Here is a 71,301-nt window from a genome sequence, read left to right on the forward strand (position 1 = left end):
GGGTTTCAATTTGCTTTAATTGCCTTCAAAACTTCTGAATTTTTTTTGGGTTCAGTTATGGGTATCGGGAAATATCGATATCGCAAAATATCGAATATCGCACTTATCGGGATATATCGTCGATACAGGAAGATATGGCCTTACCCCCAAAGATCGGTGTCGACAGCTGAAAATATCGATATATCGGCAGATATATCGGTGTATCGGCCGATATTTCAATCCTTGTCTCCAACTCATTTCACATTTACACATGTTGCACAAAACTATCCCAGCTAAAATGGTTGCTCTTGGTCTCTAATTAGCCTCTCTTGGTCTCTAATTATCCCAGCTAAAACTAGGGCTAGTCACTGTTAGTTTACCTCTCTTCTGTTCTAGCCAATTTAAGTTGACCATGTTCACTTGAGGTTGGGGAAAAGGATCTGTTGTTACTGAGGGAGGTTTCTCAACCAGTTATAGCCTTCCTACTGTTATTCCTTCTTACATGACGTCCCTGAAAACAACACAATTATTAGTGGAATGGTTACAAGAGTTGTGCCATTTGCAATATTGTTTGCCCTTGAGTTCCTCCCTGTGGGGTGTCTCCATTGCCTTCTGTAGTAGCATCTCATCAAACAAAGCATCAACCTTGCTTAAATCGAAGAATAAACTTTGTTCTATGCTGATCTGTTTGGAACAAACCCTCCTGTAAATGGTGGCAACTTCTGGTCCTTTGGTGGCTTGGTCAAAGCCTTGCAGGTGATAGGATGTTTTAATTTTGCTATTTCTGCCACTACAACTTCTCTTTCCCTAGAGCTTTCAGGCCTTCTTTCGATTCTACCTCGACCAGATGCAATGAAGAAGATGGGGTTTTGTAGTATGTGCCTTTTGATGAGTTCCTTCTCTGTTGTTCTTCCCTGAGCAACTCCTCGTATTTAGATGTTTTGTCCTGCAGTTTTGCAGTCTCCAAACAACATCCTATCAAATCTCTTCCATAGAGAGAATTTAAGGGCGGCTTGAGCCATTTGAATGAAGTGCCTCTCCTCCATAGGGATTCGGCATTTCATTTTAAGCTTTCTAAACCTGGTTCTGAAGTCTTGGGCAAGCTCATCTTTACTCTATTTGAGGGCAGCAAGATCACTGATGATGACTTATGGCTGAATCATGAAATAGTAGTCATGGAAGACATTTTCCATCTGTTCCAAAGTTTGAACAGAATTGGTTGGTAAGCTAGTATACCGGGTGAAGGCTTGTCCGGAGAGAGAATTTCCAAAAAGCCTTAGTTTTAACAAAGGGTTATTTTCTATGGCTATGCACTGGACAGAGAATCTGCTTATATGCTCAACTGATGAAGCATAGGTGTCCTCTATGTTGAACAAGGTGAAGTTTGGTACCTTAAAGCCTGGGGAATCTGATCAATATTGGCTGGATATGGCTTTCTGTAGGTGGGCCTTTCTCCTCTTCTGGCCTCAGGTTCCATCATTTCTCTAATCATTCTCTAAAGTGCCCCCATGTCATTTAAAGCATTGACAGGATGCGGATTTCGTCCCTATTCTGGTTGGTTGTGTTCAATCCTTTGTTCCACTCTATATGGCCTGGGTAGAACTTCCTCTCTATGCTCTTCCTCTTCTTCAAATCTGGATTATTCCTCCAGTTTGCCCCCAGCTTGTTCCTGTCATTGTTTGCAAAGAGGTTAATTTCCCCTCTACCTCTCCGCCTCTTGCTAGTGGAGGGAATGGATTGGGGTCCATCTTTCTAGGTCCAGTAGGGCAATACAGCTTGGTTGCTCAGCAGAAGTGCCAATGGTGATCACGTGAGGCCCGGGTTGTGGCATATACGGAGGTTCTGGCTGGTTCTAGGGGGCCTGAATTGGCGCAGGCCTTCTAGACAAACTGAGCCTCGTGTTCTTGAATGGGAAGGGCTCCTCCCCTCTGTCCAGCCTTGGATTTCTCCACGCCATGGTATTCCACCTATATGTGCGATGAGAGGGTTCTCTTGGTATGGCCATGCCAATCCTGGTGGAGGTCCATAAGGGAGGTTTAGTTCTGGACCACAACATCCTGGTTTGGAATTCGCACAATAAACCTCACCGCCCTTTCTCGCTGTTGACTTGCCATTGCATCATGGTTGTCATGTTGTTTAGAGTATCTTGGCTCCTTTGTGCTGTGGCCTCTTGTTGGAACACACCTCTTGTATCTAGTTTAACCTTCCGGATCCATATCTGGAACTTCTACTGTACTTCCATGGGCTGATTGTCTAGCATCACTTTCTTCTGACTCAAGTCCTTCCCGGAGAACTACTTGATCTCTTTCCATGGCACAATGTGGATTCTAGCTAGAACTTCCAATATTCATATACTAGAAGATTTTTCTAGGAGTAGGTGTACTGAGAAGTCCTACTGGGCGTGGCAAATTGGTCACTGGTTTTTTATTTGTTCCTGTGATGGAAGGGTAAAGTTCCCCATTGTCCTGAAAATCATTTGTGGTTAACAAGTCACTTTCTTTTGTGTATGAACGTGTCACTGCTAGCAATAAAAACCCTAGCATACTTCTTTAAAAATGGATAACTTGAGCCCCAAGTCACTGATTTGTAAACAAGCGATTGTGAATTTGGGTGAGGAATATCTCCTAAGTAAGTTCTTTTCTTGCCTCACACTGGTGAGGACTTCACAATTTTTCACAACATAAACTGTAGTTCTAGCTGTAATAAATAACAAGAAAGTAAACTGCTTAAGGCGAATCGCTTTTACAAGACTTGGAAACGAAATACCAATCAGTAAAAAGACAAAATAGCATTGGACTTCAATTTCTGCCTGGATAGCTACTTTTGATCCGGATGGATTAGATGTATCCGTGCTGGATTAGACCATCAACACCTTCAACTGTCAAGTTTCAGCTATGAATCGATACCAACGTTCGAGTTTGGCAAAGTTTTAATCTATTTCAAGCCCTAGAAGGCTTTTTGAACGAGCAGAATTGGAGCCTCTTCAATCTTGAAGGGGTAGAAGTGGCTGGATTTGATGATTACTGTGTGATCCTTAAGCTGACATGGACCTTTTGTAGATATGCTCTTTGAACTTCTTCTCAAATGTTAGGATCATAATCCAACATTTAAGGTCGAAGTCCAAGGTCAGCAATAAGATTAGCCAAGACATCTTGCAACTCACTTTCTTTCGAACATTCCACATCTCTTGAAATACCCACATCTCTCGAACTCGAACTATCCACATTATCTGAACTAGAAGTAGTTGATGAGGAATTTCTCTTAAAGTATCGTTCCATAACTGTATTAGTAGAAATAACCAATCAAGCATCAACAATAACAAAAACCCTTAATTTATGCAAACTAACCAAAATAAAATCCCAACAACTAATCAAACTTACCAAAATATAATCTAATATAAAACTCTAACTAACTAACCATAGCCAAAACCCCTAATTTATTCAAACTAACCAAAATAAAATCTCAACAACAACAACTAATCAAGAAAAATAAAAACATATAAGAATCTTTATTAATTAATTAAAGCATAAAGAAATTAGGATAACATACTTTCAAATTTGAGGGACAAATCCACCTTTGAAATCAAATTGAATTTGAGGGTGACTTCTTTACTTTGCTGCTACCGTTGCTGCACTATGAAGATGTCGTCGGTGTTGGATTTGTGGGGGAAGCCACCATCGAATTGGGTGAAGGTTGGTTTAGTAAGATTAGGGGGGTTTAGGGTTGGAGATTTAGGGTTGAGAAGTGAAGAAATGAGTTAAAACTCATTTGGAGGAAGAGGTATTAACGGGCAGCAATTGATGCAATGATGTCGTTCTGACTCAGAGCGAAACCAAAAACCAAGGCGCGATTGCGCTCAAGCAAGACCGGAGCACACAGACAGGTTGCCCCTTTGAGGCATTTCATCAAACAGCTTGCAATGGTCAAGTTTTGCTTATCTAATGGCGGATTTTAGAGGTTGTAGGGGTCAATTGACCACCCTTGCTCCTCTTTGGATTCGCCCCTGCTTGAGAGCACATTAGATATTTCTTCTTCATTACAAGTTAGAAGCCATTGGAGAGAGGGAGGGGAACGAATCTTGCGATGGCTGGGTTTTTATTTATTTATTTTTTTTCTCATTTTGTTGATTCTTCTTTTAACTTTTAAAAATGTACTTCGTATTGTAACGGGGGTTTACTTTTTATTTTGCTTTGAAATTACGAATTTGTCCTTATTGTTGACAGAAAAGTTTATGAAATTTAAAAAACTTGATGGTAAGGGTGAAATTGGCTAATAAAATAATTTAGAAGACTAAATTCGAATAGTGACAGTTTAAGGGCAAAACGGCTGAAAAGTTCTTGAAAAAAACGTCTCACTTTTGATGAAAATACAAATATGATAGTTAATATATCATTACCCAAAAAAGAATGACATTTGAAGTTTGGATCCCGTGCTATCCAACTCTGGAAGCATACAAAAGACTGGGAATAAAGAAAGCCACCTGATGAGTCTTTTGACCCCTCCTAATTAATTTCCCATCCATCTAAATCCAAATTAAACAACAACAAAAAACACACACAAAGCCTCTCTCTCTCCCCTCCCAAAATTCGAATCCGCATCCACCGCCAAACCCTATTTTTCTATCTCTCTCTCTGTATCTCTCTTTCCTCTGGTTCTGGCGAGCTGAGTCTGAGACCAAGCTGCTGCAAATACAAGAAGCACACGAGAATACATATAAGAAGCACGAAAATGAGGAGGGGAGCTAAGAGGAAGGCGAGCCAGAAGGAGGCAGAGAACCACAAAGAATCGAGCAAAGCCGCCAACAGCAGCAAAGCCACACGGACTCGGACGACGAAGAGGGTTAAGGCGTCCGAGCCCCAATCGGAGCCCCAATACTTGGAGGACCCTCGGAACCTCGAAGATCTGTGGAAGGCTGCATTTCCTGTTGGGACCGAGTGGGATCAATTGGACTCCGTTTACCAATTCAAGTGGGATTTCTCCAATCTCGAACAAGCTTTTGAAGAAGGAGGGAAGCTCTATGACCTTGGCAAGAACAAAGTCTATCTCTTCGGTTGTACTGAGCGTAAGCTACCTGCTACCAGCTTCTGTTTGCTTTTTTTTTTCTCTCTCTCTTCATTTCAATGTGTTTAATTTCCCCAATTACGTTCTCTTTTTGCAGCTCAATTGGTGTCTGTGAATGGTGAAAACAAAGTTGTTTGCATTCCTGTTGTGGTCGCTGTAAGTTCGACAACTCATCTCTGTTTTCTGCTTTAGATGCCCAATTTTCTTCACTCAAATTTGTTAGCTTTTTACTTTACTGCTTACAAAATAAAATAAAAAACTTATTTATGTGAAAGTTTTACTTCGTACTACTTCAACTGTAATGAAATTGGTTTACTAATTCTTCAAACATATATTGAATTGAACTTCTTAGAATGCAATGTTTGCTCATTTGGGTATATGTCTTTCTTTGTTTTACATTGTTGTTTCTTATAGTTCTACTTCCCGTGTTCGTAGCAAATGATTTTATTTGGTAATGGGAACAATAATTCATCTACAATCTTTTTGTAATTTTTGTTTCTTAGACTGAGTTTGCATCCTGCATTTTTCTTTTTTCCTTTGTAACATGTTTCTTGTATGTTTTTAGTAAATGATTTATATTTTGATAATTGCAAACCTGACTGCGCATTATTATGCATATTATTCATCTCTTGTCTTGCTAAGCTTCTTTTGCTTTTATAGGTTGTATCACCTTTCCCCCCATCGGATAAGATTGGGATTAATTCAGTTCAGAGAGAAGCTGAAGAAATAATTCCCATGAAACAAATGAAAATGGACTGGATTCCGTATATTCCTCTGGAGAATAGGTACTATTTGGTGTTGGTGGTTTTGAACTCATTTTAAGAAACACTTCTGTTTGGAAGTTGTAAAGTTCTTTGTCAATTTCTTGATATCATTGTGAACTTTCAACTTTCTACAGAGACAGCCAAGTTGATAGACTTAAATCTCAAATATTTATTTTGGGCTGCACTCAGAGAAGGTAGAATAACACTCATTCTCATTCCCCTTTCCTCTTTTTCCTTTTATTTCTTGTATTCATATATGTTTTTAGGTTTTGTAATCAGTGTTACAGGACTGCTGTGTAGTGAGTTTGGATATATAATATTGGAATTATTAGAATTACTGTATTATTTGAGTTGGTGGTTTAACTCAGTCAAAACTATGATTGTGTTTTTAACTTCCTTATAACCGAATTGAACTAATTTTTTATGTTTTTGTATTTGTTTTTTCGGACAATTAAGTAAAATATTCTTAAAGATCCCATGTTACATTCCTGCTTGGCTGTTTAAAAGGAGTAAATCTTGGTTGTTTCTGTAGTCTATTTGTATTTTGCTTTGGTTTTGCTACTTTTCATCATAGGTTATTCATGGACATTGGTTACATCATGTTGATCTAATGTTCATTTGTACCTGAGCGGCTGATGTATTCCCATTGGCTGGCTTAGGCTGACTAATGACACCTCCTTAGCTGTTTCTTGTCTGAACTAAAACCCTGTGCTTTTACTTGAGACCATATGTCATACATTGAAATGCATGCAATATATAAATTATAACGTAGCCTAGGCTTGTAGTTTAGATATTATGCCCTAGATAAAGTGGGTGATTGTAAGCCTTTATCATTGCTATTTTGCTTTTCGGACCTCTGTTTTAAAAGTAGTTTTCCACTTTTGTTCGAGTTTTTCTGTTGAGTTTTGTCTTACACTGTTTATTTGAGCCAAACTTTTATTATTGTCACATTGCTTGAGGATTTAACTATTTTTTGGTTATATATGTAAATGTTATTGCAGGGCTGCTTTGAAACACATGAAGATAGATCGTCTCAAGAAATTTGAGTACTGTTTGCCTTGTAGGTTCACAAACTATCTTTTGTTGTTAAAGTTGTTTAATTTCACATTGACTTATAGACATTTTGATTATCTGAAGGATATGAGATTCTCTCTCTCTCTCTCTCTCTCTCTCTCTCTCTCTCTCCATATCTTCAAAAATGTTTTTCTATAATGAAGAACACTAGTGTTCAAAATTATCGTGTTAGGAAGTGAAAAGGAAAATACCATCCTTAATGTTCTGAAATTATGGATAAATTTGGGGCTTGATGATGGCTACTTTGATTTGGTTATTGACATAGGATGGTTCAACTCATGTTTGTTGGTGGTCAATCATCATTGTCTGTAGTGCATGTTGAACTCTAGTGGTTTTGACATGCTGTCATCTTTGACAGATTTCTATCAGCCTTTTAAGGAAGATGAGCTTGAGCAAAGCACTGAGGTCCCAATAATGTTTCCAGGAGAGCCAAAGCCGGTAAGGGTTATAGTTATTAGTGAAACAAACTAATGGACAACAAATTGTTTGGATATGGAATATATGACTGGGTTTACAGATTCCCTTTCTTTGATAAGCTAGAGTGCAGAAGGGGTGGAACCTAATATACAATAATAGTTCCTAAATTAAAAAAGGAAGAAAAATAAGTGAACAGGAAAAACTGTACTAGGCTGGCATACAGCCATGAAGCGATGAATTTTTTATTTATTCTTGTCCTACATCCTTCTATGTCCTCTTTCCTTCTTGACTTTAATTTAAGTACAATGCATGGACATCCTTTTACTGAGATTATATATCTCTTAGATCTCTTTCTCCAACCCATTTTAATCCTATGCGAGACTTATACTGGTGGCCATAAGTTTCTGGAAATTGGACAAATGAAGTAAAAGATCAATCTTTCCATTACACAAACAAGTTACTAGGTGCTCATATGAAATGGAATGACTACAGTATGTACACTTCCAGATCTTTGCTGAAGTGACTTTCTTTTTTGCCCTTTTCAGGTTTACTGTGAATTTGATTGGGAGTTGGATGAATTGGAGGTACAAAATCAAACATTTTATGTTTGTGTATGCTTTGGATTGATTCAGTTCTGAAATTGTGTCGCTTATGATGCTTCTTATCAACTTTATCTTTTGCATCTGGTTGCTTGTCATTGATACAGACATGGTTATTTTAATTGGCTAGGATTATTTTTTATATAAGCCCACTATTCAAGTTTGTAGATTATTTTGACCTTTGTAGCATATTCTTTTATAAGGAATCCATATATATCTCAGAGAGTGGCACGTCCAATCATATAGTGATGCTTCTTTAATGTATCTGTAATTGTTTTCGTTTTTTAATCAGATACATTGACAATACTATTGAATATTTCTCTGCCATTTACGAGATTCATCTTGAGTTAGAATATGGCAATTTCTTCTATAATTCAGGACTAGAACTGGAAGCTGAAGTATAGAAAGGCTAATGTTTATCTAATGATGTATTCCTCGGTATTGTGTTCTGATTTCAATGACTAATGTGTTTCAACGTGCATATTTATATTGTAATCATGTTTCCTAGTTACAAACATTTGATGAGTGAGCTTCTTTTGGTTATTTAATGATATTTAACAGCAAGTCCTGGTAACATGCTTTTGCATCTTTTTTATTATTGAATTCCCCCATCTTTTGCCCAGTTTTGTTAAATTTGTTTCCTTGCTGTCCCCCTTTGTTAAGTATAAAGAGACGATATAAAAACATCAATGAAGTGTGTTTCTAAATTGTCTCTAAACCTGTAGGAGTTCACTGATAAATTGATAGAAGAGGAGGAATTATCTGCAGACCAGAAGGATGCATTCAAGGTAAATTGTAAAAAAGATGGAAGTGACTCGTAACCTTCCACTTCTCTCTGCCTCCTTCCCTTATCCTTGCACTAGTTGTTTCCAAATTTCCTTCTTTTATGCCTTCTCAGGAGTTTGTCAAGGAGAAAGTACGTGAACAAAAGAAAAATAACCGGGAGGTACTCTTTTTTTCTTTAATATTTTTACCAAGATATAATTTACTATATTTGGGTGTTTGAACAATATTTATCTTAAAGTATAAAATTTGTTTAGAAGTATAATTTTCCTTCTATTTCTCTCTTTTATAGGCAAGGGAAGCCCGAAGAAAAGCCATTGAAGAAATGAGTGAGGAAGCTAAAGCAGCATTTGAAAATATGAGGTTTTACAAGTTCTACCCTGTACAGACACCAGATACTCCTGATATATCAAATGTTAAGGTAATGTTCTAAACACTGATATTTTCGATTTGTATTGGCATATGTGAAAGCAGCTTTGTTGCAACTTACAAGGTCGGATAGTTGTCATATTTAAACTGGGTGTTCAAAATTTGTGCAATAGACTATGCTGGTCTACCATCTTGAATGCCTTTGCTTTTGATTTTTGTTCATTGGAAAATTTGGTTGAATCTGGTTTTCCAAATGTCTTGGTTATACTTAGTGCCTAGGATAAAGTTTCTGTGTGGTTATATGGGATTGGATTTGTGTCATAAATGCCAGATGATTGCTGTTTTACTTGGTGGATTCAGCTTAGAAAAAGTCTGGTGTTTGGTAATTCAGTTGATCTATTGTTGTACAATCATGAGTTTATTCCAACTTCCAAGGTTCTGTCTAGGATTTGACCTTTAATTCAGTGAGCTCTTGCAGAAGAATAACATATTAAAAATTTCAATACATTTTGCTAAAGAAAAGAGACCTGGTTGTTGCCTGTTGCCCAGTTTTTCTGGGAACATTTTAGTATAGCCAGTGCCTTTTTTGTTCTCGTTTTCAAAATATATAAATAATAGCAAAAAGAAAGAAGAGGAGGATCTTCCTTGGGCTTTATTGATGCTTAAGTCCTTTTTAATGTTCAGTATGACAACCTTATTGTCTCTTCTCCTTGAAGTGAAATTCTTTGTATTTGCCACTGGTATGCACACTTTAGGAAATACCTGCCAAATACTCTACCATCAGTCTCCCCTCGTCCAGTTCACTTAGATGTTTGTTCTTGCTGCTTTCGTTAACCACCTATGCCATTCCTCTTTTGAATTAGTCTTGTTCATGTTTATTGTCTAATTCATTAAATGCGTCTCCTCAAATTGTGAGTCTCTTCTAATCAATGAGGGCTAACCAATAATTAGTATGTTTTTAAATTTATGTAGTATTTGATGCTTAATGTAGTTATATGCCTTGGCTTAAGCTTACAGCTTTTTGTTTCTCTTCATTTCTTAGAAGTTAGGTCTTGCAACTTGTAGGCATTTTTAGTATTGATTGTTGGTTGAGTAAATGGATGTGCATCCTCTCCGGATCATATCTCAGCTTTTAATTCCAAAGTTGATATAAAAGACTGGTTTTGCTTCTGTCTTTCTTAGAAAGAATAAAAAGTGTTTACACTTCAATGCTACTTTCTTCTTCTTTTTGTTATTTTTTTCCTTCCATTTTCTCATTTCCTCCTTTCACCTCTGCCTCTCCCTATTTCCAGGGTTAAAACCTCTGCAGCCCATGCCTTGCATTTTCTTCTTTCAACTTTTTGTCTATTACCTCCCGCCTCCCACTTTCCAGATCTGAGATCTCTGCAATGCATAACTACAGAGCCAAACTGGCATGATTTTGGGTGTGGCGTAACCTTGTTTGTTAGTTAGTTATTGGTATGGTGAACGAGGTGGGTTTGACTGAAATTTTGGTACTTGATTGGGTAGTGGATCTAAAGCTTAAACAGAGGTGGTCTACATGATGTTTTCTGTTGGGTGGCTGTTTTTGTCGAACGTGGAAAAGGAAGATCATTGATGAAATGCAACTTCAAATCGCTCATAGATAGACAAAGCAAAGGGAAATTTAATATTTGAAAAGTATGAATCCTTAAACAAGGGTTTTGTGCTTCCCTGAAAAGCACGAAAAAATTGTTCTGGGTTTTGGATTAAACCAGTGCCAAGTAAAAAAGCAAAGGAGAGGTATAGGTAAGGTGCAGTGTATAGGCATATTTTTACTTTGTTAGAAATTTTGTGTTTTGAATACGGAGACTTTGGATTAAACACCTACTTGTGAGCATAATTGTGATCTTGTGATCTGACTTGAACAGTAAGGATTCAAAATTTAGATGTGATGAACAGTTCTGGAGAGATCCACATCCTGAGAACATGTAGGCAAAGAAAGTTGGGCTTGCTCAATGTCAACTTGATGAATATTAGTGGATATCTTCTCAAAGTCAAACAATTAGCTTATCATGACATGCACAAAGAGACCATATCAACTTTAGGCTTCTGCATATCCTGATAGGAAGTTGGTGTAGAAAAACCTTAAGCGTGGTTTTTATCTCTTTTAATGACATTAACTATTAGTAACATGTAAGAGTAGATATGTGATGGGTTGGTATGATTGTCTATGCATCCTCTCTTTAGCCTCTATTTTTTTTTTTTTTTTATTTCTCCTTTTCTCTTTAGCATGCTTTCCATATAACTAAAGAAAGGTGTTTAAGCCCTTCTTTCCGTTTTTAAAAAAGGTTCTTGTTTCTTAAAGAAAAAGAAAGGTAATGAAGAGAGCTTTTCTGATAGATGTGGACCATGATATGCTTCGATATTAATGTTTTCCGGGTGCTATTGCCTCGCAGGCTCCATTCATCAACAGGTATTATGGCAAAGCTCATGAGGTATTGTGATTATTACTAAGGTCAAGAAGATGGCAGATTTGAAATGTCTCGAGCCTTGTTCAGCCATGCTGTTAACTATGTGATAAAGACTTGGTACACCAAAAAAAAATGGGAGGCAATCCCCTGGTGCCTCAATATAGAATTGCTTGAATATAGCCTAGGTGTCTCCCAGACAGATGTAAACTTGTAGCTTCAGAATTTTTAGATAAAAGAAGATGAGGTGCACTTGTTACCACAGGAGGAATTTGTAAAATACATTGAGGCTTTTGAATTTTGTACTAGTGGAGCTGTGAAGCTGGAATTTTCCAGTGGATTAGAATTTGTCTTCATTTCTCTCTGAGTAATGTTCTTTTTCGAATTGACATGCGCTTTGTATTACCACAATTGGGATATTGTAGGAGCAAGATGAATGACAGCACAGTTCTGAATGTGTCCTTTACTTTTTGTGAATAAAGCAGTTGCCTTTTATTTTATTTATTATAGTATTGTTTTTATAATTATTTTTTAATTATCGTTTTAGGTAGAACAGTTGTATCATGTCATCATGATGACGTGGTATAACAAACCAAACATAAATACCTTTTGAGTTCATTAACATGGTTTGAAGATTGTCCCAAGTTCGGCTACAATAAAAATGGTAATACCTAAAACTCAACAGGTTCTACTTTAGCTGGTGGCCCTCTTTCCGAAAATAATGAGTAGAACCTGTAATCAATCATTGAGTCATAAATTATCAGTAAATTTAGGTTTTAGCCATAAAAAAAACTCTCACTTTTGGAAAAAGCCAAAACTTTTCCAAAAAAGACAGAAAAACTCATCAACTTTCAAACCAAAGACATGCAAATGTAAGAGATTCCTTAGAAAATCCAAAAATAAATAAAGGCATTTTTGTCCATTTTGGCTTCTTTTCAAAAGTGTGTTTACAGAACTAGTGAAAGCATAAGGCTTTAGAAACAAACATTATGACAAACTATACACAACAATTGAATGATAGATTTGCTCATACCTATTCACAAAGCATACTTGAAACTTGTCCAATGCAAATGGAATTTAGAGGCTCTAGATCAGAATTGTGTCTAAAACATTCATCCATGTAATATATGACCCCATAAAACATCGGCAGGCAACAAATCATATGATAATATACATCAAGCACTCGTACTTCCCGGCCAGCACTCTCTTAATTTCACTAGACCAGAAACGATAATAGCACAAAATGGCCCTTTCGTTTGAATTACACATACATCAGATACTATTACAATGCCAGCTGAGTTGTTTGGGCCAGATACAACAACAGCTTGACATCATGTACAGACTAAGTTATGCTGAAAGGCAAAAGCTACCTTGTTGAGAAAAAAGGAAGCAGATCCTCTCAGTACTCTAGAAACCAGCTTTCATCACCAGTAACCAAGATCAGTGACCAGCAGCAGGAGATGATGTTTCCATTCACCAATGCTTGCGAAAGGCATGAGGCCACAAAAGAGTGGCAGAAACAAAATGAAGTACAATAAAACACCACCCGCCGAATCCAGTATGGAAATATTGTATTTCCTTTTGTTCCTTGAGACACGTCGATCGGCCCATGGAGTATAAAGAACAAAGCAGACGTGCATACATTACAGAAGAAATGCAGCATGCAAAGAGTCTCCCAATATATAAGCCAATGATACCCACTCCCTCCCAATGTGTCTACACAGAGCTTGCCAAAAAATCCACACATAATTCCCAGTAGCAAGATTATGAAAGTTACTGGCATTATCTGTTTTGCAGTTGCAGAGCGCTGGAGGAGCAAAAAAGCAATTGCAAGAATCATTAAGACACCAAATAGCATTCGGCTCACAACTTCAACCTTGCACCTTAGAATGTGAAACCCTGAATTGAAAGATGTCATTGGATTCCAGGCTTTCCAGCTCAGCCAAGACTCTGACCCCTGGGATAGAAAAAGAATTAGTTAAAATTTACCAGAAAACAAAAACCAATGTTACAGTATGTACGAGCAAAATATCATATATCATGCACATATTGTTTATAGTGCTGTCCAAGTGTTCATTACAAAAAGGCCCATTTATACGCAATCCCAAAATACTTAAAACCTAAACAACAGAATGCAATAACAATTAAACCCAACTAACCAAATTCTTAAATTGTAAATATTTAACAAGCTAAATAACTAAATCTTGAATTATAGTTTTAATAGAATAGAACCAAATCAAGTGAACCTAATTTCCTTTTGGACTGGTCAGTGGATTCCCTCTATAATAAAAATCAAATCCTAAAAATTGCCCTTTGAGATTTTCTTACATGTAATCAATTATTGATGTAACTCAGGTGTAGGAACAATCCAAAAAGCTGCAGCCAATAGATAGTTCTAGCTGTTTCTTGGAGAAAGATTTTTATAGGAAAGTTGTCAAGAAAGAGGTTATTGCTGATTTTTCATACATACAGCTCGGTATGAGTTACTTATTTTAGCCACATATCATGTCTCGGTATTTTCTCATGTTCTAAACAACTAGCAACATCCTGTTACCTGGAGTTATGGATCACATAAATAGTCATATACGAAAGCCAAATAATAACAGCACTAACAACTAAGTGAAGCTTAAACTAAATCACATGAAGTCAGAAAAGAAAAGAGGAATTACCTTTGTTGAAGGTGTACAGGATGCAGTAGCTTCAGTAAGTCTTTTGTACGAATACACATAAGCACCATATATCAGGGATGCGATCATGACAAGCAAACCAGCAACTAGACAGTCAATGCACTTTAAGCAGCTCAGCATGTCTTGTATCTTCTAATTGACTCTTAAACTTTTCAGTTTTGAAGGATGCTTTTGATACATCCATCGAAAATTTTGACCTCTGCAGTTGATTTGAATCATAGTTGAGAGCTAGCTGTGTCTCTTTCAACTTTAGTTTCTGCATTGTAAGATTAAGCTCCAATGTTTTGAGGTCGTTAGCACGGGCTTGCTCTATGACAGACTTCCCAATAGTTCCAAGCATGGACTGGTTGGCTCCAGATTCAGATGTTCTTGGAGGAATATAAGTCAACTGGTTTGTTTGCCCATGCAGGGCAAGCTCCAGATTAATAGAACTTGTTAACATACTCTGATTTAATTCATCTCTATAATTTAATTGACCCTGGGTTGCACCAGTGTGGGACAATGCTTTTGAGTGACAATCTTCTATATCAGAGCTGCTTGCACCATCTTGTTCATCATGAGTCACATGTAGAGAAGACCCTTCCATGTTTTGGTGGCTCGAGAGACATCTCCTGTTATTTGTAGATGATTCCTTGATCGATTTTAGAGTCCTCAAGGTACTCCCAAATGATTTTTCAAAGTTCCGGATAAAACAATCACATGTGTTCCCGAAAACCTGTAGCCAAATACACAGTCAAGACAGATAAATATGACTTCAGCATCTAGGACTTGTGGAGTGTTGATATCAACAAGAAGAAGGAACTTCAAACCACTTTCAATGGCTGAGTCAGCAGTTAAGTCTGGCTTACATTGGCTAAAGATTCTCTGACAGCTGAAGCACATATCTGCACTCCAGTAAATAGATGTATAATTAGTTGATGCCCTATTATCCGAATATGAAGAAAATAAAATTATGAAGCAAAGAGAAAGTATAGAATTGTTCATCCCCACCATTGCAGGCAGGCTTCATTTTTACTGTGACAACTATTTCATCAAACCAAGTACGAAACAGCCTGATATCACAAGCTGAAAGGTTACTGGAAGGGCGACTTTGGTCATATGAATTTGAGTTGTCATAAGTAATAAACATGAGTCAATTACATGTCCAATGAACTAATTAGTGCATTTTGACAATGAAAGAAAGTACATACACAGAACTGATGGTGTAAGTTGAAGCTTATTGTTGAATGTAGGTATTGTAGTATGAAAAGAAGAATACCTTAGCAAGATGATCAGAAGACATCCCTCCACCTACCTCGCCATTTCTTTCCAGAATCTATATTAAAATATCATCACACCCAAATTATTGATGAGTACACTTACTGAGAATTGCAAAAAGTGAAACAGAAGCAGGGAATGTTATCTCTTCAAGAGTCACAATCAGTCAAGGAAGAAGCACCATGCACAGGTAATAGCCAGAGAAGACTGACCACGTGAAACTAACACCATAAAAACCCATAAGGAAAGAATCAAGAAAAGAAGTAGAGATGAAAGATGAAATGAAGGCTCAACAACATGAGTAAAATAAAATAACACCACATGAATAACATACTGTTTCCTTCATATAATAATGAAAAATAGACCATGTAAAACAAACGCCAAGCACCTTGAACTTGACATGAGGTTTTCTATGTTTCGTATGAATTCCATGTGTAACAAATCCAGCTGCCTAGAAAATGTAATCAATTTCTATAAGGAGAAAAAGAAAATTTCATATTAAAATCATTTGAAGAAACAAAAAAGAAAAGGCTTAGTTATTAAAATCAAAATCCAAAACATGTTTTAGAGAATTTGTAGGTCAATATTTAAATAATGTAGTTGTTTAAGCATCTCCAAAGGGGGCTTAGCCACTTTCGACATTCCTACTCCAACCATGCTCACTATGTTTAGTAGTCATTAATTTCTCCCCACAAATTCCAAAAAGAAAAGAAAAAAAAGTGATTGGTATGTATATTGAAATATTAGGTAGCTAGTCACTACAAGCCACTTTCTCTCTCTTCAGATTTCAGAGCTCAAAACATTCAACATCGTTAACTACAGGAACTAAGAGGTTATCCAATCCAACATTAGATAGGGATAAAAAGAAATGCATATACTGTGCCATCCTACTATATACAGATTAGGGGCACCTAAGGAAGCCACAATTTCCATTTTGCTAAATTTGTATAAGGCCAACAAAAATCTACATTAATACGCAGAATCATATTACTGAATGAATAGAACAAAAAGATACCATATTCACAATCTACAGATCCCAAAGACCAAATCAAGCTTAAGTCATAAAAGAATTGGTTGATAGGGACACAGCAACAAGCCACAGCCACAAACCATTCCAAATAAGTTACACATTTCCTTTGAGAGTGATAATTACGATATTCTGTACATATTTCATTCCCATCACTTAATGCCTGTTAATTCATTGCCCATTAATCCTTGTAAACAAGCTCACTAACTTTGTATAAAAAGACACAAACTTTATCAATACAACAATGTGAACTACAAAAGTATAGCGACCACTAAATCCTCCAAACTTTAACTTCAAAAACTACAGACAGAATTCTTTGTATCAAGGCACAACCCATCTCACATTTTTCTAGCTAGACAAACCTCAAATACAACTCTGCAAGTTCAAAACGACAAAAGCAAAGAACCGGGTTGAGAATTTCAGAAGTCCAATCCAAGAAACAAACTTCGAAGGGGTATAAGAACCAGATTTACAAACAACTAACGCTTAAAAATCATAACTTTTCCACACACACCACAAACAAATACCAAAATTCAACTCCAAGTTATAAACCTACACGCACAACGACCAATTATTGAAACCCGCAATCTCGCAAATCAAACACAGAACAAAACCAGTTAAGAACCAAAAATAGAAAAAATATGAACCTGAGCAACAAAAGCTGCAATTGACATTCCCAACCGGAACGCGATCTCGTCGGCATTAGGGTTTCTTCGAGGCGCAGTGAAAACCATCTTAGGGCTTCGGCGCTTGCCCGCCACGCGTGTTCCCCTGAATGACGGACCCGAAGAAGTTGAACCACAAGACGAAGATGGCGCTGCAGCTGCATCTTTTAATACCTTTCTCTTCGTTTTCTTTGTGTTCCTGCAGATGGGTTTTGCTGGGCTTTCATCACACGGCGAGAGGTTTCGGACCGTTGGACTTGAAGGGTTGGGGTTGGCATCGACGGTGGTGGCGGTGGCGGCGTTTTCATGGTCTACAGTGTCGGCTTGATCACTAAGAACGCAAGATTTGGAGGCGAGGAGTTGTAGAGAAGGTGGAGAAGAAGAAGGGGTGTCCATGACGCAAGGAAAGGTGGGAAAGGGAGTAACTTCTACATCGATTTGAAAAAAGTTTGGGTTTTGATTTTGATTTTATGGGGAAATTCAAAATCTACTCCGATCTTTTTTTCCTTTTTGATTTTATGTCCCTTATTTGAAGAAAGGAAAGTTGTATGGGAAGAAAAGAAATTATTTCAATTTTTAGTTTCACCGTCGTTACGGGGTGCATTCAATTCTAACTCTTAAAGATTTTTTGTAAGTAAGTGATTTTTATAGAGTTGACAGATTCTCAATGACTTATACATACTTTATAAAGTTAAGTGATATACTTTCATATACTTTTATCATAGAGTTTTACATAATTTTATCTACTTTTTGTAATATTTATTTATGAATAGTATTTATCTTTTTAATATTTATCATAGAGTAGTATAACAAAAAAAGAAATTGCTTCTAATATTTATGTTTTGTATGGTGAAGTAACTAGTCCGCAAATGGAACAAGTAGCCAAAAAAAAAAACAATTGGATACAATTGTGTAAAAGCAAAGCAATATTTTTCCATGTCTAAGAACTTTTCACTTGAGAACAGTGTCAAGTATGGAGAAAATAAGGTTCCTGCTCTTGGATGCAACTCAAATATAAGGTGTGCAATCAATATTATGGATTTAATTAGTTTAGTTTTAAGAGCTGGGTCTTGGGGAAGAAGGAACAAATTATCCAATTGCTAGAACGAAGTTAAGATCCTCAAGACCTTCTGGAAGTATACTTTGTTTGGGTGGGAGATACCAGTAAAGTGGCATAGTGATAGAGCCAAGCCAAAGAACAAAACTAGAATGTAGGGTTACCTGTAAACCCCAGGATGCTATGAGCTTGCTATTGGAGAATGTGGGTTTTGTAACAAAATCATATGTTCCTACAGATAGGCCTTAAAAATTGCAAATGGAGGCAAAAAAAAAAATTATGGAAGAAACCAATGTAGTCCCACCGTAGCTCTTAGTATGTAGCAATCGTTTCAAGCATTGAAAAAAAAAACAAGCAAGAAATGGCTCATCATCATAACAATTCCTAGGACAGATAATGGAAGCCAAAAGAAAAAAATCAAATTGAAGGTGTAGTAGGCCATCTCTTGATAGTACACCGACCAAAGAGGGAGGGGGTCTAGAGACCCAAACATGGTGGCACACCCTCGAATGCCCAAAGCTGCAGCATGATCGAATTCATTGATAAAGTCTTGGGTAAATTAGGCTAGACTTTTGGTGTTAAGATATAGGCTTAAAAGTATTGAAAAGTCATTCATTTAACAAAGTTTTCAAAAGTCATTAATTTTTTGGATACCACAAAACTTTTAAAGACTTTTTAAAATCACAATTGAATACTACTAAACTTTTAAAGACTATTTAAAAGTCATAGTTGAATACCTCCAGATTTTTAAACTCATTAAAAGTCTTTAAAAGTTAGAATTGAATACACCCCCCTAAGTACCAGTTTGACATTACTTATTTGGGGCCAAGCCCATTTGATAAAAGGGTTGAAAATCACTTTTGTCAAAAAATTGATGTGAGCCAAAGCCATTAGGAGAAGCGGTTTCCTTTTTAATGCAATAGTTACTGCAACTCTGAATATCATGGCGTCTTGATGTGAGTTGTGGCAGCATCAGTGCACTCTCTCTCTCTCTCTCTCTCTCTCTCTCTCTCTCTCTCTCTCATATAAATATCGATGGTGATCTTCTTCTAATTGGTAGCCATCAAAAGGAAAAGGTAAGTTCACAAGCATAAATATCGATGGTAATCTTCTTCTAATTGGTAGCCATCAAAAGGAAAAGGTAAGTTCTTGACGAATGAAATTACACTTATGGTTTAGGATTTTTTTAGTTGGCTTAAAAGTTGGTCATTCCAGTGTTATAAAAAAAAAAAAAGATGGTCATTTTAGAAACTATTTTGGGAACTTTATTGCTGGAATACATTTACTTGTCAGATTATGCTTCTTATTTGAATGCTTAGTTAGATATGACATTGTTGTGCCCTTCATCATTTAAAACAGAAAAAAAAAAAAAAAAAGATTGATTCTTTTCTTGTATGCCAAAAGCTTCTAAATGGTTTGGCTCTTAAGCAATTCAAGATTGATTCTTTTATTGTATGGCAAGATTTCTTTTGACAATGTGTTTTACACAATTTTTACTTTATGCATGTGATAGGGTCTGTCTCTAGAGCAATTCAAGATTGTGATTCCTAAAATTCCTGCATATTTCATGGTATGAAAATTCTCTCTTTATAATTTTTATCAACAAAGCTGTATTCTACTAGCACACAACAAGGAATATCCTTTACATTGTACTATTGAATACTATGATAAACTGATGTTTATATACATATATATATATATATGAAGATGTTACTTTATAATTATACAACATCATATTAGAACATAACCTACCCTATTAGCCTTATTTTTTGATCTATGGTTTTTACAGTGTGACTTTCTAATCCCTTAATCAGATTGTATGCAGTCAGTTAAATGTTACATATCCTTGCATTTGAGATAGATGAACATCTATGACTATTCAGATTAGATAAACATCTATGCACTGCATTTGAGTTGTGGCTAGTTTGGTTTGTTTTGTAATTCGCTTGTATACATATTATTTTCTTTTGTGCTTATATATAATGTCTTTGTTATAATAAGATGGCAAAGAAGAATAGTAACTTCACCACAACTGAACATGTTGCAAGTGGATCCCGAAAATTGTTAGCTTTGTGGAATGCTCAAACTATAGCCATCTTTATTGACCTTTGTATTAAGGAGGTGGATCTAGATCGTCCCGGTACTCCCTTTAATAAAGTTGGTTGGGCAAGGTTGATTACAAATATTAGTAAGGAGATAGGAAAACCGTATAAAAAATTACAATTGAAAAACAAGTGGGATTTACTAAAATAAGAATGGAAATTAGAGATCTAAAAGGGAAAGAAACTAGTCTTGGGTGGAATGTCGCTAAGAATACCGTTGATGCATATGAGGAATGGTGGCAAGATAAAATTCAGGTATTTGAATTTTTTGATCTTGTTTTAATTTAGTATTGATATCCTTTTTCTTTTTTTTAATTTTTTAAAACTATGTTTAAAATTTTATTATATATTTGTAAATGTCATAATGTAGGCAGAACCCAAATATGCAAGATTCTAATTTGAGGCTATTAGTCTTGAGATAGAGAAGAAGTTAGTTTAACCGCAGTTACTAAATCATAAGAAATTTAAATTAAAAAATTGTGGATCCCACCTTATAATTCATAATCCAATATTCTAAAAACTAATAATTGAATAATTAGGGAAGGCTAATTGATCTAATTCCATTTCATTAAATACCCTAGGTCTCTTAATTCCAAGTAAGTAAAAATGCCTATATGAGATCAACTACTCCCCAATAATCAATCTAATTCCTAGTTTTTTAAGTATTGATATTAGTGTTTATTAGTGTCGACTACAAATGGGTCGTGGTAAGGCAACATGTTCTGGTCCCACTATTTGGAGGTTTGAATCCTTTCGTCATAGAGCATACTTAATGTGTTCATTTTATTAATATATAATAAAATATATATCTATATCATAATGAAATATATAAAATAAAGATTGTCTTTTCAAACAGTCCTCCGTTTAAGAGTACAATATTGGTATAGAGTATGATTTTTGTTTCTTTTTTTAATATGAAATATGAATTTTTTTTTCATACATCTAATCGAGTTCAAGTAACACACATGAAATTGAATCTATTTGTGACTTGTTAAATATTACTGATTTTACATTGTGAAAAAATAACAACCTAAAACCTTCAATCTTTTCTTACAAAAGTCATTTATCTATCTTTTTTTTTTTTTTTATAATCGTTAATGGTTTAATCCAATAGAAATTTATCTCTCTCTTATGATGATAAAAGTGAATAGTCTAGTGTAAAACCTTATGCAAAATGCAAATAATGATATCGGGTAGGAAATTATTCAATCAATTAAGTCTTTTTCAATAATTTATTATGAGTTCCTAGTACTTGAAGAAGTGTGAAATTGTTGAATTTATCTTGTCACGTTACTTGAAGATATTGATTTAAAATAACTTGTTTATTCGTGTTATGTCAGGTATAATTATTTAAATAATAAATTTATAATATAAAAAAATAATTAAAAATTGGGGTTAAATTGATTGAATTCTTATTGAGACTTCTTCATAAATTATTCATTGTTCATATATGTTGAGGCCCAAAAAGTTACGAGAAGCCCAAAGATATTTAAAGCCCAATATAACATATAATGTTGGTCATGTGTTAATCCAAGCTGTATTTTGGGAATTAATTCATTAAATAAACATATAAATAGTGTGCACGTCATGCCATGCCAAGCCAATAATACATTTTTCATATGTCAATCACCTACCAAGCTCACATGAACCTAAGTCATGTGGTTTACGTGGCTTGTAGGAAGGATTGTGGTGTGGAAGGTTATGGAGGTCCACAAGGCCCACGGAAGCTCTTGGATAATAGAGATTTTGGGCTAGCTACTTGGGAGTACTAAAGTTCAAGCCAATTACTTGGAGTTCCCTAATGTAAGTCAACAAATGAGATATTCTTCAAGCACTCCCTTTTACCCATAGGAAATAGTCATTTTCCAATGCCTAACTTTACCTGCTGGAAATAAGAATATCACAAGCCAATTCCAACATTTCATTTTACCCATAGGAAATAGTCATTTTCCAATGCCTAACTTTACCTGCTGGATATAAGAATGTCTCAATGCTCCCTTTTACCCGTTGGAAATAGACTAGCTCGAACACTTCTTTTTACCTATTGGAAACCAAAGAGAGCCTTCACCTTCCATAAATTGGGAGGCATGCCTAGGCAAAACCAACTCCTCTTAGTTGCTGCAAGCCTCTTAACAACCATGAGAATCCACAATTTCTTCAGTTGTTGTAAGCATTCCAGCAGTCATCATAGTCATTCCTAAGCCATCAACCTCCATCATTTGGCTGCTGCAAGCATCCTAGCGACCATCGACCAATTCTCTCGGCTGCTGCAAGCTCCCAGTAGCCATCACAACCATCTCCTACTTTCTCATCCATGAAATCTATCATATTCTCTATAAAGCCTCACCAAGCATAACTCCAAGCTTTTCCTTCATCCTCATACCCTTCCTCTTAGAAGACCATGCTAAACCCTACCCAAGCATTTCTGTAAATCATCATCGTAACAGTCAAGCATCATAATAAACTTTCTCTATTTCAAGAAACTCATTCAACACTAGTACAAAATAACCATTGTGCACTACCAATTTTGCGCGACGAAAAACTATTCGTCGCTCAAAGTCACTTTGCGCGACGAAACTCAAAACTTCATCGCTCAAAGTCTTGCAAGACCAAATTTTGTGCGACGAAAAATAATTCATCACACAAAGTGACTTTGCGGAACAAAATTTTGCGCGACGACAATACATCGTCAATCAAAGTCTTGCGCGACCAAATTTTGCGCGACGAAAAACAATTTGTCGAGCGAAGTCACTTTGCGCGACGACAATACTTCGTCACTCAAAGTGACTTTGCGCGACAAAACAATAAACTTCATCGCACAAAGTCCTTATAAAAATAAATAAAATAAAAAAATTATTTTTTAAAATCTTTGCATGGCGTAATCCAAACATTTCGCCTAAACCAATTTATTTTTGTTTTTTATTTTGTGTGCATAACACTTAATAAATTAAACGGTATATATATTTTCATTAAGTAGCTTTAAATTTATTATTTTATATCGGATCGGATTTTTGTTAGAAAAATATATTATTGTTGTTCGGATTGGGTTTTTGTTAGAAAATATATGTTTTAAATTGATGATCGAATTAGTTCATTGTATTCATATAGGGTCAAGGAGTGTAGCTGTAAAAAATCATCAAAATCGGAGTTAAAATAACCGTTAAATCGTGATTTTTCATTTATAACCGTCGAAAAGTTTTGTCTCATTACTTGATCTCTGAATGTTTATTTTTTCCGATTTTTGGTGTATATGATCTCGAAGTATAAACAAACAAGTTTGACGGTTGGATCGTTGAAACTAGTTTTTTGAATGCGTATGTCATCAAAACAATATATTCACTAACAATTAAGAGTTTATTTATACTTACGTTAAATATAACAGAAGATTTTGTGGTATCCACTAGTGTAAATATTTTAAATTGAAGATCAAATTCAGTCATTGTATTCATATAGGGTCAAGGAGTGTAGCTGTAAAAAATCATCAAAATTGGAGTTAAAATAACCGTTAAATCATGATTTTTTTTTTTATAATCGTCAAAAAATTTTGTCCCGTTACTTGATCTCTGAATGTTTATTTATTTATTTTTTTTGGCGTATATGATCTCGAAGTATAAACAAACAAGTTTGACGGTTGGATCGTTGAAACTAGTTTCGTAGAATGCGTATGCCATCAAAACAATATATTCACTAACAATTAAGAGTTTATTATTACTTTCGTTAAATATAACATAAGATTTTGTGGTATCCACTTGTGTAAATATTTTAAATTGAAGATCAAATTCAGTCATTGTATTCATATAGGATCAAGGAGTGTAGCGGTAAAAAATCATCAAAATCGGAGTTAAAATAACCGTTAAATCATTATTTTTCATTTATAACCGTCGAAAAATTTTGTCCCGTTACTTGATCTCTGAATGTTTATTTTTTCCAATTGTTTGCATATATGATCTCGAAGTATAAACAAACAAGTTTGACGGTTGGATCGTTGAAACTAGTTTCGTAGAATGCGTATGCCATCAAAACAATATATTCACTAATAATTAAGAGTTTATTTATACTTTCATTAAATATAACATAAGATTATGTGGTATCCACTAGTGTAAATATTTTAAATTGAAGATCAAATTCAGTCATTATATTCTTATAGGGTCAAGGAGTGTAGTTGTAAAAAAATCATCAAAATCGGAGTTAAAATAACTGTTAAATCGTGATTTTTCATTTATAACCATCGAAAAGTTTTATCCCGTTACTAGATCTCTGAATGTTTGTTTTTTGCGATTTTTGGAGTATACGATCTTGAAGTATATACAAACAAGTTTGACAGTTGGATCGTTGAATGGTGTGTGTGTATATTTATTTATTTTGTACGTATAACACTTAAGAAATTGAATAGTATATATCTTTATTAAGTAGCTTTAACCTTATTTATATTTTAAATCGTAAAATAAAATAATTTTATTTTTTATTATTCATAACAATTATTTTTATAAATATTGTGCTACGAACTAATTTTTCGTCTCTCAAAAGTTTGCGTGACCAACAATTCACATAAAACTCTAAAAATTTAGTAGGTACAAAAAATGGGACTCGGATTTTAAAAAATTTGGGTGGGTACCAAAATGGGACACATGAATTTTTTAGACTTTATGTGACAATATGTATTTTTCGTCACAAAAATTTAAAAATTTGGGTAAGTACCAAAATGGGACGCGAAATTTTTTTAAAATAATTTTTAGACTGACCAATCTTTTGCGACCAACAATATTGTTCGCGCAAAGTAATCTTTTTAAAACCAAAGTAACTCCTCCACCATTTTCTGAATGTCTTTCTCTACTCTTACCTCTCCTCTCTCTTTCCCTCTCCCCAAATCCCACCCTTTCTCTCACACTCACTCCTCTCACTTAATCTCTCATCATCTCTCTCTTCACTATCTCTCACTCTCACTTACTCTCTCATCTCTCTATCACTATCTTCTCTAATTCTCTCACACTGACTTCTCTCTCTCATTCTCACTCACTCACAATCTTGCCAAAAGGTATATTCTCTCCAAATTTTAAATTTTTTTCATTAATATGTGTTTTTGGAGTTAGTTTTGAGTTTGTGTGGGGTTTGGGGTTGAGTTAAGGGGAGGGATTGGAGTTTGGGTTGGATTTGTGGTATAACAATTTTAGGGGAGATTATGCCTTTTTTTTTTTTTTTTTGGTTGTTATTTGACCAATTTTTTTTTTTGTAGGGAATCATCAAGACTTTGACAGCTAAAGTTGAGGATTAGGAAGCTATCAAAACATATCCTCCGTCACTACCACCACAATACACTTGTATTAGGATTTTATTATTGTACTTTGTTAATTTATGTGTACACTTTGAATATTATATATATATATATATATATTTATTTATTGGAATAATTTGATCACTATTTTTCATATGTAATTTTATTTTGAATATGTCAATTTAAAATAAAGTAATTAAAAAAATCATACAATTAAATTAAATTTAAAAAGTAAAAATTTGAAAAAATTAATATAATTAAATTAATATTAAAGACATAATAAAACAAAAAGTCAAAAACCTTGCATGGCAAAATATTGCGTTGCGCAAACTATTAAATTAGTTTATTTTAATTAAAGAATTTTAAAACACAAAAAATATTTCGTCGCACAAATATTTGCGCAATGTTAGTATTCGTCGCGCAAAACTCTAAAAATTTGGGCGGGTACAAAAAATGGGACGCGGGAATTAAAAAATAAATAAATTTTAAGACTTTGCGTGACCAAAGGTTTTCGTAGCGTTTTGCGCGAACAATGTATTTCGTCGCATGCAAAGTCACTTTGCGCGACCAATATTTCTTCGTCGTGCAAAGTCACTTTGTGCGACCAATGAAAAAACTTGGTCACGCAAAGTCTTTCTTTCACGATCTTTGAGCGACGAAATTTCTGTCGCGCTAAATGTAAAATGTAGTAGTGCAAGCTGGTGGGAGCAATTCCAAAGCTGATGGAAAATATAGTCCAGCTACAATTCCAAGCTTTTACCTTTCCAACTCTCTCTCTTGCTCAACTTATGGGCTCTTCGCTCCCACGCCACAAGCCTCTCATGCCAAGCCTAGTGATATCTTGATTCACCAAAGCAAACTCTCACGCCAAGCCTGCACAACATCAATGCACCATCTCCAACTCTTTCCAGAGCCACCGGAAACGTCAACACAAAATACGCAACCGCTGGAATAAGAATAGAGTACCCCCTGGGACTTGCTTCTCACTCAGGATGCTTTGGGCCTAGTTCTCGTTAACTGAGAAAAAAAGGCAATGAATGCCTGAATTCACCACTCTATGGCAGTCAAGAATGAATAAGCTCGGAAAAGCCTTTCATCGAAAAAAGACCCCAACAATATAGAAGAAGAAAAATAAGCCAGTGGCTATGGTTAAGGGGCATCAAATACATGGTGAGCTACAACAATGGTTAAAGATCCTAACATAGCTAGGTTAATAGATAATGAGCATGCCATGACATTGTTAGTCCTGTTTGATAATGATCGAGTGACATTACTTCTTCGACCCGAACCAAGAATTCTCATAGATATTATGCGAAATGGATCTTGTTTTATTGTTGATCAGAGATTTCGCAAGCTGCATTATATACTCACCACCAATACATCGTAGGATTCATCATGACAATGGCTTTTGCTCATGGAGCTATATTATTTTTATTAGAGATGACAATCCAAAACAAAATGAGGATAATGAATTGGCAAGAATGTTAGACCATAAAGAAGCCAATAAGGGGCATAGTTAGATAATTTATCTCTCTCAACTTGAATCCCATGAGGCGGGCCTTGGAAAGTTTGAACATAAGCAGGTTGGATTTGCAAATCCTCCAGAGTCTGGAAGTTTCCGGCGAGGGGAGGTGCAGCTGCACCTCCTTGCGCCTCTGTGGATCTGCTAGTGGTTTTCATGGCCCAAGGAAGGTCATCCCCATTGATAGTCTTCCTCTTCTCCCTCTGGCACTTGTAGGACGCTTTGCCTGTGACGAAGCTTATGAACTCAGGCACGCACTCCTGGACAGTTTCCTTGGCTTCCTTTGAGATCTTGGCATTTGAAGGGAGGGACTTCTTCACGATATGGCTCACGTTAGCAATGGGGAGGAACCTGTGTCTTGCTCTTTGGAAGAGCTATCTGAGACATTCCCAGACAAAGGGCTTCAAACTGGGCTGGTTTGGTTTCTTTTTCCACTGATAGAGTTAAGTTTAGAGTGATTGTGTGAAATAGAAAAGAGAAATGCAAGTGAAGGAAAATGTGTACTGGTTTTTCTTTTTCTGCCTTCTTTTTTTTCTTCTTGTGTTAAGTGTTTGTTGTGGAATCTAAGGGGAAGAGTTCGGGGTTTCAAGGCTAGCAGAAGTGGGGGGAAATGAAGCAAACATAATGCTTATTGAAAAACATTACTACAAAAATAATGCTAGTTGTATTCCGTAGTCACCAATAATATGATAATTTCCATTTCTGCAAAAATACATGTGATCAAGTTCAATACAATTGTTAGGTGGGTGAACAATTTTTTGAAGTTTTAATAGCCTCTGTGATTTATTCAGAAACTTGCATTGCTGTGCTTACCGAGACAAAACACAGTTATAATGGAAGCCAGTTATGGGACACTGCTTTTGCTGTTGAAGCAATTATCTCAAGCAACCAAGCTTGTAGAAGAATATATGGTTCAACTCTAAGAAAGGGACATAAATTCATAAAAGATTCACAGGTGGTGTTTCCATCTGTCTTAGAAATCATTGTGTTTCTTAATACTGTAATATTTTATTTGTATTTTTATTGTTTTACTTCGCTGTAGATTTGTAATCATGTTCCATCCGTGTAGTAGAAGAATATTGTTGTATCTGATTCTTATTTTTTGTGTTATTTTTTATTTTATAGAAACGAGCCACCAGCTGAAGGTCTATCATGGGTATTTGGCTAGTTCTTATCATACAGGGATTCTTTCTGGATTAATGTCGATTTCATCTTGTTTGGAAACCATGGCGTCAACTCAAAAATCGGTAAGCACTGTCAATTCATTATCGCCTCAACTACATGTGCCACGTGTTCCAACTATCGATCTTGAAAATCTGGCAAATAGTTTGTGACGTGAGACTCCCATGCTTGAGGTGACGATAACACGATTTATATGATGTTATTAATTCATGCATTATAATATAGGTGGACAACTATTTATTCATGACAGTTGGATTTAAATTTTTGGCTTCTGAAAGATTGTTGTCATTGAGAACCTTCATCAATTTGGCGTGGGACAACATTCCAGTTACAAGCAGGGGTGGACTATTCATGCATGCCTATCTCGTAGTTACAAGGGAAAAAAAACATGTAATTGAGGAACTATTTGTGTATAAGACAGACCATGTAATTATTTTGTCCTCATTGAATGAAATTGAGTTCAATTCACTTGAGAAATTTCAGTTTTGAATATACTTGAGAAATTTCAGTCTTGAATATGTTGTTTTTATATATTCGCAAGTGTATGCAATCAAAAAATATTTTTATTTATATTATACATTGAAGAGAGAACATTATATACATTGTGTATATAGTGCTTGTTTATTGCTTTCTTCTTCTCTGTATAGCCCTTTATTGCGTTCGTATTGCTCATGTATCACCTTTTTGTTTCAAGTTTGTGTTCCAATCGGAATATTGAACCCGTACAATTGAAGGAAAAAGAAAAAAAAAAAAAAAAAAAAAAGGGACCTAGATCAACTACCACGTTGGGATATGCTCGGGATAGCAATTCAATGCGAACCCGATACACAACTCGAAACCTGTACGATTAATATTGCAGGTCAAATTTGGGTCAACCCACCATGACATGTCTAATAAACGAGTGGGTTTAGGATGAACCTGTCAACCCGCGAAATGACCTACTTGACACGTTTATTATTTAATTTTTAATAATAATTATTATTATGTGTCATGCATACAGTGGCATATTCTAGTCTATTCCACCGTGCACACTAGGGCAGTGGATTTCAACTCCCCTTAAACCCTAAACCTTTTAGGTCGAAGCTAATAGTTTATTATCTTCCTTTTTTTTAATTTTTGTACGGACAGTTTAGGATGCTGTTGTTGAGGCCCAAAAAATCCATGTTTCGGCTCAAATAAATTATCGGCCCAATACGATACCTTATCAAGAAGAAACCCGATTTAGGCACCCGAAAGTTCGTCATATACGCTTTGCACACATGCCACGCCAAGCAAATAAGAAACATGCCACGCTACAAGCTTAAGTGGGCCCAAGCCACGCAAGATCCCCGAGGCTTGCTTATGGTATGGATGGTAATAAATCAACATGAGGCCCATTAATGGGCCGAGAAATGGAAAGTTTTGGGTTGCTTGGGAGATTCGAGACTCAAGCCCATTTCTTAGGCCCAAACACGTGGGTGAGCACAAGAGAGAAAAATAGCCCAATACCCCAAGCAAAATAACCTAACCAAAAATAACCCAACCAAAAATAAGCCCAATCAAAATAGCCTATTGACTCAACTAAAAAGCCCAAACGTTTTAAATAGCCCACTTGCTTGATAAACCATCTTGGCCCATACAACTACCATAATAAGCGACAAAGGCACCAGCACCTAGTTAGAGGAACAAAACCCACGAAGGGGAGGTCTGGAGGTTCCAGCACATGGAGGGAGCAGGTTCCAAGCAAGAAACATTCAAAGTGCCAAAGAATATTAGCCTGCAAGCTGCCAAGAAGCACCCTTTGAACTAGCATATATATTCAATTCCTTCCCTCATCAGACCAAGCCTTGGAAGAGGAGAGAAAAGAAGGAAGAAAGATGGCTGAAAATAGGAGTCTGAAACAGCCATGGGAAAGGGGGCCTTGAGCTCCAAAAAATCCCTGATTTTGTGCAAATGGGCAGAGAAGATTTCACCAAAAAAGGATGATTGAAGGGATGAAGGGAGAAAGGAAGAGAAAGACTTGACAAAATGGGATGGAAGCCATTAAGGTTTCTTGGGAAGTGATGGTTTCCAACTGCTATAAATTGAGGCCTCTTCAACCCAACGAAATCAACCCACATCTAGAGAGCAAGCTTCATCTCTCACCATGAAATCTCTGCAATTTCGTGCCCTAATCCTCTATCTCCTCCCACTTTCCATTCTGCCATGCCATTCTAGAGTATGACATAGCTTTTGTCAGGCAGCTGGAAACTTACCCAAACCACCAAATACTTCATCATTAGCCACAACTCAGACCCAGAGAGCAAGCTTTCTCTCTAACTTACAAAAACCCAGCAATCTCGTGCACTGTTCATCTTCTTCTCCGTTTTGCTCTTCTGGCAGCTGCCGAAAGAACTCTGCTCTTCATTTTCCCTTTCCTAGCCAAATCTCTTACAAAACTTCTCCTTCCTTACCCTAACACTTCCTTTTCCCTCAAAGCAAGCCTAAATTTTCTCTTAGTGCCAAACTCATGTTGATTTTGCTCCCATGCCACATGCCACTCACGCTGAGCTTGAGAGTTTATCTGTAAGCATGAAGAAATAACCTATAAGCTGCCATTATTTTGGTTGGTGAAGATAATCGAAATACTTCCTAAGGCTCTACTGTCCTTTCGAGGTATTTTGGGGCCTAATTTTCGAACTCAGGCAAAGGGGACAATTTCATCAATCTGCCCTTCTGACCTAGCCCATTTGCATTCTTTGGAGGAAAAAGTCCCTTACATTTGTTAAACAACCCTAAAATTAACTGAGTACACCCTACTACCAAACTATTTATCAAATTATTAATTTACCCTAATATAAAATGACCAAAAAAGATATATTGAATTGTGAAACAAGTGTAATTTCAATAAGTACACCCTACTCACTATAATGAACCCCTAATCAAATTAAGCAAAAAATCCTACTTCAAAAACCTTAGTATTAACTCCAACAATTTGTTTCATCATTATTTAGTAATTCATTGATGCAAACAAGATGTTAAGAGCCAGTAGTGTGGCTTAATCAACTGAGAAATCTACAATTACAGAAAATTGCAAGGTCTGGTTGAAATCCAAAAATCAGCTAGGGAGAGCTATAGCTTGAGAGAACCTGCAGCAGCTGCACCAACACTTTGTTTGGACTTCCTGGTGTTCAAGACGAGCCCAGTCTTATAGTAAGCATGAGAAGCATAGAATAGAAGTCTGAGACGGCCAGTTTGATGCAAGTCAACCAAATCTTCCTACTCATGAGTGTATTAAAGTCATTGAGAATAACCCCCACATTCACTGGGATAATGGTTTTGTTTTGCGCCATGGTCAAGGAAATCCATGAACAAAGAAAGAGGAAGAGGATAGAAACAAGAGGCTTAAGCTTGCAAGGTTTTTTCTTGATCATTTTGAAATATTTGAAGCTGCTTAGTCCAAAGTAGGCCTGGGCACGGATCGGTTCGGAACAGTAGAAGACTCTTCCATTAACCAAACCAAAGACTTCGGTAGACCATTTTCTCTTCCGTTAACCAAACTAAAGACTTCGGTAGACTTCGGATCGGTTAACCTAATATTCGATTCAATTGGTTGGGTACAGAGTCTTGTAATAAAAACATACTAATAAAAATACAATTTATAATACTTTCACATAACATAAGTTATTGAACAAATACACCAAATTATCCTTGTAAAATATAAAATTCCAATAGTCTAATTCATCCAAGTATGAAATCAAATAACTTAGTCACTATATCATTCAATATATACTCTAGATGTAATGGGAGCCACTTGTGTTTGTTGTTTGAACATTTGAGTGTTATTTTTACTGAATTCTCTACATTTATGTAAATGATGTTGACATTTGTTCCACGTAGGGTTCTTTAGTTTTTCATGCTAAATCCAACCATATAAAGAAAATAAAATTTGGACTAACGGTTGGAAAGTTACAGGTAAAAAAGGGGACAAAGGTCGAAACTGGAAAACATAGGAAATTCACAAATTCATCTCTGACCAAAAAGTGCTACAATACCCGAGTGATAAAGAAGTGATAAAATTGTGATAAAGCAGTGATACAATGGTGATAAAGAAGTGATATAAGAGTGATAAAGGAGTGATACAAAGTGTTGATTGTATTTATCTTTAGTTTATTGTTTTGTATTTAAATAATAGAATAAGTATAAATATCGGATCGGTACGGGTTTCCGTCGGGTTAGAAATATTGTTCTGTTAACCAAACCAAATATCTCGGTACGGATCGGATCGGAATAATTAAAATTTAAAAATAATTATTTAACCAAAACAAACCAAACTGTTCGGTACGGTACGGTCGGTACGTGGATAATTCGGATGAGATGTCCACCCCTAGTCCAAAGAAACCTATTTATATGGACATGGTGTGGTATAAGAATTCCAAAGTCCTTAAAACAATCCATTCAATATAGTTGCACTGCCGTTGGCATATTTTGGATACGAAAATAACGAACACTACTGACTCTGGCTAGGTTCTAATTAACAAATCAATGTTCGTCAATTCACCACAGAAAGTCCAAGAGATATTCGGTGGGGCGACGTTGAACGCCAATAAGAAATGTTTCGTGTTGTGTGATAGAGTGTATTAGGGTATAACATGAATATTTTTGATAGTTAAATAAAGTAAATAAAGTATACTTAATTAATTTTATATTTTGATTTAAATATTAGATGTACTACTCACTTACTCAATTAATTTTAGGTTTCTTTAAATTGTAGGGTGTATTATCTTTGGTTTTACCCGAAAGCTTTTGTCCTCTGTCAGCTAATTTACTTAGCGGCGCCGCTGCTCCTCTCAAACTCTTACTCTACGTCACGTCACTCTGTTGTAAGGTAAGTCCTCTTCGAACTGTCTTTCTCTCTTTCATATCTCTGTCAACGTATTGTTAGTATTTTTCTGAGTATCACCATCCAAGGCTTCGTCCTCTTTGGGTATGTTTCCAGCAAGTGAAGACTTATTAAGGTTTTATGTTTTGTTTTCAGTTTTCAGTTTGTTTGCAGCTTGTATTTGGTGGGTTTATTAACGGGTCAAGTTAAACACACATTAGTTCAGATTTCTTTTTGTTTTAGTCAAAATTTTACCATTTCTTATCAAGTTATAATTCATTACTAACCTTCAGTTGGTAAGGTCCCTGCATTGTGTGTAGCCCCACCAGTGTTCGAGTCCCGCTTTCAGTAGTCCTCTCGAGGTTGTGGCTCAACTTGGATGCCACACGTAAGTCCTTCCGTCTCGAGGTTGTGAGTCTGCCTTAGCGCTGATAGTGAGAGTAGCCAATCTTCCCTTAAATTTTTGGATAGCAAATAATTCGTTACTAACCAAAGTTTCAATTTTCGTTGGAAAATCTCTTTATAAGAAGCTCAACATGCATTTTTCCCTCTGTTTCATTAGCATAATTAATCCAGTTTGCATCTTATGTGCGCCTGTATAGCAAATTATGATATTTTGTGTTGGGGACCATACTGTCTTTTGTGTTCATATTTGTCAGAGTAAAAAGAAAGTAAAATGTAATAAGGTGGGGTGGAAAGGCCAATTACAAGGACGGCTTGGTTTTTTTCTCAAGTTCTGTCAGATTTCTTTTAACAACTTTGTTTTGTGGTGTTTGACATCAATTTCCCTTTCATAGTGAAAGTTATGATTTTGGTGATGAAATTAGTGATTCATTATTTTCAGTAGAATAGGTTCACTACATGTATTTAGTTATCTCTGTTTATAGAATCCATGTTAATGGTGATTTTGTATGCCACCTGCTGGTAGGTACTGATACATGTTATATGCATTTTTCTGGTGGCTGATGTTGTGTTGGTGTGGTTATTACCATTTTGTTTTTAAACATCTTGAATATAAATTGGATGTTTTAAATCAAATGATTTTACGTGAAGATCAGTTTTGAATTATGATATGGTTTCTACTTTCATTGTATCGTAATCAACCTTGGTGTCAACTTGATTTTATTTTTTTGTAAACAGACCAATAAGTAAACATGGTGCAATATAACTTCAAGAAGATGACTGTTGTACCAAATGGGAAGGACTTCATTGACATAATCCTATCTCGCACCCAGAGGCAGACCCCAACTGTAGTCCACAAGGGTTGTGCCATTTCCTCCCTCCGCAGGTTCTATATGCGCAAAGTGAAATTTACCGAAGATAGTTTTCAAAAGAAGCTCTCCACAATTATTGATGAGTTTCCTAGGCTGGATGACATCCACCTTTCTATGGCGACCTTCTTCATGTTCTCTACAACAAAGACCATTACAAGCTTGCACTTGGCCAGATCAATACTGCAAGGAACCTTATTGGAAAGATTTGTAAAGATTATGTGAAATTGTTGAAGTATGGTGATTCACTTTACCGATGCAAATGTCTCAAGGTCGCTGCTCTTGGCCGCATGTGCACGGTTATAAAAGTATTGGTCCTAGTTTAGCTTACCTAGAACAAATTAGGCAACACATGGCAAGGCTACCTTCGATTGACCCTAATATCAAGACACTATTGATTTGTGGCTATCCGAATGTTGGAAAGAGCTCATTCATTAACAAGATCACTAGGGCTGATGTGGATGTCCAGCCATATGCTTTTACCACTAAGTCACTCTTTGTGGGACATACAGATTATAAATACTTGAGGTACCAGGTAATTGATACACCAGGAATTTTGGACCGCCCATTTGAAGACCGTAACATTATTGAGATGTGCAGCATCACAGCTTTGGCCCACTTGGGAGCTTCGGTGCTGTTTTTCTTAGACATCTCGGGGTCTTGTGGGTACAGCATTGCCCAACAGGCAGCTCTTTTTCACAGTATTAAGTCTCTGTTTATGAACAAACCGTTGATTATAGTCTGCAACAAGACTGATTTGCAGCCATTGGAGGGTATATCCGAAGAAGACAAGAAGTTGGTCATGGAGATGAAAGCTGATGCTATGAAGACAACGACTGGTCTAGGAGGTGAGGCTACGAATGGTGAGGGGGTACTCTTGACCATGAGCACTCTGACCGAGGAGGGGGTGATTGCTGTAAAGAATGCAGCTTGTGAGAGGTTGTTGAATCAGAGAGTGGAATCGATGATGAAATCCAAAAAGATAAATGACAGGTTAAATCGTTTTCATGTTGCAATGCCAAAGCCACGTGACAATAAGGAAAGGTCCCCATGTATACCTCTGGCAGATTTAGAAGCTAAGGCTAAGCAAGCAGCGGAGAAGGAAAAGAGAAATACAGAAAAGGATTTGGAGAATGAGAACGGTGGTGCAGGTGTATACTCTGCCAGTTTGAAGAAGAATTATATCTTAGCTAATGATGAATGGAAAGAGGATGCCATGCCAGAATTTCTTGATGGGCACAATGTATACGACTTTGTTGTTCCTGATATTTTGCTTAGGCTTGAGGAGTTGGAACAAGAAGAAGGACACCGGCAGGCAGAGGGTGATAATGATTTTGAGATGGATGGATTGGAATTGACTACAGAAGTGCAAAAGACACTGGCTGAGATAAGGAAAAAGAAGAGCTTGCTTATTCAACAACATAGAATCAAGAAAAGTACAGCAGAGAGTCGACCAACTGTACCAAGGAAATTTGACAAGGACAGGGAGTTCACAACAAAGAGAATGGGGAGGCAGCTATCAAAGTTGGGGCTTGATCCTACTATGGCTATTAACCGAGTTCGAAGCAGATCTGTCTCTACTAGGGGCCGGAGGAGGAAGAGATCACTTGACATGGATGATACTGATGGTGGTGATGCTGTGGATATGGATACACCCAACAAGAAGCAATGCATGTTATCTAGATCCCGTTCGAGGTCAAGATCTTGGCCTCAAACTGAAGTTGTCCCTGGAGAGGGGTTCAAGGACTCTGCTCAAAAGGCTAGGGCACTACAAAGGGCCAATAAATCTAATAAGATGAGAAACAGGAATGCTCGTCGTGGAGAGGCAGATAGGGTCATTCCCACTTTAAAACCAAAGCACTTGTTCTCTGGAAAACGCTCAATTGGAAAAAACCAAAGGCGTTAAAATATTTGAGGTACTCGGAGACATTGCATCAATTTCAATTCAGCTTGTCTTTGTTTTGAGCACTCATTGGAAAAAGTTATATGTTGGTTTTCCTTGTTCTCAGACCAGCTTTAGGGTATACGTATGTTTTATTCATATTACATGTTTCTTTGGGACCAAGTGCATTCGATTTTTTGTGTCTAATTACATGCATACCTCATCAACTTACGCATCCAACCATGTATTAGAATGTGGATGTGTGAGAATAACATTCTCTTAGCTACCAGATGGAAGTTTTTGGTCCATTAGGAAATGCTAGAGTCATTAATCAGTAAAATTAATCTCCTGTTTGTGTTGATTTTCACTTGATAACGATTGAGGTATTAAGACTGAAGAAGTAGATTTGTCATGTGCTCAATATTCTCTGTTGCTGCTAGCAATCAACGTACTTTTTCGTTTTGCAGGGAGGTATGCCTGTGCTGTGTTGTATTATGCACCATAGAGTGTGCTTGCTGCTGGAAAAGAACTTGGTTCTTTCATCACTGGTTCGGCAGGAGGTTGCAGCATGCCAGATCATGCAACCAGCGTCTTCACAGTTTCCTCATTTTCCAGTTGTATTTTTGTTTAGGAAATTTTGGATCTGAGATATGCCTCAGTTCTAATATTTTTGGTGGATTTGAATTTACAAGACATATGTCTTTACCCTTTGCTTCTGTAATTTTGTCGTTCGACAAAATGTGAAACATGGACCAATATTTGAATTATTATTATTTTACTTCTTTTCGGAATTCCATTTCTCAATTGCTTCCAAATTTCGATGACAAAATGTATTTTTAAGAAGGTAGATAGTCTGATATCCAAATTGTGCTAGCTTGTGTCCCTCTTCCGTTCCCTCTCTATTGGTTGAGTTCATCTACATTCGTATCGATCCGTATTTTAACCAAGGATGGCCTTCTAGGTCCTCAATAGCCCTTGTATTTTGGTTGGCTATCGCATGTTCATGTGTTTTTCCCATCTTTCACACACAAAAAAACCCAAAAAAAAAATCAACGGTTCTAGCCAAGTAGAAAAGGGTCTTAACTTGCAGATTAGTGACCTCAAGTTTGAACCCTTATGATACCATAGTAGTGTGTGTATGTGAAATTCCCCTCTCCTCTAATATAGACTATCGCTAATGCTAAAAAAAAACACTCTATTTTAGCACTAAAACAACTACATGAGCAAGAATAGCTATCACAAATTCACGAGCAAGATTACCAATAAATACACATGAAATGTCAAGACTACCCCTCATTTATGTGCATGCTGATTTTGCTCATGAAGTTGTGATGGTGGCATTCTTACTCATGGTACCTGTTTTAGTCAAAGAAGGGTTCCAAAGGAGGATGGATAATTGTTCAGTATCTAGAAGAACAATTGTGATAGACATACGTTTTATAAGGAAGTCATAAAATTAAAATTAGAACATATGTGCTAAAATAAACCAAGGCAATTGTATCACAATATTATTCCTGTATCATTAAAACATATGGAAATGAACTCTCCAAGCTCTCTGCTCTTTATATGTTGAGCAAAAGCATCTCCAACAAGTACTGTTAAATAAATTGCTAACCAAATGCAACAAAGATATAATTAAACATATATATAATATTTTAAGGTACCTCTTGTGTAATTTTCAACATCTACCATCCTATGCCATTATGAAGATGATGAGTTGCCAAATCTCTGTTTCCATTCACATCTCCACTCTCATTAATCCTACTCAAATTGTAAGCCCCAGCACTCACCAAATTGTAGTTTTGAGTCACTTGTTGTTGTTGCTGTTGTCCCTCAAGAAAATAGAAGCCACCATTGAAAAGATCCACCTTGGAGGTTGACATAGAAATATTATTGGCATTAAGAACTGTGTTCGTTTGATCATTGTTAGAACCATGCTGCAGATTGGTGTTTGAAGTGTTGTGATGTTGCTGCTGTTGTTGAGAAGGGTCTTCTTCTTGTCTAGTCATGGAGTTCTTCTCCCCCTCAGTCTCCCTATACTTGTTGAGATACCCTTTCAAGGGTCCTACATAATTCTCAAATCCCAGGGTTGTCATGGCCCAAAGAAGGTCATCTCCATTGATAGTCTTCCTCTTCTCCCTCAGGCACTTGTCAGACGCTTCGCCCGTGATGAAGCTTATGAACTCAGACACACACTCCTGGACGGTTTCCTTAGCCTCCTTTGAGATCTTGGCATTTGCAGGGAAGGGACTTCTTCATGATACGGCTCACGTTAGCAATGGGGAGGAACCTGTCTTGATCTTTGGAAGAGCCGTCTGAGACATTCCCAGACAAAGGGCTTCCAACCGGGCTGGTTTGGTTTCTTCTTCCACTCATAGAGTTTAGTTCAGAGTGATTGTGTGAAATAGAAAAGGGAAATGCAAGTGAAGGAAAATGTGTACTGGTTTTTCTTTTTCTTCTTTTTTCTTTCTTGTGACAAGTGTTTGTTGTGGAATCTAAGGGGAAGAGTTTGGGGTTTTAAAGCTAGCAGAAGTGGGGGAAAAAGGAAGCAAAATAGATTATTGTTTATTTTATGTTTGGAAAAAAAATAAAATAAAAAAGAGAGTGGAGAGGCGGTTTGATGTGGACAAAAAAGAAAAACAAACACTGGGAGATTAGAACAACTGCAAAGGATGGTGTGGGAAGGTGTGGAATCTTTGGAGGAAGAAGAAAAAAAAAACTACATGTGGTGTTAAATAATAACAAAAGAAAATCAATAATGAATTGATACTGTGACCTTTTCTGGTATGGAAGTTCCATGGGACCAAGAAGAAGAATTGGAGGTAGGACATGAAAAATAAGCAAAGTCTTCCCAAATATATGTATTGGTTCTCCTTTAATCTGTTTGATTTTCATTTGTTTGCTATATGCATTGCAGGTCCTTTTCTCTTCTACCTTTGACTATAATTTAAAATTCAAATGGAATGGCAATGGAAAAATATAAAGCCTGCACGGGAGACCTTAAATTTGTTTGAACATGTCCAATAGGTGCAGTGTGTAATAAGCTGTCACTGCCGGAACTGACCTCAACTTCAATTTCTTCCCGGCATGTCTTTCTTAACCTACAGTTTGATCTCAACTACTCAATTAGAAATTTATATATATATCGCTTGTGTGTACCTCTGCATCCGAAGTTACAGGTTCGATTTTTCATAAACATTGGTTGTATAAAAAATAAAAATAAATAAAGAGAGCAGAACCCATTGCGCTGGTATACAAGTCACATTGCCTGTTTTCTCAAGTGTTATTTACTTGAATTAATTAATTAATTACTTGCCTCTCTACCATTGACACTCCCTCCTCCATCTACCCTATGGTTGTTGAACCAATAAGTATAAAACACCTAAGTCTAGCAGTTGAGAACCCCAACTGTCTTAAGGCCTCCTGGGAAAAAAAAAACCTTTTCTTTTAATAGGGATAACATTGTTTCTTATTAAAACACAAATGATACGTGAAAAATTTATCTCGTATGTCGTGTGTTATAAACTGAGAATAGCAAAAGTGCTACTTCGTTGTATGAGAGTTTCTCTCCTTATTGGCACCAACCAGTGCACGTGCACGTAACACATCAATGTGTGCGACAGTTTACACGCCTTGTTGTCAACCAAGGAATCAGCCACATCATCAACCAGTTGGCCTTGTCTCTAGCTAGGCCCTTCTTCAGTGCTAAGTAACAAATATAGGTGGCATATATCCTGAATAAAAGTTTTGGTACATTCATAGGAGCCAGAAACCATCCCATGTTCCTGTCTTCAACAATCTTTGGAGATATTTTGTTGATCAATTTTAGACTTCAATTTACTGACCATAATAAAAATAAAAAAACTGAAAAATCTTTAGACTTCAATTTATACCAATGGATCATGGAAATATCTTCTGTTTTTCTGTAATGGAGGACTTGGTATCTTTGTTCGGCTTAAAAAGGCAAAGAAAAAAGAGGGAGGCGCATATAATGCTTAGCTTAGCCCTCTTCCTCTATGTCTTTCCAAGATTCCCTCTTGTCACATCTATAGACGTAAAGACTATCTTCTGCCTGCCACTCTCAATCTCTCAAGGCATGCAATTGGATCCCTCTATTCTCAGTTTAATTCAATAGCTTCCTCCTAATTAGTTAAACTTGCCTCTTAGTAGAGCTCTTTGTGCACGTTTAAGATTTTTCTTATTGTGTACAAAGGGTTAGAAGCTCAGTAGTTAAGAGTTACTCATACATCCGAGAGCAAGCTTTTTTTATCACGTGTTCATCCGCTATTTCTTACAATTAAAGATTCATACTTATTGAAAATAAGTGCTCAAACTAATTAAGTCCTAATTACACAGTTTATGATGTAAGAGGATTGTAATTTAAATAGTTAAGAATATTTACTATTTACTCTAAGTCGTGTGTTCGATTGTCCTCTCTTAATATAGCTTCGATTCTGAAATGTGCAAATCTGCAGTCTCCCAATCCATCATATTAAATTTAGCAAATGATTGCTTGTACTTGCTTAATTAGTTTAATACATTACTATACCGGTCGTCCCTTTTCTGTTCTTGGTCAAGTAATTGTATTTTAATTTCGTTCAGTTCATGGATAATCACCACCTATAACTTTTAAAAACAGTATACCTTACAATAAAAATCTGAATAAACTAAACAATAAGCATAAAAATACACTCAATAAACACCTTTTGATCAGGCTTGCGACAAATGGCTTCTTAAGGAACCGCCTCTCTACCTATATGCCTCCTCTCTGTAATTTTGGACATGTCTATGTGCATGCTGACTCGGTGACTTGCAGTCCCGCTAGTCCCGCTAATGAACTGAAAAAATAATATGAGTTCTAAGATTGATTAGTATACAAGAGTTCATTATTTTATATTGGTTTTCTCCATCATTCACACGACAACTGTAGCAGCTAAAGATCAGGTAATAGGGCTTGACAATTAAGGTTGCAGCAGGATCAATCCTGCATTATATTAAGCTAATTTGTACGAACACAAATTTTAAGCTCCATAATATATCAGATCACTTGTCGAGTCAATATGTCTCGCAAAATCCAAACAGTACGTAAGCCCCACAAGAATTCTATAATGAAGACCTATATATGGCTCTTTGATCTCTATCTTTTGGATCAAATTAATTATGATTCAACGGTTAAAAAATAAAACTTTACCTAATGGCTATGTATAATGCCCTCACTATAAAATAACTTAAGCCCAAGAAGGTTATCCTCAACCCAAACGTTTACAAACAGTTAAGCGAGATTTAAACACGCATGATCACTCTGCCCACTAAACAATTAGCCACCCAATAAATATGGGTCATTCAATTGAATTACATCGTCCTCCCCCCTAAGCCAAACGGCTAGCCAGCAAGATGAGCGGGGGATACAGAGGCTCAAATCAATTCGGTGACACACGCCACATGTTAACCCACAACAAAGAGCAACCAAGCTCAGTGGAAACAATATAAATAGCCAAGAATAAGAAGTACTCTATAATTAAGCTAATAATGAAGCTTATTGGGAATCTATTTCCCATAAATTATTTGAAGAAAAACAAGAAGATTTGGCACCATCCGGAAAGTTAAAAAGCAAAGAAACATTTTCAAATTGTCCAAGTCAACATCAAAGAGCTTGCCATCCTACGGAAGTTCACTATTATATACAATATAGAAACTCAAATTTTTGTTTTTAAAATCATATATGAAATAGACTTTAGAAACATACCCAAACTCCATTTACAACATATCAAAAAGGCTTGAACTTATTTTAAATTACAAAACTGCCATTAATTTTTTAAAACAAACTTTACCCCAAAACCTTATAAAAAAACCTAAAACACTCAATAGGGTATCAAAGTAATTTAATAATCAAAATTAAATTCAATAGGGCCAGCTATCATTTTTTGAATTTTTTTTGGGCTTGTTATAGAAATAAAATGGTGTAAGAATTTAAGGTTTTTTAGGTTTTAGACATAAAAATTTCACTTTTGGAAAAAGCCAAAGCTTTTCAAAAATACAAAAAAACCACTCAACTTTCAAATCAAAGACATGCAAATGTATTGGATTCCTTAGAAATCTAAAAATAAATAAGGGCATTTTTGTTCATTTTTGCTTTTTTAAATTTTTTCTCTCTCCTTTTGCTTTTTCCAAAATGTCCCTAAGATTTATCTATATTATTAATACTAAGAATAAGTATATAACTAAATATCTCTTTGAATAATGCCCCGACATGTTTTGACCATTAAAAGAAAAAAAGAAAGAAAAGCATATGAGCTAGACAAAGAGAGAAGGAAAATGTCTTGGCAGCTCGTGAGCCAACAAGGCTGGAGTGCTTTTCAAATCGTGTCGGGTTCTTTTCATTTTTGGTTTGCTTAATGGCAGTACGGGAATGTTAATTCTCACAAAAATTAAACAAAATGCTAGGTTTACACATTCAAAATCAGGTTTATTATCACATTTTTCATACAATTGTCACCTCTCCAATGAGTGTGCCCCATTATATTGGTGAGCCCACTCTGTTAGAAAGGTGCAGTACAATCGTGATATAAAAATGTGATAAGTTCTAGTATTACTTAAAATTAAATGGAGTACCGGTTCATCAATATGTTAATTCTCATAAAAATTAATCCCACTTTTCTGGTACGATGACACCTTGTAATATTTATCAAAAAATATATCCTCCGCTTGAAGACTAAAAAAAATATTTAAAAAAGGTATACTTAATTAAACAGTGGACTGGCGATATTTATCATCCGTTTTCAATTTTGTAAAACAAAAAACAAAAATTGTTAACATACATATTAACAGTTAAAAAAAAAAAAAATTGCAAACCAAATGGATGGTCACTTTACAGATTTTTTTATTTTGGATCAGGATTGTTACTTTACAGTTATTTCTTGCATAAAAAAGATTTATTTGTGGGTCCGTAAAAAAGAAAAAGGAAAAAAAAAAGGTTATTTTTTGGAAAATAAAAAATACTTTGAAGGGTTGACTTTGTGTCGTCGTGGTTCTCCCGCCGTTAGTTCTGACTCTCCAGAGAAAAACAGCCCACCCCCCTTCTCGTTTCCTCCCTCCTCTCCTCTCTCTCTCTCTCTCTCTCTCTCTCTTCGATCACTTGTTAGAGAAGAAGAAGTAGAAAGCCTCTTTTACCTTGTACTCTCTCTCTCTCCCTCTTTCTCTCTCGGTCCTTCTGGGAAAGTCTCCCGTATTTCCCCAAATCTCAGGTGGTAGATTTATGGATTTGAGATGCAAAATTGGAGCGTGGGAGTTAGCCAAGTTTTTGAAAGTTATCAAATTTCCTGCAATTTGGGTGAATTCTCAGCCGTCAGATCGATTAACGCCTTGGAGTAATCTTCCCAAATAACACCTAAGTATCGGATTTCATATATATAAAGTAAGGTACTTTTTTGATGCTATCTTCATTCATGTTAATGGGTTTCATCTCTCTGTTGCTTTTTTTTTTTTGAGTAATTTTTTTAGCTTCTTTTAGCCATATGATTTTGAACTCTGTGCTTGAAATTCTGCTCTTTTATATGGATTTTTTTTTAACTCATTGAAGCCTTTATATGCAGTATAATTATGTGTAAACGCAACCCATTCCTTTTTTTTTCTCCCACAAATCTTAATTTTAAACCACGACTTGCTTTTACTCACACTCGTTGTGTGTTTATTCTGTTCAAGAATTTTGATTATGAAGTGAGAAAGCTTTTGGATTTGTAATTTTATGATCACTTGCATGCCATGTCTCGGAGAAATCTATATTTCTGAGTTTTTGGTATGTTGTGTGCAAGTTATAGACTTGTCCTGGTAGCAAAGTGACTTGGACCGAAATTTTTTGACATCATTTTGTTACTTGGCTTGAGATGACTGTTGCTTCTATATATTTATGTAGGAAGATGTCACGGGGGCGGGCTAAGTCTGGTGGTTGGGCTGCCTTTGACCTTAAGCAGCGCCAGAAACAAGGCCTTGAGCCTCAAACTGACACGGACCATTTCCCACCTATACTGACCACTCTCCCTTCTCTGCATCCTTGCGAAAACGTATCGAGGAATAATGACCTTTCAGGCAGGCCTTTCTCTTGTGTACTCCATCCTGTAGATTTTCCAACTTCGACAGAGAATAGGGATGGCAAAAGACTCTTATTATATGGTGATTCTAGTGGCACTTCCATGGAAGATAATAAATCTACCAAGAAGAAGATCATGGATCTTTACCCTTGGGCTGACGATAGCTTGATTGAGGATATTATGGCTGCAGTGGGTGATGATATTACTAAGGCCTCAACATTATTGAAAGCAATGGTTTCCCCCAGCAGCTTTGAAGAGAATAAGGAAACTGACATTTCAAAAATAAATTCCAATTCAGATATTTATCAAAGTGATAAAACAAAGCATACAAGTTTTCCTCTAGAATCTGCTGCTGACATAGCTGACCTCAACTCTACTTTTGAGAAATGTCTGGAAGAGAATAACATTGAATTGTTAAATGCCCATGATTTCTGTGGGAAAAAGCTCCCTAATGATGCTGCAACTACGAAACTGACTCTGGGGAGTTTGGAGTCAGTACCCGTTGAACCTGAGTGGGAAGAGGATGATGTTTACTTGAGGCATCGAAAAGATGCATTAAGAATGATGAGGTATGCATGCTGTTCATGAATTTGCAGGATCTCCTATTAGATAAGGATCTGTTTTTGCATACTCTATGGTAGCATTTAAATTTTCCTTGTCTTAAATAAACAGGTCAGCATCTCAGCACTCTAAGGCTGCCACTAATGCCTTTGTAAGAGGTGACCATTTTTCTGCCCAACGACACTCAAACAAGGCTCGAGAGGAATGGTTGGCGGCTGAAAGCCTTAATAACAAGGCAGCCAAAAAAATTTTAAATATCAGGAATAGCAAAAATGATGTATGGAAACTGGATCTACATGGTCTTCATGCATCAGAAGCAATTCAAGCCCTGCGTGAACACCTGCAGCGAATTGAAACCAAAGTTCTATCTAATCATTCAGTGTCACCAAACAAAGTTAGGATGGAAAAGAGGATTATACGTTCTTCGTCACTTGAGTCTTTTAATTGTATGGACACAGAGAAATTGGATCAACAAAAGGCACCATCAACACAAAGACCAACATCCTTGCAAGTTATCACAGGTATTTTGTTTAATTTAACGCTGTTTATAGTTTTATATGACATAATAAACAAAATCGCTAAGCATTTAAAAGTATATGTTTGCTGCTTTTCGTATGCTTAAGTACCAATATTTGAATACACTTTAAATGACCTCATTTATCAATATGAATTGTCCTTAAGTAATCCTTAGCTAGCATTACTGCACAAATTTCTTGCAGTAAATTTGTGTGTGATTTTGTGGTAATTAGTCAGTTTTATAAATTTTTTTTGGTCAAAAATTATCTTCATGTCACAAAATCCTAGTTTTTGGATTTTATACTTTATGTTGACATAGGATTATTTAGGAAAAACTTGTTTGGTTTTTTGGCCTTTTGTTTTTTGTTTTTTTCTTCATGAACAACTTATTCAATGGGATCAGGGTTCCTTTCCTTCCCTTGTAGAATTAGGATTCCAGTGAAGGCAACATTTAAATAAACACATAAGAGAATCACTCAACCCCAATTGAATAAGTTGAGCTAGATTCTAATCATTACAATGTCTTGTTTAGAGTTAGGATGGGAATGTGTTACTCCTAATTGGCTAACAGTTATAGTATGCAACTGAGTTCTGTGTTTGTATTTGCAGGTATAGGTAATCATAGCCGAGGACAGGCTGCACTTCCAACGGCTGTGAGAAGTTTCCTCAACGATAATGGGTGATGCATCTTTCCTCTGTGCAAATGCACTTATAATTGACAGAATGGATCCTATTTTTCTTTAGTTTCTTGATATGTTTGGGTCTAATAAGCTAGCAGTGGTATAGTTTAGTTAGTTTGTGTAATGATGAAATTTTTTGTATTGCAGATATCGTTTTGAAGAGTTGAGGCCAGGTGTAATCACTGTTCGACCCAAGTTTCGTCATAGGTGATTCATCAAGTAACCAAATCAGTGATGATGTAAAATATGTTATTGCAGAACAGAGTCTTCTGCACTTCATTCTTTAGATTAATTCATGCCCAATAGAAATCAGTCAGTTTCCTTCTCGTTATTGGAAACATATTTATGTGATCAGGTGTAAAGATTTAGTTTTGTATGATTAATAAGTAAGATACTTGTAGCAGAAGTTGTGTTGAGTTTAAAATAAATGCATCTCATTTCTAGATATAGATCCCCTTGCCCGGTACCAAGTACCATCCATGTGTTGGTAGTAGTAGAGACGGTGGTGTTGGTGGTGTACACTGCTGTTTTCTTTTCTTAAAATTCTCGTTTATGTTGTAATTTTAGAAATAACAACTCTTTATATGAAATTTGAAGTTTCTTTCTTTATGAATACAAACAAGAAAATTGGCATATGCCAATGTAAAAATTCTGACTTTTATCCCGATTTCAAGTTTATTTCTCTTGTTCAAGCGCATAGTAAAAAATTAAAGGCTTAATATCACAAAATGTCCATAAAGTTTACGAATATATTAGATTGCATTATTCTTGTTTTTTGTGTCATTCGTGTTCCTCAATGTTAATAAGAATGCAATCTGATAGTTTTATAAACTCTAGGGACATTTTGTAATATTAAACCAAAATTAAATAGGAGAAAAGCCAAAAAAAAGAAAAGAAAAGCTTTTTAACCGACCGAAGCTCAACGGTATTTTTTGAGGTTCAAAACAAAACCAAAACATAAGCATTGAACTAAATTGTTCTTTTTGGACACCGAATCTTTGCAGTCTCACAAATTTCTCGGCCTGACACGTAAGCGTGGAAGTGTCCAAAGCAATCTCATGCTTACAAACTAAAATACCATTGTGGCGCGACACGGCCCGCGAGAGTTCTCGCAGCCAATGGGGAGCCTCCGTTCTCCAAAACACTCATCCTCCCAATTGCCACGTGTCCTCCCCACCTCCACCCCTTTCCCTCCCTTTTCTTTATTTCTGTTTCGCCCCTTCACAAAATAACCTTATTTTCCTCATTTTCATCTTCCTCCCACTCCAGCAGTCGTTCTGTCTTCTTCTTCTTCATTCTCTTTCTCTCTCCGGCCATGAAAATTGGGGCTTAGGGTTTGATCAAATTCTAGATTCTTTCCAACAATGGCTACTTGCTCTCTACCTATTCCGGAACTCACCTTTCTCTCACCGCAAACCACTCCCAAACGCCGCCTTTCTGTTTCAAGAGTTTCTCTTTCTAAAATCTCTCTCTCCGGCTACCCGAGGTGTGGTATTCAGTCCCGAATCAGAGCGATTAAAGAGGACGGCCTTGTAGTTGAAGAAAGGGAAGCCGAATTGATCAAGAAAGTGAATGGCGTGGAGTTGAGTGGAAATGGAGCTGGTGTTAGTACTAGTGGTAGCAGTTACGGGAGCAATGGCTCAGTGAAGAAGTACTCGAATGGCAGTGTGAATGGGGTGAGTAATGGGAGCTTGGTGAAGTTCGTGAATGGCAATGGCGTGGCAGCGGAAGTGGTGGAAGAAGTTGAAGTTTTGGAGTCGAAGGAGGAAGGAAGGAAGAAGAATATTGAAGAAATTGGAAAGGAAGATGCGTGGTTTAAGCGAACAGGGCAACCAAAAGTCGAGGTATGATTCCATGATGTTGATTTATTGGTGTTCCATTGTGTTGTCTTTGAGGAAGTGTCTGAACTTGGAAACTAAGTTAGTATTTTGAACTTGGAGTTGGTAAGAAAACTTCAATTTTGAATGTAGATGCGAGATGTCGATATAGGTTTGTGGAATATTAATTGAAACCCAAACTGGTCAGGTTGCACAAACAGAAAAATTATTGATCTACATTTGGAATTTGTGGACTAGAATTGCAATTTATAGTACCCGAGGCTTTGCGACCTAAAATGCAGTTTCAATGCTGTCATGTTACTCCCTATACAAAAAATGCGTCATCTTACTTAAGATGTAGGGAGAAGTTATAAAATTGAGCAATCTATGGGGTAGTGGTTCCAATGGCATAGTAAGATGATATTTTTCTTATTACTATTTTAGAGATCATAATCTTTCCATTATTTTTTTCTTTGTACTTTTCATTAGGGTTACAAATATTACCATTTTCGGTATCTGTTGTTTTGGTTGATTGCAACCCTTAATTGTTAGGGTTTAGGGTTTCAATTCTAGCCTTAATTGTTTTATATAGCATTCAAGCAGTAACTATTAAGGAAACAATCATTGACAAAGTATTCATAGTAATACTGATGGTTTAAATTACTCTTAAACTGGCCCAATTTTATGGTATGGGGATGGGATGTAAGGTGGTTAACAAGAGAAATAGAAACTGAAACAAAAGTGGTTCAGGAAAATCTTTTTAAGGAGATCGTTGATCTTGATAGAGGTCCAGTTTAGGCTTTAATGATAAATAGATGCTTCTAGTACTTTATTGCAAACAATATTGCGTGTAAAGTAGCTTCATGCAAAGATTTTGAGTTTGCTGTGTAATATTGAGATGGCTTAGTTTTCTAATTTTATAGGTTGCTTCATTTGTATTTGAGTTTTGGTATGTGCACATGCGTGCCATATTATTATGGTACTATTTGGTTTTTGCAGGTTTCTGTTGCACCTGGTGGCCGTTGGAGTAGATTCAAAACTTACTCGACAATTCAGAGGACCTTGGAAATATGGGGATTTGTTCTAACATTCCTCATAAAGGCTTGGTTGAACAATAGAAAATTCACTTACAAAGGTTAGTCACTTCCAGTATAATGAAATTTTAAAAAGTCAAATGCATAAATTCTTCATTTTTACTTTCCAAGTGAGAAATAAACCAAAAATGTAAGAAGTATTTCAAACAGGGAAGTCCTTGCAAAGTGCATTTAATAACAGTTGTAGAGACTTATTCCCACATTCTATAAATGCTTTCTAATTCTACAATATATTAGATATTGAAGAGGAACAAGCTATTCAAGTTGGCAGCATTCACCCCAACGCTTTTTAGATATCATTTTGTGAAATTACTTATGACATTTAAAGAAACTGAGGGTAGCAGTGCTGTGGCAGCATCCACGTCATATGGGCATTGCCATGGAAAACACTTTAAAAAAAGGACGGGGTTCTGCCTTTGTGGCAGTGCTGACTCCCCCATGCAATATCTAGAAAAAGACAAACAAAAAATGATGGATGGGCTGAGCAGTTTGGGTATGATAATAACACTGCCTGATAGTTTTGTTTTTTGTTTCTCATAAAAGAATGGCTCACAGCAATTAAGTCTTCTCGGCATAAATTGATTTTTGTTGGAATCTAGAATCTTTTGTCTAGGCATCCATCTTTAAGGTAGCTGGACTGTGTGGTATTTGGTGCTTGCATATAATTTAAGGAAAACGAATGTTCAGGGGGAATGACAGAGGAAAAGAAAACCTTGAGGCGTAAGGCCCTTGCCAAGTGGTTGAAGGAGAACATTTTGAGATTAGGTCCAACATTCATCAAAATTGGCCAGCAGTTCTCCACAAGAGTGGACATTCTTGCTCAAGAATATGTTGATCAGTTGTCAGAACTTCAGGTTGGAAATGCTTTAATTCAATGTCATTGAGATTGCATTATTCCTTCTGTATGCTTCTGTTCTTGTATCCTACTCCTAATGTGTAACTCTGTTAATTTCTTCCTGGTCAACAATTATTTGTTGGACATGAAGCCTTGCACTTGAGATGTGTTTTTATTTATTTATTTCACTCTCTTTGTTTAAAAGTTGGCCATGCAAGAAGATGGGATTTGTTAGGTGATAAACATAGATTTCTCCACCTTACGTGCCTGGGTTGTGGCGCCAGGTGTTCTAATAAATAAACTTACTTATCAAAATTTGAAAGGAAAAATTAGAGCTTTTGAGAAGGTAGAAGAAGAAATCACATTTTTATTTTCAGTACTTGATGACCTAAAATTGCATTTTGCTTAATATGGCAATCTAATAATTTTTGTGTGGGTTAGTACTATACAGTGCTGATATATTATTACACATTTGACTCTAAGCATTCCGAATATGTAACTATGTCATGAAATATATGTTTTTTTTTTTAATCATGTAAACTAGCTTAGTGTCTAACTTTTATCCACGGTTGACTCTGAGCATGCCGAATATGTAACAACAACGTATGTTTTTTTAATCAACTAAACCTAGCTTAGTGTCTCAAATTTTCCCATTTGTTTTCTTTCGTTTCTGCTTTTTATATTATACTATTTATCCAATCAGCTATTTAAAAGTAGAGGCAATTTCGTTTTTTTCTTATCCTTTCTCAAACATGCTCAGTTGCCTATCTGTAAATTGTTGATTCTTAAGGCATAACTAAGTCACAGTTTAATTTCAGGATCAAGTTCCTCCTTTCCCATCAGATACAGCTATTTCTATTGTTGAAGAAGAACTTGGTGCTCCTTTGAAAGATATATTTGATCGGTTTGACTATGAACCAATAGCCGCTGCTAGTCTTGGTACTTCTTATTTCATTTCTATGATTTCTGACACTGAAATTTGTGCAATCAACATATTAATATTCCTTTTTCTTTAAAAGGAATGAGAAATCAGAAAATGAACCTATAGCTTAATTGTTTTTTGGTTATGAATTTGATAAGAGATGAAATATGAGAATGTGGTATCATCCCTTATGCAGGTCAGGTCCACCGTGCAAGATTGAAGGGACAGGAAGTTGTTGTTAAAGTACAGAGGCCTGGACTGAAGGATCTTTTCAATATTGATCTTAAGAACCTGAGGGTCAGTTTTTCATATTGGCTTACGATTCTAGATTAGTAACTAATTCTGGGTTTTTTTAATGTTTTATATTTGCTCACAAGAAGATTGGAATCTAGGATCTACCCTCACCCTACCCATCCATGCCAATCGAGCTAAGGTCATGGGCAATGCTCGGGGTAATTTAGGTTATCAATGATTTATCTTATCATGGTTGGATTCCTTTTTATGTTTTTTTCCCCACTTTGATCGACTTGCCAAAGTTGTGAATTTCCATTTTATGTCTTTGTTGGCATACATTAATTTACTATGTGAACTGTATCATTAGAAACTGATAACGGTCTTGCTACTCAGTTTTGTTCTCTTGTGTGTATGTTCTTGTTTTACTTTGTTGTACATGAAACACAAAAGATTCCTCTTGATCTCATGAGGGGTATGGAAATTCTGATGAGCTTCGACATGTTGGTCATTTTCTTTTCCAGGTAATTGCAGAATATCTTCAAAAAATTGACCCAAAGTCTGATGGTGCGAAGAGGGATTGGGTTGCTATCTATGATGAGTGCGCAAATGTCTTATATGAGGTATTGAGATCCCCCTTGATTGCTTTAACCTTTTCATTTGTAATACAGTTTTCGTATTACTATTTAGTAAATGGGTAGCTAATAACTTTGAAGTTTTCCAGGAGATTGATTATACCAAGGAAGCTGCTAACTCTGAACTATTTGCAAGTAACTTCAGAAACATGGATTATGTTAAAGTCCCAACAATAGTATGGGAATACACTACACCACAGGTTTAAGCTTCCAGCAATAATTAATTTTTAGCTGGTAGAACATTAACAAGTTTGTTATTATGATTGGCTTTCTAAAGTCCAACTTCCTGCATTATTATTATTAGGTTCTGACAATGGAGTACGTCCCAGGGATCAAAATTAACAAGATAAAAGCTATAGATCAATTGGGCATTGATCGGCAAAGGTCAATATAATTTCATGTCTTATATATCCTGGTTAAAATCATGTTAACATGACCTCTTCTTATCACTCCTGATGCTTCTTATATCAATTTGAACTTCCTCAGGTTGGGTCGATATGCTGTTGAATCATACTTAGAGCAAATTCTGTCTCATGGATTTTTTCATGCCGATCCTGTGAGTTTTTGCTGTTTTATTCAATTTTTGGTGCTCACACATGTTTATGATGTCAATAAAAGTGGAATTTCATATGGAGTTTGAAGATTAAAAAAATCCCTCCAGTGGATTTTACTTGCACAAACCTCACCTCATACCAAGTAGAGGGCTGTTAGGGACCAACTTTCATGCTATTTTAGGTGTGAACGATGTGAGCATGGACACGAATAGTTTTGGTTCTATTGGCATAATAGAAGTGCAAAAAAAAAAAAAAAAAAAAAAAAGTTGAAACCAAAGGGGCAGAGCAGAAAAGCAGTATAGGGTCATAGCATCAATGGGTATAATGGCAAGGAGGTAGTGGTTCCAATAATAGGCTACAGCAACATCTGGTGGTAGTTGAAGAGATATGCCTGATTTTCTGTCAATAACTATTGGGGCAGTGGTATGGTAAAAGTACGGTAGCACCGATGTTGGTTTTATTGTTGGCTGAGATAGTGGTTATGTTTGTGTGGGTCCCAGGTTAGTCTTGATAGTGCTTTTGGCACTATGAGAGGGGGTTTTTTGCTTTAAAATTTCCATCTCTATTCGTTGCCTTGTATTTAATAATTAATACTGGGAAAACCTCACAAGTGTGATGTGGATGTGGATGTGTATGTAAGAGGAGTACCACTCCTAATCCATGGTAATAGTATTTGACATTATGCCCTCCTGTAGTTCCGTTCTCACTGTGATTGTTCACTTACGCATCCTCAAGGAAAATACTAAACATGTCTGCTGTATTGTGTAGTCCAAAATGCAATCCCTGAGACAATTGTGTGATAAGAGGAAAGAAATAATGAGCATAATACTTAAACGAAACAGGTCGTTCTTAGATGCATAGGTAATCCCTCATGGCTGTCACATTGGAGTAATAATGATTAGATTCATGTTCTCTAATCTCCTAGCTGTAATATAGCCCATAGTGAGCTTTTCTGATTCCCACTTTCTCAAATTTATAGGGATCAATATTTATGTTGCATACGAAAAAGCTGCGGCGTTCCTGTTTCTTAATTACATATACTAGCATTTAATATCACCTGCCAATGTGTAACCACAACTTTGTTTTACCCTTGATGCAGCATCCTGGAAATATTGCCGTGGATGATGTCAATGGTGGAAGATTGATTTTTTATGATTTTGGAATGATGGGAAGGTATTTCCTTCTGTGCTTGCTAATCTACAATTGACCAATAACCACTCTGAAGCTTTTATTTATTTCTGAATGTATTTTTCATATTTGTATTTTGCAGTATCAGTCCAAACATTAGAGAAGGTTTGCTGGAAACATTTTATGGAGTTTATGAGAAGGATCCAGATAAGGTTTTTTAATCGTTTCCTTTTGTTTTAATATTTGAAGGATAGTAGCCTCCGATCATGGTTAGGGCTATGAAATTACTAAATTAACTTCAATTAATTATACCATGGTTCCATTTTGTGTCTATGATCCACCAATTGATGGAAATTATTTATACTGGTGCAGGTCCTTCAGGCAATGATTCAGATGGGTGTTCTTGTGCCTACTGGAGATATGACAGCTGTGAGACGAACAGCACTATTCTTTCTTAATAGGTGCTTTCGATTGAGAGGAAACAGAAAATTTGAATATAGCATGGGTCCCTTTTTCGCTTATTAATATTTTTGTTTAGTGGTTTGTTTTTGGGTTAAAATTTTAAATTCCCTGATGTTGAGCAATTCAAGAGCTACTTGGCCAATAATGCTTCTGTGGCAAATCAGAATTATTAAATATGACTGGTAGTGCTACATAAACTTGCAACGTGCAACATAAGACCAACTATATCATCTTTTGGTTTGAGTGGAATTTTTATTTAGGTTGGTCTGCTGTCATGCTTGCGTCAGTCATGAACGAACGATTCTATTATTTCTGTTGTTGTAAATTGTCTTATGGGCTGGGGTGTAATTTTCATTGACCGACAGCCTGTTATCCTTGGATGTAAGCAAGATGTTAGGTTAAAACATACCTTGTTTACTTTGATTAGTGATTCCAAAGTGAGAGGTAGATAAGTCTCAGCAGAAGAACAAGTTTCAAATCTTTACTCTATTTCTTGAATTCTTTTCTGAATGCTCAAATTTTGCAGTTTTGAAGAGCGTCTTGCTGCACAGAGAAAAGAGAAAGAAATGGCAACAGCGGAACTTGGGTTTAAAAAGCCCTTGAGCAAGGAGGAAAGGATAGAGAAAAAGAAGGAAAGGCTTGCTGCAATTGGTAATTCACCTGTTTTGAAATCTAGTATCCATGATATGGCTCTATACCTGACTATAGTTTTGGAATTTTGCAACTAACTATTTGATTTGGAGGCTTAGCTCAGTTTGCAATCAATAGCATGATAGGCATGAGAGTTTAAGTCAAGTCCTGCATTTAAAGGCATTTTTTGCCAATAGAAATAATTGTATATAGCTTTACAGTGTCCAGCTTCTTGTTTAATTTAGTAATAAGAACTGCTTTCGAGTGGCTGATCATTTATACTGGGACCAATTCATGGCATGTCCAGTTTGAGACAGAGTCAGGAAAGTCTCTAAGATCAACCAGTAGTTTAAAAGACTGCTCAGTCCATATGTATGTATAAGTTAGTATGTAATGTGACCTGCTTACTTTATTTGGTTTACAATTGAATAAATAAATTAACGAACACTGGATCCTCTATTCATATCTCAAATATTTTCTGATTTGGCTAGACTTTATTCTTTTTAGTTCCTTATTGAGTAAAGTCCAAATAATATTTTGGGGTTTTCCCTATCTCTGGCCTACAGATATAAAGTTATGAAACTAGTTATTTAGGCCTTTGGGTAAAGTTCAGCCACCTGGGCTTATTAAAATGATATGTGTGATCAGAGGTCTTATGAGTTAACGTGTTTACGTACCAAGTTTTCGTGCCTGATTGTGTTAACATTTCTTTTTAAAATTATGTAAAATTTGAGTCTGGGCTTGAACTGTAATCAAGGGTAAGCGGTTTTTGTCCAGTAGCAGGATTTCCCAATCTGAGATTAGTTAGTTGTGAAAAGTTTCCACAGAAATTGATGCAACACATATCTTATTGCACATTTTTCCACTGCATATTGATGCCTGCTACTCGTACCTTGCATTCCTTTTAACAGGGGAAGATTTATTAGCCATTGCAGCAGACCAACCCTTCAGATTTCCTGCAACATTCACATTTGTTGTTAGAGCATTTTCAGGTAATGTAATAGGAATATGGCGGAGACATTTTTCATAGGAGAAAGAATGTATATATGCATGCATTTTACATTGCTTATTGCACATGTTTATATATCTCATCTCTAATTAGATTTATTTATTTACAAATTTATAAATAAACCCAATTCTAGACATGTATTTATAAAAAAACCCAAGCACTATTTAAACATAGAAACACACCCAAAATCAACCCCAAAGTCAACTTTTTGGGTGTGTTTATAAATGGGTTTTGAGTGTGTGTAATGATGAGTTTTGAGTGTGTTTATATGTTTAAATAGTGCTTGGGTTTTTTTATAATTTCAACCCCCATTTTGAGTGTTTTAGTGAAACTCCCTTATTTATTCTCTGTTTTCAGTATTGGATGGGATTGGAAAGGGTCTTGATCCTCGATTTGATATTACTGAGATTGCCAAGCCGTGAGTATAATTTTAGGTTTGATATAATTTCAAAGTATTTTCATTGAAACCCTCTAAGGTTGTGCAAGTTTTACTACCCTTTGTTTTTGACAAATCTTGGATGCTCTGCCTTGTAGCTACGCACTGGAATTGCTAAAATTTCGTGAAGCTGGAGTTGAAGTCATTCTAAAGGCAAGCTTGGACCATCTGTATTAAAATGTCTTACAGTACAATGTTCTAATACAAACCACGTATTCTTACACTCAAACTTATAAATGTTCCAGGACCTCCGAAATAGATGGGACAGGCAGTCTCGTGCATTCTATAACTTATTTAGACAGGCTGACAGAGTTGAAAAGCTTGCCGAAATTATTCAAAGATTGGTACCAATTAATTTATTCTGTGCACTAATAATATGACTGAATATTTGTTATAATTTCTCACTTGTGGATGTCCGTGATTTATTTATAGGAGCAAGGCGATCTGAAACTTAGAGTTCGGACTTTGGAATCTGAGAGGGCATTCCAGCGGGTTGCAACAGTTCAGAAGACTGTAGGAAATGTGAGTTCTGCTGGCTCATGATCTAGTGTTGCACATATCATACTTATCTTTTGGGGAATTTGTTTCTATGCATAGTAACCTTTTATGATTTAAATTGTCTTTTGTTTATGCGGTTCCATCAGCTATAGACAAAAGATAGTTGCTAAAAAGGCTTATTGAGCTTTGGCTCTTTCCTCCCATCCCCAAGCACTTGTGGATTTCACTTCAATGATTTATCAACATTTTCTAAGTGCACCAAGTTATTTGGATGATAAGTGTAACATATCTAGATATCAAATATACCAGCTTTCCTAGTAACATGATTGAATGACATTTAAAATGAAGCACTTTGATAGCCATAGAAGAAAGAAAGTTTGGTCACTTTTCTGAGTGTCGTCTTAAGTTCTTAACTAAGTACACATGTACAGTTTCTGTATCTCTCTTATTTGCTACATCTTATGTCAGAATTTTTTTTCAAAATAAAAAAGAAACGTACTTTAGTTATATGCATTGTTTACTTCAACTAGTTGAACAGCTCATTAGACAGAATATTGTGTCAATGTTTGTCTCTGTCATTTGGGAGTAATGGCAGATCCAACATAGGCAGGCCGGGTGAGACAGATGGACTGAAGCAATAGACATGCTTTAATGTGATTAACTGATTTAGTTTTGAATTCAAGCTGTGTGGCGGTTAATTAGCTTTAAAGAATTAGTAATTGTACGTGAGAGTAAGCTGCTGTTTAATATGAGTCTAAAGATTTGTATGGTCTTGATAATAAGTTCAATGTCATAAATGATATTAGAATAAGTTTGAAATGGTTATAATAATACCTACTCCATTGATTTTGATCTTCAATATGACTAATTTGCAGGCAGTTGCTGCTGGAAGCCTAATAAATCTTGCAACGATCTTGTATATTAATTCCATTCGAGTAAGCTATCAAAATTGCTTTTGGTATATATGACATCGTGTTGCCTGTTGCCAAATTTTACTTAATGCTCATTTCTGATGCTTTCTATTTCTTTCCAGTTTCCTGCCATTGTAGCATATGTCTTCTGTGCATTTTTCGGCCTTCAGGTTCTCATAGGCATCATAAAGGTAAAGAAGTTTGATGAGCGGGAGAGGTTGATAACGGAACTGCTTAAACAATTGGTGAGTGAAACTTATTCTATTGATCTTTGTCTCTGAAATTATTGAAGAGTCTTACCACAGTCATCAGAGGAAAAATATGTGGTCCATAAATGATTATTGTTAATTCTTTCAGAAACCAAATAGGCAAATACTGCTGTCTATAAAGGGTTAGATTCTTCGTAGTTGGTCTATTAATGTACAAGAATACTTGTGTGACTGCTATTTGCAACTACACAGTTCTGCTCATTTTTATTATCCTATTCTATAGGCAGAGTGAATTGATCTACCTGTTCTTGCTGATAAACATGAAATGCTCCTTATTTTTATTCTCCTCATAATATGTACTGAAACGTTTGCTTTACATATTTTGTGGAACTTTCGGTCCATTTTTTCAAGCAGTGATCCAGCTCACGGTTTACAAGTCAACCTTCTGATCCTCGAAGAGAATTAGGATCTTGGGATTACTGTAACACGGTACTTCTACCAACAATATGATTCTGAACTTCCAGCTCGCAGGTTTGTGATGCATGTTTAGATCCCGAACACGGGCTGTTCATCCGAAGTTTAATAAGTGTTGGTTTTATCCCTTTGTTAGGTTAGGTTGGCTATTGCCATTTTGTTGCCATTGTCCCAAATTCATGTCTCCAAATGAAGATATGTCGTCATTTTTCAGGTTGATGACTGTATAGGGCAGCTTGTAGCCCAAATGTAGAGTTCTTTGTAACAATCTTGTAGCTAAGAGCCTGACAATGGCAGTCTGGTCTCCCATCAAAATTTGACGCGGTCGAATGTGCATATTTGTTGTATAATGTTGTATCATGTAGAGTTTTTGTTTTCTTTTTCTATATGTAAGCATGCAATAGCATGCAACGTATGGCCATAATTGAATAAGAGTTTTCTTACAGTTTTTTAATCCGTGCAGCTTATCATGTAAGCTATAGTTGGCCGTCTTTGCATATAGCTGCAAGTTTATTTACTAAGACTTGTACTAAACATCAGTTGCTTTCTTTTTGTCCGAAGTGGAGGGAGTTGACTTTGCTATGTTTTATCTCTTGCACCAACAAAAAGGAGTGTTTTACTTGCATTCTTTTTCAGGTGCCTTTTAAGGGGCTCTTGGGGCTTCCTAGAAAAGTACTTGGCAGTGCTTTCTGAAGAAACACTTTATTAAATTTATGGAGGAACACGTGCTTAGTAGATGCTTCTCCAGAAATTTTATGACTCAGAACACTTTTTAAGTTTTCATGTCAAACATTGTCAGAATTGCTTTTAGTTGTCATTCCGCTTTTAGCTCTTATAGAAGTAGTCTCAAACAAGCTTGACCATTATTGATTGGCTAATTTGAAGTTACATTTGAAATACTTGAGGATTGGCATCTTGTGTCCTTAAATTGCAAAACTTAACAAACAACACGAGTTGAATGACTACAATTGAAAATATAAGAATGGAACTTAGCCCAAACTAGAAGGTTCAAAAGCATAATTTTGCCGACTTTTTCTGTAAATTTATTTAATAAGACAATGTGAATTCTTACATGCATGCATGATGGATGATGCATGGTATATATGATTCAATGTCTATGGGTAGCACTTAAAAGCTGATTTCAAGAAGGCAGGAATATTAGTTAAAATGTTGTAATTTGACTCAAGTGCAAGAACTGATATGATTAATTAGTACAATAAGACAGGATATATATGTTCGAAAAGCTCATAATGGTTCCCAAGAATGCTTCTCAATTATCTTGTAAAGAATTCCTCCTCATAGACAAATGGCAGTTTGACACGTATTTCATTAAAATTACAAATAATAAATAAATTATACACATATATCAAACTGCGATTTTTCTAAAAGAAAGAATAACTCATTACATGTAATGAGCCAACTATTTTCCCTCCGCTCATGTTCTCATGCATCTACCTCTCTCTCAAGTGAAATCTTCAATGAACCACGTACTGATCGAAGCCAAGTCATCTGAACCCAGATTAGAGGGACAAAAATCAGAGAGTTAATCTCTTCATTCCACCACCCAAGAAGTGTGTCAAAATATTGATCAAGATAAGCCTTAATTTATAATCTCAACGTTTAAGTAAATATTAATTTATTTGTCTAAAATTGAGTGAGTTTTATGGTCAAAGTTATACACTAAATTCAAGATGAGTCAGATGCATCTGCTGGTGCTGGGCAAAAGAAAAACGAAATGATTTTTCTCATATAGTTATGGCCATGCATGCTTGCACTGCTGTGTTCGAATAAAAGTTTGATAACATCTCTCTCCGCTTGTTAATTGTGCTTTAAATTTCAAACCCTAAATATTATTGGTTAACAACTCATTTACTTTTTTAGTACAAGTGATAGTCTAAACTAGAGGAGAGAGGTTTCTCACACACGCAACTGATGCCATGGGGTTAACAACTAATTACAAGGGAGAATCAGAAAATGGAAAAAGAGATCTTCAGCCTGACCACAGTTTGATCACTCTTTCATTGAATAACAAACTTGGAGTAGCCATAGATAATAACTAGCTAATTTATCAGGCAACAAACTAATTTACATAATATTATTAATTACAATATATATATATATATATATGTGGCTAATTAAGGAAGAGAGTTGGTATAGATGTAGTCCTCATCCTCAAAACCATTTTCTTTTGACCCACTATCTCCTTCTTTGCAATGAGCGCCCTTTCTTCTACAATGATCTGCTCTTCCCTAAACATAAGAGGCAACTGGTTAAGTCCAAACTTTTAAAAGAGTTTCCACAGAGAGAGAGAGAGAGAGAGAGAGAGAGAGAGGAGAGGACCTTATGCACTAAAGTACTAACCGCATTGAAAGAGTTTCCAGATCTCACCCTCAGCTCATTGGGCTGCACTTTCCCATGGACAAGCAGTACAAAATAAAATGAAAAAACCAGAAACACAGCCAGTTTTGAGAATCTCATTGTACTTGATTGGTTAATTATGAACCCTGTAATTTATGGAGGATGTTCAAATATTATGATGAGCAAGTATCCTTTTCTGTATAAAGATCTTCCAGCCCCGTCCTGAAAGCTTCTTGGTGCATGCAATTTTCAATTCACTCTCCAAGAGGAGCTAATATTTATTATGATTTCTATATACATTTATAATATAAGAGCTTTTAGTAAGGTTTATCTTCTTTTGACCTGTCCCCTGATTCCTGGGCAAAAAGCTCGACCTTCAAAGATCATGTGGGAGAGAGGGGAAGAGGGGGTGCAAGGCAGTGGTCACACTTGTTTTGCGTCCAAGATGCCTCACTTGTCATCACTTCCTCTGGCTGCTATACATCCACTTTGTACTTCATTTTGTAGTGATTTTCTGCTATCCATTTTGTCCTCATACTTTATTGTGATTTACTCACCCAACACCGACATCCAAGGTTAGAAAAGTTGATATAGATTCAAAAATTCAACCAAGAGTTGAGTTTAATCCACACATTTGTTGTCATTGATACAAGGTAACCAAACATTTAGGACTTAGATTTAAGAACCTCTATTTTTTGTTTTAAAAGAGTAAATTAAATAGTGGATCATCTAAGGATCTTTAAACCATACAAATCAAAATTCAAACTAAGTATAATTTAGAAACATTGCCAAACTAGATAGTGGGAGGAAATCGTTTGCCCCTTTTTAGAAAGTGCATCCGCTACCATATTGGCTTCTTGATAGACGTCGCCAATTCTGACTTCCTGAAATTTGTGTAGCAAATCCTGCATGTCCTAAAAAATGGAGAGCCGCGTCCACAGAATTTGTGCCTTGTGCAACAAGAATTGCATAGGTACCTTTGAGTCCCCTTCCACTTCAATCTTCTTATGGTAAGTGTTGTGCCCATATAAGAACATGTTTTAAGGCCAAAACTACTTCTGCTTGTAAAACGGAGGTGTATCCAAGGTGCAGTTAGTTTTTTGTATTTTGTTTTGCCATCTCAACGAGCCTCATGTTGTATATGTATTTTAATAAGAATAATGCTACACTTACCACATTTGTATACCACATCTTTATACCATCTTATGTGGCAGCTGAGGTGGACAGCCACATCAATTAAAATTATTTGATATTTTCTTTTATTTTATGATTTATTCAAGTATTTGTTTTTCTAATTGCCTTAATTAAAATACACTTCATTGATTTAATTGATGTGGCATATAATATAGATATGCCACATCATGTGGTATAGAAATGTGGGATAAAAATGTGGTAAGTGTAGCATTACTCTTTTAATAATCTGAATTTTTGACGGGTGTTGCTGTTGTTGACCTCTAAATATTTTCGGCCATGTGATCAGTTATTTTCAAAATAAAACAATCAAGCGGTCTAAGCGGATTTGGTGACAAAGATGTCCTTCTTTAATTGTGTGTGCATGGCGTGCCAGTACCATAGTCACAAGTAGTCATGTGTAAAAATGGGTGCTGATATCTTGACTTATTTTCAAGTGAGGCTCGTTGGTGGAGATAGGAACATATTCTCGGTCGCAAGGTTCTAGGCCTTAACCACAAGGCCTTTAGAATGAGCGCGTGGTTAGATATAGTCTCACGGAGCTTGATAACTTGGTGGTGACACTAGGCTCGGTAGCTCTGTGGTTTTAAATGGCTTAAGAAATGCGGGTATCTCAAGCAATCTGGATGGATTAGGTGGTGCTTAAGAATTGACTTTGTAACCAACAAACAAAGAAAATCTTGTTGATATATGAAATGAATGATTGAAATGGGGATTGCCCAAGAACTTAGAATGGTTTCTGAGTCCTCTTTAATGAGAGTTACACTATTTTCTAAGGAAAAGCATTAATATATTTGAACTACATGATTAAAGATAAAAGGGTACATTTGAGCAGCCGTTGGGTTTGATTTTTTTGACTCGTTGTTGTAGAAATAGCAACCTAAAAATTAAGCAACTATATGCGCGTTTTAACTCGCAAGTGCACAAGATCAGACAAATAGTATAGAAAGCAAATACGAGATTATTCCCACGAGGATTGGATTAATATGTGTTTAAAATTATTAATTTCCTAGAACTACTGATAACTCATATATTTATACATTTATACCATCCATTTCTAGTCTATTTGTGATGTTTTTGAGTTAAACATGTTGCGTTTTACCCTATTTTGTGTTAGTATGCAGTTGCACCTACTTTAGGATCAAGTTGAAGGCAAAAGAAATCAAAACATGTCATTTTTGGAGCTGACCATTATTCAAACGGGAAACAAATTTCGTGACCTGTTTTGAAGTCCAAATAAAGATCCAAAGCGAACCTGGCTTGTTTAAAGACTATGAGCATAATGGGAAAGTAATGGGGATTTCTAGGCTGATTTGGAGGTGCCAAATAAGGCAAAAACGTGTAAAATAAAGGCTGATTTATTAGGATCTCTTTGGAATATCTGACAGTCTCTTTTACCCCATAAAAACTTGCCTTTTAGCCACTTTCACAGACCCTATTTATTTTGGACGAATTTCACAACCCTAGACATCCTTCTTTTTGTTATTCTCCTCTTTCACACACACTTAAACCCCATCCGCCCATATATTTCCACCATCAAGACTCATTGCAGGAGGCTGTTCTTGGAGAAGTTCAACATCAGAATCGGTTCAAGGGTTTCCTCTCATGAATTTATTTTCACTCATGTTGTTTATTTTCGTTTTAATCTTTGTGAACATGATGTGTAACTAAATTCATAGCTAGGGATTTCGATGTAGCCTTGCAACATTGATCTATGTTTCTAAGTTAAAGTATTCTGTTCATCAATCTGTTTCTTGTTTCATTCACTGAATCTATTGTTAAATTTGTTTGTCAATTTTAATGTTTAATCACCATTAGGGTTGCCTACAGATTATCTAGTCAAGGTTATTGTAAACATCATGCTTAATCTTGGTAGACATGTGAATGAATGAAGAGAATGCTATGCAAACATCCTGCCGTGTGTTTTCTTCGGTTCTTTAACGTTTTCTCGCATGTTAATGACTCTTAACCTGGAACCAAAGTTGAACATCCCAATTAGGTTGCAGATTAGGAGAATTTGATCAAAACCACACATCATATGGCTGATCATATATATGTAAAACAAACTCTGGAAACAGGTTGGTAGTTGAATATGGTTTAACTTTATAAACATGAAATTGGTTTTGCAATGGTGAACTCGAAATCCCTGGTCTCATCCCTATTCTTCTTACATCAACATCTCATTCGCTGCTACATTCTTCTTGCATTTTAAGTTATTTTTCGTTTACAACACAAACTACTCTCAATTTGTCACTTTCACTTTTAGTTAGGGTTCTTTCAAAACTAGTAATTTATAGAGGTCCAATCGGTCCTTGTGGTTCGACACCCTTACTTGTACCATTATACTAACCATATATTGGCACTCGGAAGGAACACAACAAAATTTTGGCGCCGTTGCCGGGGACTGATATCAGTCCTCTGTGATTGCTTGTTCAAACCCTAATTTCGTTTTATTTTTGTTTGTCAGGTAGTATATGTCAGATACACTTGCTGAAATAGGCCAAAGACTTGAACGGTTAAAGAGCAACACTTTTGAGAATTCTGTATCAGCTAGTGCCCAGACTAGCCGTATAGAAGAGGACAATAGTTCTTCTAGCCTAGCGAGTGTAGATTCATCGATAACTCTAACTCTGACGGAGAAGAAGAGATGGCTGGCAATAACGATGACAACCGAGCTTTGGAAGATTATGCTCAACCAGTTATACCAAATTCACCTTCGTGCATCTTGCTGCCTACTGAAGCTAGAAATTATGAACTCAAATCTTCTCATTTTCACATGCTTCCTTCTTTTTATGGTTTACCTAACGAAGATCCATTATCCCATATTAAGGAATTCTACAATGTTGTGAGTGGTTTACCTTTGCAGGGAGTGAGTGAAGCAAATCTGAGGATGAGGGTTTTTCCTTATACATTGAAAGATAGAGCAAAGATTGGCTAATGACTTTAGCACCTGGTTCGCTCACCACTTGGGATGCCGTAGCTAAGAAGTTTCTGGAGAAGTTTTTCTCAACTCAAAAGACAGCTACGTTGAGAGGGCAAATCTTTAACTTTAAACAAGATGATGGAGAACCTTTAAATGAATGTTGGGAGCGTTTCAAAGGCCTGTTGCTGCAATGTCCATATCATGGGTTACCTCTTTACTTACAAATGCAAATTTTTTATGATGGATTAACCCAAACATGTCAATCAACTCTGGATAATGCAGCAGGTGGAGCTTTGAAGAAGAAAAATGCTCAAGAGTCATATAACATTTATGAGATGTTGGGATCTAATGCTCAACACAAAGATACAAGAGGTAAACGAGTTGGAATGTATGAAATGAGTTCTAATAATGATCTTGCTTTGCAGGTGGCTAGTTTGTAAAAGAAGCTCAATTCTGTGCACAATATGGAGCCTAAGATAGCTGAGGTGTGTGCCATGTGCAACATACCAGGTCATCCTACTTATCAATGCTCAGCTAGTGAGGCTTATCCCGAATTCGTTCAAGAGCAAGTGAATCTCATGAATTCTTATAATCAGAGGCCAAGGAATGACCCGTTCTCTAATACATATAACCCTGGTTGGAGAGATCATCCCAATCTCTCATGGAAGAATAACAATCAATTTCAAAATTTCCAACCAAAGCCTGCCACTACGCTTGAAGATACGGTCAAAATGCTAGCTCGAACACCGTTCAATTCCAGCAAACTACCAATAGTACTCTCCAACAACATTCAGCTGCTCTAACCAAAATGGAGACACAATTAGGTCGATTGCTGATGCTTTGAGTCAAAGAGAACCGGTGATACTTCAAAGGAACCAAGAGCAGGCCAAAGCAGTCATAACACTTAGAAGTGGTAAGGTTATTAATAATAGATTTGGCAATGAAGTTACTAATGAATCTGATCATGTGAATGCAGGCCCCACTCAAGAAGAGCATGAGAAACCGAGTGAAGATCCAAGCAATGCCACTTCTTCGTATGAAGCTCCAAATTTTCACAAGGCTGAAAAACCTTACACTCCTCCAATCTCATTTCCTTGAAGACTTGCCAAAAGCAAGCAGGAGAAGTCATTTAAAGAAATTTTTGATATTTTAAGTAAAGTGAATGTTAATTTACCTTTGCTTGATGTCATTAGGAATATGTCAGCATATGGGAAATTTTTCAAGGAGCTAAACACTTATAAGAGGAAGTATGGACCTAATGAGAAGGTGATGGTGTCTGAAAATGTGAGTGCTGTGCTTCAAAGAAAGCTCCACCAAAACTCAAGGATCCGGGCAGTTTTTCTATCAATATCACCATTGGAGACAAGCTAGTTGAAAAGGCTATGCTTGACTTGGGGGTGAGCATCAATTTAATGCCCTATTCAGTTTACCTTCAATTAGGTTTGGGGGGTTTGAAGGCAACAACTATTTCATTGCAACTTGCCGATCGATCAGTGAAATATCCAAGAGGTATAGTGGAAGATATCTTAGTTCAAGTTGACAAACTAATTTTGCCTCCTGATTTTGTAGTATTGGACATGGAAGAGGCTCCTATACATGATCGTGAGTTACCCTATTTTGCTTGGGAGACCCTTTATGGCCACGGCAAAGACTATCATAGATGTGCAAAATGGTCTCCTCAACATGATTGTGCTAGGAGAAACTGTACAATTCAAAGTGTTTGAATCTCTTTCTCACCCTTCTAGTTCACTTGATTGTTGTTCGATTGATGTGCTTGATTCACTTGTTTTCTCTAAGTTTTTGCTGGCACAATCCAATGATCCATTACAATATGTTTTGAGTCAATCTCAAGATGACTTTGATAAAGAAGTGCCCATGGAGATGGTGGCAGCCTTGGAAGCATTAAAACCATATCCCTCCACTTTTTCACCTCTTATAGAGCCATTAAGACCATCTGCCACACATCTGACCCCTTCTGTTGTTAAACCTCCAAAACTTGAGCTTAAACCACTTCCATCACATCTAAAATATGCTTACCTAGCTGAGTTTGAAACTCTCCCAGTTATCATAGCATCTGACCTCACCCCTTTGGAAGAAGAGAAGCTAATTAGGGTGCTAAAAGAGTTCAAATCAGCCATTGGTTGGTCTATTGCAGATATCAAGGGAATAAGCCCTACCATGTGCATGCATCAAATTTTATTGGAAGAGGGAGCAAAACCAACTCGTGAACCACAAAGAAGGCTCAATCCACACATGAAGGAAGTAGTGAGAGCTGAAGTGTTGAAGTTGCTAGATGTGGGTATCATATACCCGATTTTAGATAGCAAATGGGTCAGCGCTGTTCACGTAGTGCCTAAGAGGATTGGAATCATAGTGGTAAAAAATGAGCATAAAGTGCTTGTTCAAATGAGACCTGCAGCTAGTTGGCGTGTTTGCACCGATTACAGGAAGTTGAATAATTACACTAGAAAAGATTATTTTCCTATGCCTTTTATTGATCAAATGCTTGAGCGATTAGCTGGTCACGCATATTATTGTTTTCTTGATGGATATTCAGGTTATAATCAAATTGCGATTGCTCCAGAAGATCAAGAGAAGACTACATTCACCTGTCCTTTTGGCACTTTTGCATATAGGAGGATGCCGTTTGGCCTTTGCAATGCCCCAGCAACATTCCAACGATATATGCTGGCAATCTTTTCAGATATGATTGAGAGATTTATTGAGGTATTCATGGACGATTTTTCAGTTTTTGGTTCTTCTTTTGATACTTGTCTTAACCATCTCTCTCTAGTGCTTCAAAGATGTCAGGAAACAAATTTGATTCTCAATTGGGAAAAGTGTCAATTTATGGTGAAACAAGGTGTTGTGTTGGGGCATGTAATATCCAGCAAGGGTATTGAAGTTCGACAAAGCAAAAATTGACATCATCTCAAATATGGCAGCCCCTACTTCAGTGAAGGGAGTGAGAAGCTTTCTAGGACATCCTGGTTTTTATCGTCGTTTCATTAAGGACTTTTCCAAGATCACTCATCCATTGTGCAATCTTTTGGCTAAAGATGTTGTATTTCACTTTGATAAAGATTGTATGAATGCATTTAATACCTTGAAACGTGAACTAACCTCTGCTCCTATCATTATGGCACCATATTGGTTTTTGCCTTTTGAGCTAATGTGTGACGCCTCTGACTATGCTATTGGTGCTGTTTTAGGTCAAAGAGTAAATAAGCTGCCACACGTAATCTACTATGCTATGCAAGTCGGACATTAAACGATGCTCAACTCAATTACTCTACAACTGAGAAGGAGTTGCTTGCTGTTGTTTTCGCTTTAGAGAAATTTCGTTCATATCTTGTTGGCTCTAAAGTTATTGTTTACTCTGATCATGCAGCTCTTAGGTTTTTGTTGACCAAGAAAGATGCTAAACCACGTTTGATCAGATGGATACTCTTGTTACAAGAGTTTGACCTAGAAATTCGAGACAAGAAAGGGAGTGAAAATGTTGTTGTTGATCACTTGTCGCGCCTTGTTGATGAAAACCATGGAGATGGACAAATTTTGCCTCTCAACGAATCATTCCCGGATGAACAACTCTTTGTCATTTAAGATAAAGAGCCATGGTATGCTGATTTTGTCAATTATCTTGCTTCTGGTATAATTAGAGATGATTTGACTTTTCAGGAGAGAAAGAAGTTCTTTTCAATGGTGAAACACTACATGTGGGATGAACCCTATTTGTTCAAGTATTGCCCTGACCAAATCATCCGAAGATGTGTTCCAGAGAGTGAGCAGCAAAGCATACTAACATTCAATCATGCATTGGCATGCGGAGGTCATTTCAGTGCCAAAAAGACAGCTTTAAAGGTTTTACAATCTGGTTTCTTTTGGCCTACATTGTTTAAAGATGCTTTTGATTCTTGCTCTAAGTGTGATATGTGTCAGAAAATGGGGAGCATCAGTCGCAGGAATGAAATGCCATTAAACAACATTTTAGTGGTAGAGCTGTTCGATGTATGGGGAATAGACTTCATGGGACCATTCCCATCTTCTTTTGGATACATATACATACTAGTGGCAGTAGATTATGTATCAAAATGGGTTGAGGCAACCGCTACAAGAACTAATGATCACAAAGTTGTTTTGAATTTTCTCAAAGATATGATTTTCACTAGGTTTGGAACTCCGAGAGCTATCATTAGCGATGGTGGCAGTCACTTCTGCAACAAACCTTTTGAGGCATTGATGAAGAAGTACAACATCACACATAAAGTGGCAGCTCCATACCATCCTCAAACCTCTGGACAAGTGGAAATCAGCAATAGAGAAATAAAGAACATCTTGATCACCGTCAGCCCTACAAGGAAGGATTGGTCACTAAGGTTGAATGATGCACTTTGGGCGTATCGAACAGCATACAAGACCCCAATTGGAATGAGCCCTTATCGACTGGTGTTTGGAAAGGCATGTCATTTGCCAATGGAGCTCGAGCACCGTGCATATTGGGCCATAAAGAAGTTCAATTTTGATCTCAAAGAAGCTGGTACAGTGAGGAAGCTCCAACTCAATGAGTTGGAAGAGCTCAGAAATGAATCATATGAGAATGCAAGGATCTACAAAGAACGAACCAAGCTCTACCATGGCAAAGCAATTCTTAGGAAGGAGTTTCAACCAGGTATGAAAGTACTTTTGTATGACTCATGTTTGCGATTTTTTCCAAGTAAATTGAAGTCTAGATGGGTTAGACCATTCAAAGTGCTTCAAGTATTTCCCCATGGAGCTATGGAGATAGAAAACATCAAGAATGAGACCCGTTTTAAGGTCAATGGACAGCGTTTGAAGCCTTATTTGGAGAATGTTTCACAGGAGCAGGTTTATGTAGTTATGGATTCTCTCGAGTTTATGACAACTTAGACACACTACCATGTCTTGCCTAGACATTAAATAAAGCGCTTGCTAGGAGGCAACCTAGCTGGGTTTGTGTTCTTTCCTTTTATTTGTGTTAGTTTTTAGTTTTTATTTTATTTCATTCCATGTACACTGCCAATTTGCATTGCATCCATTCCATTCATTTTTTTTAAGCATCGAGGACAATGCTTAGTTTAGGTTTGGGGGTGTGGGATTTTCGTTTGTTTCTAGTTCTGGTTAAAGTTTGCTTTTGCTTACTAATGTGAATGTATATGAGGGCTATGGTTTACAATGAGGACTACTGTGTTGTCATGAAAAAGTTCGTATCATTATTATTTTTTTCAAAAGCTGTTACTCTTGGAATCATGGTGGTTAAAGTATCATGCTCAAATTCGGGAAGAAGAATTGTGGAGACTACCCTAGAGAGTGATTTTGAGCCTATTACTTCTTTGAGAGGGTTTAAAGTGTTTGTACTCCTATCTTTTTGCTTCAACTTCATTTCAAATGATCTCATTATTTTTGTTTGATTGAACGCTAAGAATTGTTCTCTTTCACAGATACCATGTGTTTGGTAACACTCATGAATGAACTCATTGAGATGATGTTAGGCTATGCATGTCTTAACCACCAAAAGGCCTAATTTCTTACCTTTATGTGTGTGCCATTACCCCATTTTGAAGCCAATCATTTTTAGCCATTTTCTTTTCTCACATTTTTCCCCATATCCTTTTATCTCAATATGAGATATTTAGCCCATTACAGCTATACCCTATAGTTTGGGGAATACCAAAGTGATGAAGACAAAGATAATTCGAGCTCTACATAAAGAAAGTGGTGTGTACCGAGGTATGTGTGCTGGAATTGTAGAAAAAAGAAAGAAAAAAGAAACAAAGTTTTAGAAAAGAAAAGAAAAAAAATCAAAGAGGATGTAATTTCTAAATCCTTCCATTATCGCACGGATCCTGGATGCCACGAACAAACAACAAAGATCAATTCAAGAGGAGAGCTTGCTGCTTTCACAAGGAAGACACTTTGGTATGTCCCAAGCGTTAGCATTTCCTATCCTTTCTTTCATAGCCCCTGACCTAAGCCTTAACATTACAAACCTTGTGAAAGACCTAGCTGATCTTTGAGGATGTATTCATAAGTGCTGCTAAGTATGTGTGCTATCCATATTCTTAGTGTTTGATTCCCTTCATGAGATCTGTCTAGAAATTGTGCTTTTATTTCATATTTCATATGTGAGGATTTTGATTTCCTTTTACATAACTTCACTCACATATGGTTGAGGAGAGACCCTGCCTTAGGATCTGAGTGAAAATTTGAGTGATATCTGTGAGGACTAGAGTTGAGGCGATTTCTATCTTTGGCATTTGAGTATGGTGTCTTTGAAGTCATGGGACATGGAGTAATTATTTTTTACACTTTATGATATGATTCTTTCAAGTGGCAGACTAGTGGTTTGAATGTATGACTAAGCTTCCATTGGTTCTTATTATTTTGCTATAAGTATGCTTTAACCAATTTGTTTGCAAGTATGCAGATGTTTGTGGGTGTCATCACTGTAAACCCTCAGGAGACACAACTCCTCCTACTAGGGACACCTAGGGGTTTAAAGGCTTGTTGCACATGCTCAGTGCAATCGTTTAGCCAGCGAAAGTGGTCTAGTTTGATTTTATTGTTTTGTGTGTTTTCAGTTTCAGTTTTGCTCGAGGACTAGCAAAAATCAGGTTTGGGGGTATTTGATAACTCATATATTTATACATTTATACCATCCATTTCTAGTCTATTTGTGATGTTTTTGAGTTAAACATGTTGCGTTTTACCCTATTTTGTGTTAGTATGCAGTTGCACCTACTTTAGGATCAAGTTGAAGGCAAAAGAAATCAAAACATGTCATTTTTGGAGCTGACCATTATTCAAACGTGGAAACCAATTTCGTGACCTGTTTTGAAGTCCAAATAAAGATCCAAAGCGAACCTGGCTTGTTTAAAGA

At 36.3% G+C, this 71,301-nt stretch overlaps 4 protein-coding genes, 1 non-coding gene and 2 pseudogenes across 10 annotated transcripts; 4 read left to right on the forward strand and 3 right to left on the reverse strand.

Annotated features, from left to right (window-relative positions):
- The first annotated feature begins 4,537 nt into the window (after window positions 1–4,537).
- Window positions 4,538–11,975, forward strand: LOC103343278 (protein HEAT INTOLERANT 4-like). Its single transcript, XM_089044016.1, has 11 exons — window positions 4,538–5,041; window positions 5,138–5,196; window positions 5,701–5,825; window positions 5,939–5,998; window positions 6,806–6,864; window positions 7,237–7,316; window positions 7,841–7,879; window positions 8,620–8,682; window positions 8,793–8,840; window positions 8,970–9,098; window positions 11,464–11,975. Exons 1-11 carry the CDS (start codon window positions 4,708–4,710, stop codon window positions 11,509–11,511), a joined length of 1,044 nt encoding a protein of 347 aa, XP_088900142.1. The 5' UTR covers window positions 4,538–4,707; the 3' UTR covers window positions 11,512–11,975.
- Window positions 11,976–12,572: 597 nt separating this feature from the next.
- On the reverse strand, window positions 12,573–17,650 carry LOC148920873 (protein CPR-5-like). Its single transcript, XM_089044103.1, is given in 7 exon segments — window positions 12,573–13,006; window positions 13,009–13,432; window positions 14,145–14,268; window positions 14,270–14,877; window positions 15,011–15,046; window positions 15,421–15,477; window positions 17,094–17,650. Coding segments are annotated over 7 exon segments (1,770 nt in total). The 5' UTR covers window positions 17,508–17,650; the 3' UTR covers window positions 12,573–12,899.
- A 15,317-nt stretch (window positions 17,651–32,967) lies between these two features.
- LOC148920874 (nucleolar GTP-binding protein 1 pseudogene) lies at window positions 32,968–37,030 on the forward strand (annotated as a pseudogene). Its single transcript, XR_016123299.1, has 3 exons — window positions 32,968–33,092; window positions 34,227–36,273; window positions 36,707–37,030. The product of XR_016123299.1 is annotated as a nucleolar GTP-binding protein 1 pseudogene (transcript).
- Window positions 37,031–37,727: 697 nt separating this feature from the next.
- Window positions 37,728–38,743, reverse strand: LOC103332583 (nuclear transcription factor Y subunit B-7 pseudogene; annotated as a pseudogene).
- Window positions 38,744–43,253: 4,510 nt separating this feature from the next.
- On the forward strand, window positions 43,254–46,530 carry LOC103332547 (uncharacterized). Of its 2 annotated transcripts, none has more exons than XM_008235297.2 (5): window positions 43,254–43,658; window positions 44,152–44,895; window positions 44,999–45,408; window positions 46,013–46,082; window positions 46,231–46,530. In XM_008235297.2, exons 2-5 carry the CDS (start codon window positions 44,156–44,158, stop codon window positions 46,292–46,294), a joined length of 1,284 nt encoding a protein of 427 aa, XP_008233519.2. In that variant the 5' UTR covers window positions 43,254–43,658; window positions 44,152–44,155; the 3' UTR covers window positions 46,295–46,530. The 2 variants fall into 2 exon arrangements, with proteins under 2 accessions (XP_008233519.2, XP_016646908.2); XM_016791422.2 differs by having other exon boundaries at window positions 43,295–43,653.
- Window positions 46,531–47,313: 783 nt separating this feature from the next.
- LOC148920875 (protein ACTIVITY OF BC1 COMPLEX KINASE 8, chloroplastic-like) lies at window positions 47,314–58,382 on the forward strand. Of its 4 annotated transcripts, none has more exons than XR_016124086.1 (22): window positions 47,314–47,927; window positions 48,900–49,035; window positions 49,682–49,848; window positions 50,648–50,768; window positions 50,948–51,048; window positions 51,507–51,605; window positions 51,707–51,817; window positions 51,922–52,001; window positions 52,104–52,173; window positions 53,271–53,344; window positions 53,442–53,511; window positions 53,672–53,760; window positions 54,288–54,412; window positions 55,303–55,383; window positions 55,758–55,818; window positions 55,935–55,989; window positions 56,082–56,180; window positions 56,269–56,358; window positions 57,210–57,269; window positions 57,368–57,490; window positions 57,866–57,985; window positions 58,143–58,382. XR_016124086.1 is itself a non-coding variant. In XM_089045821.1 (21 exons), exons 1-21 carry the CDS (start codon window positions 47,448–47,450, stop codon window positions 57,869–57,871), a joined length of 2,298 nt encoding a protein of 765 aa, XP_088901947.1. In that variant the 5' UTR covers window positions 47,314–47,447; the 3' UTR covers window positions 57,872–58,382. The 4 variants fall into 4 exon arrangements, 2 of the variants coding, with proteins under 2 accessions (XP_088901947.1, XP_088901954.1); XR_016124089.1 differs by having other exon boundaries at window positions 57,869–57,985; XM_089045821.1 differs by having other exon boundaries at window positions 57,866–58,382.
- A 6,119-nt stretch (window positions 58,383–64,501) lies between these two features.
- Window positions 64,502–64,608, reverse strand: LOC148920876 (small nucleolar RNA R71). Its single transcript, XR_016123427.1, has one exon. It is a non-coding gene; the product is annotated as a small nucleolar RNA R71 (small nucleolar RNA).
- Between the last annotated feature and the right edge of the window lie 6,693 nt (window positions 64,609–71,301).

Source organism: Prunus mume, linkage group LG1, assembly GCF_029339155.1.
Source record: "Prunus mume cultivar Tortuosa linkage group LG1, ASM2933915v1, whole genome shotgun sequence".
Classification (NCBI taxonomy): domain Eukaryota; kingdom Viridiplantae; phylum Streptophyta; class Magnoliopsida; order Rosales; family Rosaceae; genus Prunus; species Prunus mume.

Bases quoted from the DNA above. Each gene is read 5' to 3' on its own strand.
- LOC103343278 (XM_089044016.1), top strand. From the start codon at position 4,708: ATGAGGAGGGGAGCTAAGAGGAAGGCGAGCCAGAAGGAGGCAGAGAAC. The intron at 7,317-7,840 runs GTAAGGGTTATA...TGCCCTTTTCAG, and splicing joins TTCCAGGAGAGCCAAAGCCG to GTTTACTGTGAATTTGATTG. The intron at 8,683-8,792 runs GTAAATTGTAAA...ATGCCTTCTCAG, and splicing joins ACCAGAAGGATGCATTCAAG to GAGTTTGTCAAGGAGAAAGT.
- LOC103332547 (XM_008235297.2), top strand. From the start codon at position 44,156: ATGTCACGGGGGCGGGCTAAGTCTGGTGGTTGGGCTGCCTTTGACCTT. The intron at 45,409-46,012 runs GTATTTTGTTTA...TTGTATTTGCAG, and splicing joins ATCCTTGCAAGTTATCACAG to GTATAGGTAATCATAGCCGA. The intron at 46,083-46,230 runs GTGATGCATCTT...TTTGTATTGCAG, and splicing joins AGTTTCCTCAACGATAATGG to ATATCGTTTTGAAGAGTTGA.
- LOC148920875 (XM_089045821.1), top strand. From the start codon at position 47,448: ATGGCTACTTGCTCTCTACCTATTCCGGAACTCACCTTTCTCTCACCG. The intron at 50,769-50,947 runs GTACTTCTTATT...TCCCTTATGCAG, and splicing joins AATAGCCGCTGCTAGTCTTG to GTCAGGTCCACCGTGCAAGA. The intron at 55,819-55,934 runs GTGAGTATAATT...TCTGCCTTGTAG, and splicing joins ATTACTGAGATTGCCAAGCC to CTACGCACTGGAATTGCTAA.